The sequence below is a fragment of the Bidens hawaiensis genome, unplaced genomic scaffold (genome assembly GCF_021521415.1).
Source record: "Bidens hawaiensis isolate Kalapana, Puna unplaced genomic scaffold, B.hawaiensis_p1.1 tig00004618_1, whole genome shotgun sequence".
In the NCBI taxonomy this organism is placed as follows: Eukaryota; Viridiplantae; Streptophyta; class Magnoliopsida; order Asterales; family Asteraceae; genus Bidens; species Bidens hawaiensis.
This window is the reverse complement of record NW_027491282.1, coordinates 1,715,199-1,787,287: the sequence shown is the minus strand read 5'-3', so window position 1 is coordinate 1,787,287 and position 72,089 is coordinate 1,715,199. Positions and strand designations below refer to the sequence as shown.

Sequence of the window (72,089 nt, the reverse complement as noted above, 5' to 3'; positions counted from 1 at the left end):
GCTGTGGCGAAGAGTGATCGCCGGGAGTGCGCATGCGGAATCCGAAGTTGATCCGCGGTGGCGCGCATGATCTAGAGATTTTGAATGCGTGAGCATCTGTGATGTGTGAGCATGCGTGATGCGTGAGCATGCTTGAGCATGTGCTATGCGCCATGAGCATAGGTTTTGGCTGTCTTCATGACATCTTGATTTTAAGCCTCGGTCTGTATCTTGTGGGTTGACCTTTCGCGCGCTCGGTGCCTGCGCGCATGTTTGAGCATGCTTGATGTTTGAGCGTGCTTGATGCGTGAGCATGCTTGATGCTTGAGCATCGATGCGTGAGCATGCTTGATGCTTGAGCATCGATGCGTGAGCACACTTGATGTTTGAGCATGCTTGATGCGTGAGCATCGATGCGTGAGCATACTTGATGCTTGAGCATGCTTGATGCTTGAGCATGCTTGATGCTTGAGCATGCTTGAGCATGCTTGATGCTTGAGCATCGATGCGTGAGCATGCTTGATGCTTGAGCATCGATGCGTGAGCACACTTGATGTTTGAGCATGCTTGATGCTTGAGCATGCTTGATACTTGAGCATCGATGCGTGAGCATGCTTGATGCTTGAGCATCGATGCGTGAGCATGCTTGATGCTTGAGCATCGATGCGTGAGCACACCTGATGTTTGAGCATGCTTGATGTTTGAGCATGCTTGATGCGTGAGCATCGATGCGTGAGCATACTTGATGCTTGAGCATCATTGTTCAGATCATTGTTCCAGATCCGATAGTATTTCTTCCTGTGTATTTCTTCCAACAGATCTGATTGTATTTCCAGATCTGGAAATATTTTTTAGATCTACGGAAGAACATATCTGAGAGAAGAAATCGTAGATCTGAGATATCGATGAACAGATCTGGAATATTGATGAACAGATCTGAGATATTGATGAACAGATCTGGAATATTGATCCTTATATCTGAGATCTTGATGAACAGATCTGTAGATCTTGATGAACAGATCCGTAGATCTGATGAACAGATCCGTAGATCTGAGATGCTGATGGACAGATCGGAGGGCCGAAACGAGAAGCGAAGTGTGGTTCATTGCCCTCCCACGGATGGCGCCAAATGTAGAAACGTGAAATGAATCTGACCTGACCCATGACGATGTTTCCACGGACTTCGAGATGAACGAACCACGACTTGCTTGCTTCTGCTCCGACCGCTGCTGTGATCTGCGGTGACTTTTGGGGGTGCGGAAGTGACCGCTAAGAAATCCAGAGGATCTCTTGTTCACAGACACAAAAATATGGTGGTGGCTCTTATTGAGCTATTTTTACCAACCCTTGATAAGGAGGTGGAGACCTCCTTATATAGGGAGCCTCATGGCCACCATCATGGTACCCTAATGGGCCTAGCCCAGTTAGGGTTACCTCCACAAAACCCCCTCAGCCCAATAACAAATGTATTAGCCCATATAATAAAATAAGCCCAAAACATAATAAATTAGGGTTCTTAGTACCATACCCCGACAGCTTGTAAACACATACATGTTGATATCCTTGCCAAAATGTTAATATCTAGATATTATCATTGAGGAATTTGGCTTTTGCAGAAAACAAAATCATTGGTTGAATTATATTTGAAAACTTTTAGGTTTTACACAAAGTGTCTTTGCAGTTGTGCTCAATTTAAAAATATGTGAGGGCATATCAACATTATATACTTATATAGAATTGGGGCAGATATCATAGATGCACTAGTATAATTTCCATCAATCAGTGGTTGTCTGCTTTCCCCCCTAACTTAGGAATATCCCCGATCTGTTTACCGGTTGTATATTGATTTCCCCTGATTTATCAGAAGTTAGATCCTAAATCAAGAAAATGCGTATTTGTTGGATATTGTGATAAATCTAAAGGTTGTAGAGTATATAAACATGCCAATAAAAGCATCATCACAAATCATGATGTGGTATTTGACGAACAAGTAACATGAAGGAAAAGAGAGCATTGGTCTCTCATGGGCTAACCATCTTGAGCACCACTTGTAACAATAAAAAAAGTACTTAGTAAGTTTAATATAACATTGTAAGCAGAGTTGGAGCTAAGAAGGAGGATGAACAACTTATCTTTTAGTATTGACGTGTTAAGTTGTCTTCTTCACAACACTACATTATTTGTTCGTGATAACTTTTAGTCTTTTCGTAAAAATTTCTTTAAGTAGCAAGTGTATTTATACTTTTATAATACACATATGCAATTGATGACCAAAAACAAGAACCATATATAATTCATGACTTATTTTTGCGTGTTTTAATTTTAAGATATATTTACTTTCTTGTTAACTCAAATTTATACAATGACTTGTAAAATCCTAAGTATTTTCTATGATATAAAATTCTTTTTTCTTAAAAGGTGGTGCTTGAAGAAACACTAAGTGACCCCGGCAGATTACGGATAATCTGGGGGTTAAGTAGATGTTTCCCACGAGGGTTAGGTCCGGCAAAGATGGTTATTCTTCTGATGACCTGCAAAACAGACACCGTGAGCTCGTCACTGAGAAGGGGGGGGGTACCTCCTTGTGACCACCCTCCGGCGTGAGAATCAGACTAGATTGCTCTGAATATGTGTATATTAAGAGAAATAGCTAGAGCAGATATATGATGGTATAAGATATGATATAAGATATAAGATGATCATACCGTTCCAAGGTGTTGGAGTATTTATAGCCGAAGGTAGGTTTCCAAGTAGGTACAGCCAGCTGTATAATATTCCTTTTCTACCAACTGTGGGCTACGCACATGCCATGCTGGTGGTTGGTGGGTAGGCAGCGGCTGATAGTGACATGGCCGGCCGTGTACTATTCCTTTTCCACCAACTGCAGGCTATGTACGTGCCACGACAAGGGTTGGTGAGTAGGCAGCGGCTGATAGTGACATTAAGTACTAGAGCGTGCTCCTCGTCGCACTGTTGTCAGTGAGCTGTCGCTGCTTTGGTCAGATCTTGTCTATTTTGTCCATACCTTGGCAGGTATAGTACAAAAGATCCTCCAGAAGCGTACGGGCTGGCTCATTTGGGCGGGAGTATTCCCGGCTTGCTCATTCCTTCTTCAGGTGACATTACTGAATTATTGAGAGTTAGTGCCTTGTGCGTGTAGCCTTGCTATTAGTGCGGGTAGCCTCCGCTGATGGCTTGTATCCGCAGCTGCGGGAACAGGTGGGGTACTTCACCATTGGGAGGCTTTTCCTGCGGGAACAGCTGGCGTATGCGCGTAAGGTCTTCATCTCTCTGAGCATGGTGGGTCCTGCGGAACCAGTTGGTCTTTGCGCAGACGTCCCTCTTCAAGGTGAGTCTTGCGGGTCCAACTGGGCTCTGCTGGGACCTACCTCTTCAAGTCCCTCTAGTCCAATGTTCTTCTCATGAATTGTTAATAAGTGAGGTGAACTTTTGGACTTAAGCAAGGGGTTTTGAAAAGGGTTTTTAGTTTTAAGGTTGTCCGTGGGGATTCTTCCCGCGGTTTCCCTAATGTCACGTGCAGAAATTCCCGACTTTTCTGCTTGATCTTTGGGTATGATGCGGGTAGGTGTGTAACCTCCTCGCAAGTCAGGAGCGTTGAGTTTCACTTGTAGATTCTCCACGAGGTTTTGGTAGTTTTAGACATAGTGATCAATTATGTTAAACAACCAATTCCATCTTGGAGCTTCAAACAATCTAGTTCTCAACATTCCCGCTATGCGGGGATGTTATTTCCCTTTCCACAAGCATGGCCCAGAAGATCCTTCTTGGTTTTAATTCCCTGCGAGTGCTAAGTATGTGAAGGGTTTCGCCTTGACACTGTACCCGCATGCGTCTTATAGTTACTTGACTCCCAATGTATTCTTGGCTTCAATTCCCTGCAGGTGCTAAGTATGTGAAGGGTTTTGCCTTGACACTGTACCCGCACTTGTCTTACGGTTTCTTTGTTACCAAGGTATTCTTGGCTTCAATTCCCTGCAGGTGCTAAGTATGTGAAGGGTTTTGCCTTGACACTGTACCCGCACTTGTCTTACGGTTTCTTGGTTACCAAGGTATTCTTGGCTTCAATTCCCTGCAGGTGCTAAGTATGTGAAGGGTTTCGCCTTGACACTGTACCCGCACTTGTCTTACGGTTTCTTGGTTACCAAGGTAAGGGGGTATATTCCCTCTTATTTTTGAATCTTTGAATCTTTTTGAATCTTTTTGATTTGCTTTATAAACGTTATATGACTTGCTCATGCATATTATAGTTTAATTTAGCAATTTTCCAAGTGCTTTGAATAAGTTAACCTTTCGACGCGCGGTTGTCAATAGGTTAATGTTCAGTTTCCTCTATCATGATTGTGCGGGTAGGACCGTCACTTTCCTTTAGTGGGATGACCAAACTTCACCTATAACTGACCTGCGTGAAGGTTTTCCTCATGTTTTCCTTAGAAATTTTTGCCGTTTCTTGTGTTTATGCGGGTTTTGCCGCCGTCCACACGCAACGACTTCCCCACTTATTTATGCGGTGAATACCGGCATATCAGTGTTTTGAATAAGTATAAAGGTAAGACTATCAACACAATGTGATAAGGAGAATCATTTCTATTATAAGTGGCTCCAGGCCTTTTCGTTATAAGTTTGGAATTGATCTACATGTAACATTTGCGTAATTGAGCTCCATTCCATGTTCTTGGGATGGGGGTGCCATCGAGCCTTTCGAGCCGGTATGCGCCCTTTCCCAAAACTTCTTTGATAATGTATGGCCCTTCCCAGACCGGGGCCAGCTTTCCTGGGCGTTCTTGGTTCGAAGCCTCGTTGTTACGCAGTATGTAGTCTCCGACATTGAAGTTGCAGAGTTTTACCCGCGTGTTGTAGTACTTTTGCATTTGTCGCTTGTAGTTCTCTTCACGCGCTGCGGCTAAGTCTCTGCGTTCTTCGGTTAGCATAAGGTCTAACCGTCTTTCCGCATCAGTGTCTTCTGGCTGAATCAAGACCCTTGGTGAGGGTAAACCAATTTCGACCGGGACCATGGCTTCAGTGCTATAAGTGAGGCTGAACGGGGTTTCTCCCGTACTGGCCTTTTTCAGCGTTCTGTTTGCCCAAAGGACGTGTGGAACTTCGTCCACCCAGCCGGATCTGTGTTCCAAGAGTCTTTTCTTTATGCCGTCGACGATGCTCTTATTTGCTCTTTCCACCTCACCATTACCCTGCGGGTGCGCCACTGAGGTAAAGGTGTGGGTGATTTGAAGTTCTTCCATCCACTTTTGTAGCTTCTTGTCAGCAAAGTTGGTGCCGTTATCGCTCACCAAATTCTGGGGAAGTCCAAAACGACAAATAATAAATTCCCAAATAAATTTTTTGATATGTTTTGCGGTTGTTTGGGCTAAGGGTTTTGCTTCTATCCACTTGGTGAAGTAGTCGATGGCGACCACTAGAAACTGAACGTTATCTGCTGCTGTGGGAAATGGGCCTGTCACATCGATGACTCACTTTTGAAATGGCCATGAAGAGGTGACTGGAACAAGTTCATTCTTCGGGCGATGCGTGTTGGGTGCGTAGAGTTGGCAAGACCTACACTTTCTGATGTATGCCAGCGCATCCGTATGCATCCCCGGCCAAAAGTATCCCGCGTTGTTTAGCTACAACAGCGCGTGGACCTGCGTGTACTCCACAGACGCCCTCGTGCACTTCCCTTAGGAGGTATCCAGCATCTTGGTTGTCCACGCATCTTAGGAGTGGGCCAAGAAAATTACGTCTGTAAAGGATGTCATGGATGAGTTGATAGTTCAGTGCTTTACAGCGTATTTTTCTTGCCTGTGTTTTTGACTTTGGTAGTATACCCGCCGCAAGGTAATTTATTATTGGTGTCATCCACGTTTCTGTGCCGGTTTGGATGACACAGATTTCCTTGTGCGGGACTGATGGTGCTCCAAGGAGTTCAATGCGGATGTCCTTTCCCAAGTGGGTGAAGGCTAATGATGCAAGCTTGCTTAACGCATCCGCAGATTTGTTTTCGCTACGCTTGACGTGTATGACCTTACAATCGTTAAAGTCGCGCATAAGGGTTTTTGCTTGTGCGAGGTACAGGGCCATTGTGTCGTTCACGGCCGTGTACGTCCCGTTTATTTGGTTGGCTACTAACATGGAATCCACGTGGGCTTCCAAGTTTTTTACTCCCATCTTACGCGCAATTCTCAGCCCGGCCAAGAATGCTTCATACTCCGCTTCGTTATTTGTACTTGGAAAATCCAGTCGAATAGCGTAAGTGTATTCTTGGCCTGCTGGGTTGGTTAGTTTCAACCCTGCGCCTGAGCCTTCGTTGCTGGCTGCTCCATCAGTGTAGAGTCGCCAGACATCATCAATGTCCTGTGCTGGAGATGGTTGAGCCTCCTCCTGGCACTCTTTCTCCCGTGAAGCGGGGACTTCTGCAATAAAGTCGGCCAAAACCTGGCCTTTTATGGCTGGCCTCGGCTTGTACTTTATCGTGTATTCTCCCAATTCTATTGCCCATTTGGCTAGGCGTCCTGACAATTCGGGTTTGCCTAGAATGTTTGCGAGTTTGAAGTTGGTGAGAATGGTGATTGAGTGACCTTGGAAATATCGTCTTAGCCTGCGTGAAGCCTGTACAAGTGCTAAGACTAATTTTTCCAGGGTAGAGTACCGGGTTTATACGTCTGTTATGACACGGCTAAGATAGTAGGACACGGCATACAATGACTTGTAAAATCCTAAGTATTTTCTATGATATAAAATTCTTTTTTCTTAAAAGGTGGTGCTGTAAAATCATTTTTATGGCAAACATAATTTAAGGAAGGGCAAGCCTCATGCTTGATTGTTTTTTCACCATTGTCATTAGATTGCACAAACTATATTTTTTAATTAAAAAAAAACCATAAAGTTGAATTTAAGTGAGAAAGTTTGTATACGTTCGATTGAATATCGAAAATGCATGACCCGAGTTTCTCTTAACGTTCTTGGCCCTCGTTAAATCCTACGTATCACACAGATATTTCCATAAAATTATAAAGTTATTAAATGAAGTACATATCCATGTATCGTTCTTGGTACATAAAGTACGGAAATGAACAAACATCATTGCATCATGATATTTTCTAACATAGCATGCATTTATATAGAAGTTAAGTTAAACCATCAAACTATTTTGTCTTAATTTAGTTATGAAAAGTTTGAGATTTAACAAATGGATCAAGAGGGTGGGGTAGTACATTGAAAAGGCAACTGAATTGTTTGGAGTTAGTTTTTCAAAAACAAAAAACAAAAACAAAAACAAAAAAAAACAACTTTGTTTTGAATATCCTCATAAAATTATTTTTTACATGTGCCTAGATATTATTATTGACGTTGTTGTACAAAAAAATACAGACACAAACATACGACATTGCGTGGTGATAGCTATAAGATAAACATGAGTTTATACAAAAGTTAAATTAAACCGTCAATTATTTTACCTTAACTTAATTATGTAAATATTTGGATCTAACAAAATGATCAAGAGGTTGTTACATTCAAAAGGCAACTCCAGTTATATCGTTACAATGATATGGTAGGGCATTAGTAGCTGGTGTAAGGTCGAACAAAATTTTGCCTTTTGAAAGAAAAAAAACATTGAAAGGGCTACTACAGTGGTTTCATTTTAGCTTATTCAAGAAAAAAAAAAAACAAAAAAACAAAAGAAGCATTAAATCATAGTTAATACACAATGAATGATAAGTAACTTTATTGACTTATTAATTAAACTCTCATATCAAAATTCATATAGTTTCACTATTTTATTTATGTCGTTAAAAAAGTGTGAAAATATTGATAGATGATATCTTTGCATTTAATTATAATATCTTTGCATTAAATTATAACTATATCTCTCTTGCATTATAAATACCATTCCTTGTTTTTATGAGAATTTGCAAATCATTCTTTAACCCTAGCCTCTTCCTATACTTACGATTGAAGCTGGCCAATATCAAAATCATCTTTTTATAATTATCACCGATCCTTGTTTTCTTCTCTTGTTTCTTTCTTTTCTTTCCTAACCAATATCGAAATCATCGTCATTTTCATATTTCGATCCATTGTACCTGTTCTTATCATGGATACAACTATGTACTATATTGAAGAAAGGTTTTCAAATATATTTGTTTTCAGTTCACTTTTTATGTTTAATTTTATTAGTTTTCTTGGTTTACCTGCACCGGATCATAACATGTCGATTGTTCATAGAAATTTCTTTGTGATTTTTTCAAGACATGTCGATCCATTGTTATATGTCGATTCTCCGAACTCAAGCCTCCATCAAGATCCGATGGTTTCAGTACGAACAGTCATCTCTGTTGATACTAAACTGGAAATCAGGAAAGTTGATTTCCTACATCAAAGAGGCTGATGATGCTAATGATATGATTGATATGTCATCCGACGCATTCACATCTCTTGATGCTCTCTGGGTAGATTACACACCGTTGTACAAAGCGGTTTATTCTGTTATTAGTCACCAGTGTGACAAAGAAGCTCTAGCCAAAGAGAAACCGCATTCTGACTTTGAGATAAAAGCTGCCCGTGACCAAGTGGCCTTAGAATTCTCCAAGGAGGAAGGAGGAAGAATGATGCACTGTTTATGATCGGGCGCTTAAAGAGGCGCAAGATGATATAGATGAACTCACAGATGAAATTAAGCTTTTAAGTCGTAAATTAAAGAATGCGGAGTGGAAAAAGGCAGAAGCAGAGGCCAAGGCTGCTGCTTCACGAGCTGAAAAAATTTCTTGTGAGGAGGCATATGACAAGGCTAAACAAAAGTTTGAGGAACTAGTCCCGAAAATGGGTGAGGCTTAGACATTGACGAGTTTGAACTCCGCCAAAAACGTATCCTACCAAGCACACGCACACGCACACACTGAGGTTTATCAAGATGTCTTATGATCTCCGCAAAAACGTATCCTACCAAGTACCAAGTAGAGGGCGAGATACCTTATGGTTACATGTGTGTTTTAGCATGTGTCTTGTAATGTGTAATAGGAATAATATCCTCTATGTAAATAAAATATTCCACATTTCCACATATCTCGTATTTATTGTTGATATCTTAATACTATGTGAGAATGAGAAGAAGAAATAGATTTCTATGATTAACCTATCTATAATATATATAAACGAAGATCCAAAAAGTCTAGATGTCGCGATGTCGTCGCTCCCCCCTTTTTTGGAGCCACCATAATTGCTTCATTCGTGACTTCTCATTGATTTAACCCGGTTTTGACCCTTTAAATTTCGCGGGTCATGATTCTACCAAACCCAGATACGGATCAAAACACCTGCTGAATCCTTTCTTCTCTACACATACATACATTGGCCATTTTCAAACACCTTATATCCCAAATCATTGTCGCGGTCTTTTTTTATCTCAATCCCAAATCTTTGCTCGCCATCTTCTGCAATCAAAGACAGCCTTCATCGTTGCCTCTTTCAAGCATTATTGCTCGATTTCGAACCCTGCAATATAACCCCAAATTAACAAAACCATAGACCTCAATTCCGGGTTAATAACCCTAGAACCATGGAGGTAATCGTTTGACGGTGGCTATCGGAATTTCCCTACATCCAATTCCGGCCAAAACTCTGGAATCATGGAGGTAAGTGTTTGTTTGTTTGTTACTGTGCTTATCCCGTCCAGAATTAAACTCGAAATATATGAAACATACTTAATTAAAGAACACACTGTTTTAAGCATGCAAGGTGTTTGTTAAAATGCCACAAAGAATAAATTATGAGATTAATTTAATATAAGTATGCTGCTGTCCAGAGTGCACAGTTTCGGGTCAGGGGTTGTTAAGCGTCTTCCATTCCTTGTCCAGATAGAGTGTCTCTATGGAAAATGGCTTCATTACGTCGTCGTTTCTCTGCGTTTTACTGTTCGGAGTTCGTTGTTTGTGTGAATCGGTTCTAGGAATGTACGTATTCAGCGACTCATTAGTCGACGTTGGAAACAATAATTACTTGCCTCTGCCTGCTGCCAGAGCTGACTTTCCTCACAACGCTGTAGATTTTCCTACTGGAGAAGCCACTGGACGGTTCAGTAACGGAAAAAATGCAGTGGATTTTCTAGGTAGCTTTCGCTTTTCTGATGCAGTTAATTATTTAGGAAATTTGAGGTTAATTAATATAGGTTGAGTATTTGAGTTTCAATTTTTGTTTAATTTGTATTTGACAGCGGAAAAGGTGGGATTACCATCGGCACCAGCTTTTTACCTCCTGCGATTAATACGATTCCGGTGCATAAACAAAACGTTTTGCCTCCGTCTCCCGATTCCTTTGTTCTTACTAGAGTTATAAGGTATTCCAATCAAAAGCCCTAAAAACTAACTTTGAAATTCATATAAAAGTTTTGGTTGGAGTTAATGGAATGAAGGAGGAATAGAATGGGAGAATGAATGGAATAGACAAGGGAATGAAATGGATTTTTAGCGTTACTTTGCCTTGTTTGGTTAACCTATTGAAATTAAATGAATTATTACTTTAGGTTGTTTGGTATCCAAAAATTTGTATGAATGAAATAGAAATAATAAAAACACTTATATCTCAAAATAATTTTTTTTACCAAAATAAAAATAATCTACAATGGCGACGGTGGTGGTGGTCAGAGGTGTTCAAAACCGAATATCCGAATTCGGATATCCGGTCCCTTCGAATAGTGGATTTCACTATCCGAATCCGAACCCGAAATTTCAGTTATCCGAACTTCGGATATCCGAAATTTCGGATATTCGATCGGATAGTGAATCGGATATTCGAAAATGTGGGGAAAAACCTATTTTAAAACTACACTTTCAACATTTCAAGATCCAAGTTTTCCAATCCAACAAACTAAACACAAACTTTTCAAATTGCAAACTAACAAGCTAATAACACATTGTGACGATTGATGAGGGCTGTGGTAACGATTAACGAACTGATAAGGGTTGTGGTGATGATTCACGAATTTACAAGGTTGTGGTGATTGGTGACGATTGACAAGGGTTGAGGTGACGACGGTGTGACGAGGGCCGAAGGTGGTGAGCGGTGACGGATTGACGGTGAGACGACGGGAATGTCTCCCTATCGGCTGTGTGGTTGTGATGTAGTGAAAGTGAAAGCACAAAAGACTCAGAGAATAGAGATGAAGGCTATATTCTTGAATTAATAATTAGGGTTTGATAAGAGGCTTAATAGTTGATATATAAAATAGTATTAAAAAATAATAAATTTAATATACCAGATAGTTCGGATATCTGAAATATCTCAGATTTGCTCTCTGAATCGGGAATTCAAATTTTTGGATATTTCGAATCCGAATTTTTTTGAACACCCCTAGTGGTGATAGCTTCGGCGACGAAAATGGTGATGGCGGTCAGCCAGCTGGGGCAGTGGTTGGAGGCGTGGTGGGGGTGCTCAAGCAGTGGTAGAATTGGTAGTGATGGCGATGGTAGGGTGGTAACAACGGTGGTGGCGATCAGGTGTTAGTGATCAGGCACCAACAGTGGTGGTGGCGATGGTAGCGCTGGTTGTAAGGTGGTGGCGATGGTGGTGATGGTGGCGGTCAGGTGGTGGTAGTGGTGATGGTATGGTGGTGGTGGTGGTGGTGGTGGTGGTTAGGTGGTGGTGTTGTTGAGAAAGTAAGGTGAAAGAGGAATGAAATGAAAAACATAATTGTGGGAAAGAATAGTTTTGATGGAATAATATTCCATGTGTAATTGATAATTCCATTTCATTGAACAACCAAAAGATAGTCGTTAAGTTTTTTTTTTTTGCTAATTAGAAACCACTAAAAGCCAGTTTTTTTTTAAAATTTGAAACCATCAGTGATAATAATTTCAGTTGAGATTATTATTGATCAACGGTCTTTAACTGAGTATATTAAAATCGATACCCCAATAGGAATTTGTTACTTCTTACGATGTTACCTTACTCATATGGACTCTTCAATTATTGGGCTGAACTTTCCTGGGCTTGCTGTAGGCATGTCGTTTGTTTGGGCTGGTTTTGTATCACTAAGTCACTAACTATGTTCCTTCTTAAAAAAAACCTTAAGTCCTAACCATAAACGCTAAGACTGTGAGTACTTGGGCGTTAGCCGAAGGGCAACAACCATCCAAGGTAAGCAAGACCAAATTACTTGCAAAGTTAAATACCATCATAGACCAATTGAAAACATATAAAGCCTCTAAATAATTTCATACCTAATGAAGCATTAACTTGAAATAATTCCATTCTCAAAAGGGTAAAATCAAGTAACAATATATAACATATTCAAATCAACCATTAAATCTACAAATTTAAACCTTAAGAGTTTTGGATTCATCACTCTTATAATCCATTGACGGATCAGACGAAGCGAGTGAAATCAGTTCCGATCTCAACTCATCAATCGTCTTGTTTCTAGTATTCACATTCGGATCCACATCCGTTACACCACTTGCATTCTCATCCTTGGGTAAACAAGCACGAATCTCTTGAACAACACCATAAGAAATCGCAATGAGAGATTCCCTCACACTTTCCTCGGTCGAGGTATGTTTGTAATCCATGTAACCTTCTCTGAATTACACAATCAGAAAAAGAAACTAAATCAATCAATTAACCAATTAAGACTGAATAATTTGAAATGCATATATTATTATTTTTTTTCTTTTATGTCAAAGTAGAAGAGAAACGGGCAACAAGCTACGCAATTAATTTTTTTTTTTAGAAACAGAATCGAAATCAAATAAACAATGAAAACCGAGTGTACCTGAAGAATCCAAAGGGGGTTGAAGAAGTCGAGTGATTCCTAGGTGGGACTGTAGGGTACTTTAATAGAGGTTGATTTGAGATTCCGTACACACAAGTCTGACGTGGAATCTAGTTGGATCCTATCAATATTGGCTTGGAGTACAACTGTACAAGTCAAGTGTTATCATTTCAAAATCAACCCAACTCACGTTTCCTATTTTTATTATAAAAATAATAATAATAATAATAATAATTTAATAAATGGTATAAGTAATAAAAAGATATTAAATGTTTCTTAGCTGTAAATTTTCGGCCAAGTTAGTTTTGTTAGTTTTGTGGTGATTGTGCATTTTAGGCATGAAAAAATATGACACTCGTTTTTTTCTAATCCTGGCTTATATCTTTTAAATCATAAAGTGTGAACTCATGTGTTTCATAATGTAAAATCATGTATTATACCAATAACTTATCACTCATTATCATGTCACATGAACGTTGTATCAGTACCATTCTTCATCTTTCACCCTTAACAACCCAATCCGTATGAGCTTTTGCGCAACTATAATTGCCATACAACTATACAAGCTCATACGACCATATAATTAGTCACACAAGCCATCCATACGAGCCCTCATGGCTCACACAACCTTATGATTGTTATTTGAGTTGTTTTGTGTAAGCACTAGCTTTAGCCGCCGGTTTTACCAATCGAACCATATAAGTACCATATGGGTCATGTGACTAATCTGACGCTTCATAAACTTTTCAGCAATCTTCATGTTAACCTTCATTCCACCTTTTTAACCTACTTTACATCCACTGAACGATTCCCTTCGATTAAATGCATCAGAAACCTAAAGAACTTTATTCCATCATTCAATATGAAAATCAAGTGTTTGTGTATGAGAATTGAAGCTTCAAAGTGTGGGTTAAGACTTTTAGAGGTTTTTTATATGAATAGAGAGTTCTAAAAATTTGGAAGTATTCCTAGGCGGCGTGTGGGTTCGTATATAGGCAACTTCACTGCTCAACAAGCCAAGTCGAGGAAAAATTGAGATTGAAATGATACACAACAACAAACTCGTTCTTTTAGAAAAAGAAGAGTAAAAGGATTCACGGAGGTGATAAACTTATACAAAATGTAATGTTTTCATAATTGGATCGAGCTTAGATCACTTTACTGGTACACTTGTCGGACAAGATTCAAAAACCAGATAACGTTATAATAATTTTAATAATATATTTTCGGTTTGGTGTAGATTTGTAATTTTACTTATGCTTTGGAGTATTTTTGCAGTTTTACTTGGGTTTTATGTTTTGGTATAACTTTGTTATTTCAAACACTTAAATAAACTATTACACATAATAATTACCCTTCCGTAAATGAGATTTTTAAGGAAGAAAAGTAAAAATCATATAAAGCCTATATAAATAACTTAACACCTAATGAAGCATTAACTTGAAATAATTTCATTACAATACTAGCAAATCAAAAGTACGAAATCAAGTAACAATACTTTGATGTTCAAATCAACCATAACATCTAAACCTTATAATTCGTCGATGGTTCAAAAGTAGCAATTGAAATCAGTTCCGATCTCAATTCATCAATAGCCTTGCTCCTACTATTTGTAGTCAGATCGACATCTACTACACTCTTTGCATTCGCAGCCTTGGGTAAACAAGCAATCTCTTCGATAACACCACCGCTAGAAATGGCGATGAGCGACTCCCTTGCACCTTCCTTTGTAACAAGATGTGTGTAATCCATATAACCTTTTGTAGTAAATTACAAACAAAATCAATTAAAAGGAGATTGAAGAAGATGAGTGAATGAGGGGTGGGTACCTATAGAGATGGATTTGATTCCGTACACGGAATTCTGACGTGGAATCCACTAATCCAGTTGGATCCTATCGGTACTTTTTTTGGACTACTAGTCAAGTGGACTATTGTCATTATCAACCTCAGCATACACAACTCAATATTTTTGTTTTATTATAAAATTTTTTAATATTTATAGCTTAAATAAAAGTTATTAAATATTTTCAATCTAATTTTCAGCCAAATTAATTGTAAGACTGATGTGTAAGCTTCCCTTCGGGACGTGCCGGCCTAGTACCCCAAGTTTTCGTATTAGGGTAATGGAGATGATCGAGTGGACTAGTGGCCCGTCAATGATTCAAATTGTCATTCAAAAAAATTGTAGGAATTTAGAACTATAGGAACTTGCGCTGCGAAACTGAAAACAAAGACCAGGAATGTCATTTTCCAAAACGAGAATATGTTTAATCTCGTCTATACTCTATAGCGCCTGATTTTTTATTTTTTTTGAATGGTAAATGCAAGGTTCTAGAAACCAACAAACAATATTTACTATTTGTGTTGTAAATAAAAGTGAAGGTGAGTGGAGTGCAAAAAAATGCAACTTGAAGAAATATTAATCTTTAAAGGCAGCCAAAATCACTAATAACCTATATAGTTTCAAAGGTTTTCCTAGAGAGCATCTTAACATGCCCCACACGACTTGTATTAGTCAAGACTTTTGAGTGGCAAATAACTAGTTTTCCTCAGTTAGTCATATAATGGTATTCGCTGCATAAAAATTTGTATTTTGATTCCATTAAAAAATGTCACTAATGTCCAATGACCTAAAGTTAGAAAGGTTTCCCTTAAGAGAGTTTTGGTACATGCTCCACACGACTTGTATTTATCAAGAATTAAAGTTGCAAATAACTATTTTTTTCATGGTTTGTCATTTAGTTTCGCTGCATAAAAATTAGTTTTCGGTTTCCGTTAAAAATGTCACTAACGAGCTATTTTGAGTGGCAAATAACTTAATGCATGTTCCGAACACCTTGTATTTATCAAAGATTTTGAGTGGCAAATAACTATTTTCCTTCATATCTTAATGCATGTTCCGAACACCTTGTATTTATCAAAGATTTTGAGTGGCAAATAACTATTTTCCCACGGTTAGACGTTCGCTATTTATTGCATCTCACTAACGGCAGAGGCATTGAGTAAGAAGGGGGTAGACCGGTTGCATGAGTATCGAATCCTCAACAAATACATTATGCATTATACACATATGAGTGTGTATGAGAAATATGACTATAAAAACAAAAGATGGTTAAACTTCATTATATTTAACATATAGCATGAAAAAAAAATCAACATAGAAATCGGCAATTGGTTGATTTTCAACAAGTATAAATTAAAAAAAGAAAGAAAAAAAAAAGAAAAGAAAACCTATCTTGTCTTTTCTTTTGTTCTCTAATGAGGGATGACAACAAAACACTTTCTAATGAATAAATATACACCATCATCATCATCGTACTCAGTATATCCCACCAATAGCAAAGCTATGGTAGGGTCTGAGGAGGGTAAGATGTAGACAGCCTTACCTCTACCCTATAAGGATAGAGTAAGATGCCCTGCTGGCGGTGCACGCATATAATGTATATATGTGTGAACTCTCGGGTGGGCAAAAGTAAAATTGCACTAATTTTGACGTTATTTTACTAATCTCGTGAAAATAACGTTAAAAGTGGGGGAAGGTTAATCAGGCATCATGTGGTGGCGTTGATAGCCGAAAGACAAGGGCACATGCATCAATCAGCCGGTGTCCCGATGATTGAGTGCTATGTGCCTTATGTCCAAGGCTTGATGCAAAACTACTATCGAGCCGGGGGTCTCATCGGAAGCAGCCTCTCTATCCCTATGGGGTAGAGGTAAGGCTGTCTACATCTTACCCTCCTCAGACCCTACCATAGCATTGCTATTGGTGGGATATACTGAGTACGATGATGATGAATAAATATACACCAAAACCTAATATTCAGTAAGCACTTAATATTTATTGCAATTTACTCAGGCCTTAAGAAAAACTCATGTAGAGTGATATTTTGTGTACCTGAGTTTAACCTTGAACCATACGAACTTGTATGTGGTGAGTCGACTCTTGACGCCAAATTGGTTGGGCTCCACTTTGAACAAGAGTAATATACTGCCCTTCCTTCACCAAATTCTTGTCCTGATAAAGATATAAAATTATATAAATGTTATCAATTAAGAACATATTACACTGAATGTAACTTATTTTCACCAGTTTAGCCATTTTATTTAAAAAATAACGTTTATTTTTTCATTGTATGAACATACTTTCAGTTTTTTACCGTTGTAAAGTATTAACCTTCTCTATAGCAAACATATGTGAAATTAATTTGAAAGTATGAAACAAAATACATTTTCCTTGCATATAATGACCAAAAGATGTGAGTTGCATTTTGGTGTCTTTATAATTACTTATCCGGCCATTAGTAAACATTACAAGATTCATATTTAGATCTGTTTAAAAATCCCATAAGAGCTATCTCGGTTTGTAAACAAGTTGAGCTTGAGCCAAAGTTTGCTCGGTTGGCTCATTTGGCTCACTCAAGCCGAGCCAAAAATTAACACTTATAAAGTATAACCTGATTCATTTATAAATAAGCCTGCATAACATAATCTATGAGCCCACAAGAGTACTACAGACCACAATATATTAATTTATAATATTAAGTTTTACTTAGATATTTTTAATTCAAACGAGCTGGTCGATATTTTTACAAGCCAAGCTCGAGCTGGCTCATTAACCATCAAGCACTTCAGCTTGGGCTCAGCTTGCTCATTAAGCAGCCATAAGCCCATAATTCACATTTTGTTGTTATTGAGGCGGGTATTTTATTAAACTATTTGTCTAGTCAAATGCAATAATTTTCTTGAAACAAATGGTAAATCATACTAACCACTAAAATCTTAAGAGCTCTAGAAAAGGTCTCCTCAGCATCATCAGAGAACTCCATGTATATTGGCATAACACCATGATAAAGAATCAATCTTTGTTGAACTCGTTTTCTGCAGAAACCATCAGTTTATGATATTAAACCTACATTAATGACCAATCATCGTAAGAATATGTAATGTTAAATGTCTGTACAATACTCACACGTTTGTGAAGGCAAAGATAGTTGAGAACGGGCGGTAATGGCTTAAAATAACAGCCATGGACCCGGTTCTTGTAAAGACAAGAATAGGAGTCGCGAGAGTGTTGGCTATTGTTGCAGCATGGTAGCCAAAAATCTCTCCCATATGGCTCTGAAAAAGGTTGTCAGATTGGTCAACATGAAATACATTACTATATTAAATAATAATGTAATAATGTGATGTTTTCTAATGCAATTAATTTCCACACACCTTTTTAGATTTACGACCAAGAGGAACCATGTTGATTGAACTTGATTCGGTTCTCAATGCCACGGTGTGCATTACTTTCACAGCTTTCAGTGGAAACCTAGACATATTAACATGTAAACAATAGTTAATGAAAATACTGTGAATGCAAAAGTGGTTAATAAAATAATAATAATACTTACTTTCCATGGGCAGTTTCTCCTGAAAGCATGATAGCATCAGCACCTTGTCGTACGGCTATTGCAATATCAGAAACTTCAGCTCGTGTTGGGGTCGGGTGATCAATCATGCTTTCTAGCATGTTGGTTGCTACTATGACTGGTTTCTGCAAGTCTTGGCACCTTCTAATGATGTCTTCCTGATTAATCAAAGATTATTGTTAATTCATGTTTAAAAGATGTAAAAATATACAAACAAGATAATAATGTGTTGTGTGTGATGTGTTTAACTTAATTACCTGCAATAAAGGGACTTCTTCAATTGGAAGCTCTGCACCAAGGTCACCACGTGCAACCATAGCCTTAACAAAAGATAAAAAAAAACTTTAGAGATGATGTTTATTATTTCATAATTATTATTATTGTTATTATAGCTATAATTATTTTTAAGAATTAAAAGGAAAATATGATATAAGCTAACCCCATCAGATGCAGCAAGTATAGAAGGAAGATTAACTATTGAGTCTGCACTTTCAATTTTGACAATCACATGGATATCCGCATTGCAGCCTACAAAAGAGATTAAGCTCAATCAACTATAAAGAAATAAAAGAGAAATAACACAAAAGAAGAACAAAACACATGTAAAATACAAGAGCCTTACTTTTGAGATAATCTTTCAGCTCACGAACCACTTCAGCATTCTTCACGAATGAAACGGCATAAAAATCAACCTCATTATCCACTCCAAACTTTATATCTTCCCAATCTTTATCTGTAAATTAGAACCATTTTAGTAATTACATGCAACAAAAGGGAAAAAATGACATATTTGTAAAATAAGTTGAAACAAACCTGTTATTGAAGGCAAAGTGGCACTTTTCCCACGCACGTTTAGATGCCTCCTTGATTTAAGTTCTCCACCATCAACTACTTCACATTTTACTAAATCTTTGGTCTTAGATTTAACACCCAATGACATCATTCCACCTACAAAAAAGGCAATGTAAAATGTATGTGAGTTAATAATTGCAGATGACAAGTGTGCTGAATGAAGTCTTACCATCAACCAGTAGTATATCTCCAGGCTCGACGTCGTTTATAAAATCATCATAATTAACACTAACAGTGTCATCTGTGCTGACTCCTCTATTAATAGTGAAATTGAATTCTTGACCTTCTTTAAGAAAAATTGGTTTAGGTACATCTCCACTCCTGACCTCAGGTCCCTAAAGCAACAGGATAAACATAATTACTAAGATGCATAAAGATAATAATAATAATTTTATATTACACAAAGGCATACCTTTGTATCCAACATTATTGCTATAACTTTTTCACTGAATTGAGCATTGTATTCTTTGACAAGATTAATGGTTTTCTGATGTGATGCATGATCCCCATGTGACATATTTAGACGAGCCACATTCATCCCTGTTTCAGCCAACTTCCATATCATTTCACGTGAGCTTGTTGAAGGACCGATTGTGCACACTATCTTTGTTTTCCTTTGAGCATCTGGAGATATTTGAGGTGGCCTTAAGCTGCTATCACTAGACTGCAACTCAAAAAATATCCCATAATTAATTGTTAAATTAACCTTTAATCTCTTCTTTTAAGCTAAAGTAAAAAATTACATATTAAACATCTCACGTTACACTGACATGTGACGTCATATACAAATGTTTCAGGTCAAACTGAACAGAAAGTTCATCACCTCATCTACCAAAGCACAATGTGAAAATCAAGTACACAAATCATGGTAAATCAAAATCCTTCATTAATTATATATGATAAACCCTTATCTCAGCAGAAAATAATCTATGACGGTTAGGGCTGTAAACGAACCAAATGTTTGGCGAAATGTTCGTGAACTGTTTGGCAGGAAGTTCATTTATGTTCGCTCGTTTAATAAATGAACGAACATGAACAAGGAATTTCGTTTGATTAACTAAATGAACGAGCACGAACAGAAGCCATGCACGTTCACTGGTGTCCGTGAACGTTGGATAATGTTTTCGTTTACGTTCATTAATGTTTGTTTGTCTATGTCCGTTCATTTTGAAGTCTTTTATATTAATTAATGACTTTTCTTATCATATCATACATATTAAGCCAAATTATTAACTAATAAACAAAATTATATATGACTATTCTGTGACTAACTTATATCTAAATTAACATATGAATACGAATGCTAAAAAGGAAAAAAAAAGAAAAAAACACCAACACAAACTTGGTAGCCAGACCGAACCGTTAACAGTTAACAACAACCATTATCAGTTAACCATATTAAACAAAACATTGTTTGTGTTCACGAACAAGTTCATTTCCTTAATAAACGAACACAAACAGGATATCTCGCTCGGTTAAGTTTTCATGAACCATTTTGTTGTCCAATTAAAGCTTAAACAGACAACAATGAGCAAGGCCTTGTTCGGTTTTGTTCGTTTACAGCCCTAATGACAGTGCCTGTTACTACTAATCGAATCTCACAGACAGACTCTTAAATACAATAGGTTAAGATGTCAAATATCAGTTAACTATTGCAATTTAAGTAACAGCTAGTTTTATTTATCACAGGTCCGTATATATAATAGTATTCTAACCTTCACAATAAGTTAAAACCAGTAGAAACACATAATTAAATACAAAACCTAAATAAACGCTAATAATAATAATAATAATAATCAAACTATACCAGAGAGATAGGACCATCGGATGAAACTAGTGGCTCGTAGCTCTGTGCAACGATCTTCGTCGACTTAACCGCAGTCGAACTCACCGATTTCCGGACACGTAGCCGTTGATTCGAATTAACAACGGACTGCAGAGATCCGTTGAGGTCGGATTTGAATGCCGGAGTGCGTAAATTGATAGTCGCCATTACGGACGGACGGATCGAGGTTGATCGACGGCGAGATGGTGACGTGGAGACAGGGGGATTGGTGATTGGTGGTAGGCTCAACGGCTGTGTGACACAAAACTGGACTATGACTGGGCCCACCAGGATTTTGGGATGCATGTGGTGATTAGGTGTACTACTTGTATTGTATGCAGGCGACTTCTAGGGAATATAATATTAATAATAGTAATGGATGCGAATAATTCGAATATGGTCCAAATTAAAGTTCAAAATTTGTAGTATTGTTTGTTTCGCTAGAATGTTAAAAAAAACTCGTGGCTATTAACTTATTTGAATATAACAAGCTAAAAAAACTTGATTTGAAACGACCTAAGTTGAGTTGGCTCATTTTTGTAACTGAGCCAAAATTGTCCTAAGCTCAGCTCGGGTCATGGTTCGGCTCGTTTAGTTTTGAGATCGAACCCACCATGGCTCGACTCGTGAACAACCTCGACTCGACTTTCTTGTATGTTAGGTCATCGCACTTCCCAGATTTGAAGAGCTCTGTTGCCCCCACTACGGTCTATGGGCGGACTATGTTGTTTTAATCATGTTCACACTGACTTCGGAATTTGGCTTAGGTGTTCCCCCAGGAAACCGTATCGTCGGCTACCTCTTGATAGTCATTGGGCCCACCACAAGAGCAAGATTCTCTAGCGTAACACATGGTGGGCTCGGGATTCGAACTGACAACCTCTCAAGGCCTAGCTCAAATCCTTCATTGTCCTAATTCATCAAAAGACACACAAGCGATTGTAACAACTCGAGTTTCAAATTATGTTTTTTTATTAATCATTACCCGACCCGTTTTCATATTCAGGAATTTTTAATTAAAAAAGGGCATCGTGTTTATCGAGTAATCATTATCATATAATTGATTGTTTATTATAGTTTTTCTTTAATATTAAAATATACGTAAACAAACTTTCATTGATATTCATTTTGAACCCTAAACTTTGATTTTAACTTATTATGTTTCAACACCCAAAGTTTAAGAACTAAAATGCAAAATCTGGAAACTATTATACTCAAACCCATTTATCAAACCCGGAAACCCATATTAAACCCAACTCGCGACCCATTTCTTGTTCTTGTTGCTTAATCTCCGCGTTTTAAATGGAATTGATGTTATCAAATCGTTTACGCACATATTATAACTCACACCGACAATCTAATTAAGAAAACTCGATTAATTTGATAATTATTAACATATATAGCAAACCGTCATTAATCAATAAATCAAAACGCTATATAGACTAACTGACAATCCAATTAAACTTGTCGGCAAACCCTATTTAATCTCGCGACCCTAAAACCCCAGTGAATTTCATTATAACGATTTGCAGTATAAGCTTTTGTTCACTTTCTTGGAGTCGGATTTTGTTCAATGGTTCTCTTTCAATTCGTCTTCATTTAAGGAATCCTTGTCGGTGTATCCAGAAGGGTTCACCATTCTCACATCCGCACTCGTATTTCGTTCCTCTAGTCAATCACTCCCCTTTTTACCTCTTTTAAATCTTTTGGGGACATATGCGTATCGTATCATATTTACGTATTATCTAGTATTCAAAACCGCAACTGTTTAATCCTTATGTGTATTATCATTTTATACCTAACTTGCTATTTGCTTACTTGCTTACTTGAATCGCATTCGGAGAGGTCCAGCATATTCTCAGTCTAGTATGATCATACGACCGTCGTAGTGGCCGACGTCCGACACATTGACAATGGTTTCACCGACACTTCATTTTTGGTAACCAATGCCCATTCGCATGGCAACGGTTTAGCCATTTCTTTATGGTGGATTGTTTGTGTATGTGTTATGGTTTAACTGTTTATCTCACAGGAACAGTTTGCATCTTTCTTTATTTATTATATACTATTACTGTTGTGTCTTAAATTGGTGTTTTACTCACTCAACATGTGTTGTTGACAAAAATATATTTTATACGCATTTTCAGGTATTCAGCTTTGTTGTTTAGCAAGATGAAGATCACGTAGAGATGCTTTTTAGGATACAAACTTAATTAATCATTGTTATAATTTCGTTATACTTGATGTACTAGTCACACCCCGACTTACGGCCTAGGCGTGTGACCAACAGTTGGTACCGGTTTTGTAAATGTATCAGAGTTTAGCGGAAGTCTTTTAAAAGTATTTTGAAATATTAATTTACTTATAAAGCTTTATTTATAATTAAAATATTAATACTTCTTTTGAAACATTTTATTAATAAATCTTTACTTTTGTAACAATATTTAATTTACTTGAAAAGCTTTTCGGATAATAAATATCCGAGCGTTTTATTTATAAACCTCGTTTGATTTTACAAATCATATTTTATAATCTTTTAAATAATTAAAACAATGAGCCATCTCTACCTTGCGAACACCCACTTTATGAATGGCTCCAATTCTTGATACTTTAATTACCTGAAATGTTAGAAAATACGTCATCGATATGCTGGTGAATACGCTGACGCTAAAAAAATATTTTCTTTTACTTTATTACCCCTCGAGGCTACGCCTGCCTCGGCCCATCGTGGCTTAGGAATAACAAAGTTAAACAACACATTTATAAATTCGAGCCCCTACACCAGATCACCTCAGCAAACACCGCAGCATTCGACTTAGTTAAGTACCCGTAAATATACACAACGGTCGTACTCCCTGCAGGAGAGCGTCCTACGACCAAGGGTGGTGCGGCGTGCCCACCGCGTAGTACCACCTATGTAAGGATCCAGACACACGTATACCACAGCCTGAGGGCTAGGCTTATACTCTTATTTATAACTGTTTTAGGAACACATAGTTCCTTGTAAACAATTTTCATATAACATGTTTGACTCATTTTAAAATAAATTATAAAAGTTTGGGGGTGTATTCACCTTTTCGCTTTGGGATCGGCTTCAACACCGTCCGAGGGCCTTTCCCTTGCTATCTCGCACCTATAGTACGAGTATAGCCTTCTCGTTTGGATCAGCTTCAATACACTGTCCGAGGGTCTTTCCCTCTTCTTTGTTATCTCGCACCTATAGTACGAGTATAACTTTTTGTTAGTCGGATACACAATCCGGCTTAAGACCTCTAGTCTCTTTTGTAAAATCTTTACCTCGATTTTAAATTTATTTATGAACCTTTAGTTCAACACATCTTTTATTTATTTTAAACCTTTAGTTTAAAATATTATTTCTTTCTTTTATTTTCCAAGTTAAAATTCTTTTTTTTAACTTATTTACTTTTCTTTTCTTTCACAAGATAAACCTCTAGTTTAACTTGTTTTCTTTTTCTTAAACTCTACGTTTCTTCTTCATTAAGAAACATATATTTTTCTTTTATTTATTATTTAAGAATAATAAACTTAAATAATATTATCAACTATAAATATGTTTGAACCTATAGTCCAAATCATATATCTCTTATTCTTATATTCGGACATTTAGTCCGTCTACGTTTTCCAAAACGTATACTTATATATATATATATATTGTTTGTATTATTAATATAAACTAGTTGAGGTATATATATATTATTAATATAAACTAGTTGAGGTATATATATATATGATATATATATATATATATTCATTACTTATTTTTATTATTTAAATTATCTTTAAATAATACTTTTATCTTTATTCATTTTTTTTGAACGGCCAACAAAGACTATATAAATATATACAAAAAAGATACAAGATCCAAAAAAGGATCAAAAAACCCCGAGTATAACACCTAAAAAACACCAAGTAATGAATATTTAAATTTCAAACCGTCTCCATTTCTCCCATGTTAGGGCCCTTCTTTTGGACCGGTTTTTTATCCATAAAAACGCTAGCGACTTGATGTCTCCAATAACCTCCACCAATATGGCCGGCCTCCTGTTAAACACCACCTCATTTCTTGTTTTCCAAATTACCCACAATGTGGTGAGACAAACCCCTTGAAACATCTTCCTTTTGTCACTATTAAAGCCCGAATACTTGTGCATCTCTAAAATATCTCGGACACTAAACACATAGCAATTTGGAATATTACACCAAAGTGCAAGTATTTGCCACACATCTTGTGCAAACTGCATGAAGTAAAAATATGCTCCACCGTTTCATCTACCTCCCCGCACAACGGACATAACACCGACCCAAAGACGATATTCCCTTTTGCCAATTCAACTAACGAGGCCACACGTTCCAACCCCACCCGCCAGGCGAGAACACAAACCCTCTTTGGAATCCAATTGTTCCAACCGAAGACCCAAGTCGCACCCGGATAACACCATTCCCCAACGCATTTTTTGATGCTGTTAATTGAGAAGTCGCCTGATCCGTCTAAAGCCCAAATTAATCTGTCGATCCCATCCCCAACGGTCGCCCCACCACAAAGGATTAAAAGTTGCCTAAACTCGTTGATCTCATTAGTTGATACCAATTGCCTATACCAACTCCAAACCCCACACAATTCCCTTTCATAAATTACCAATCTTTCACCCACTTTGCATCCTTTCATGCGTTCAAGTTTAAACAATAAAGGGAACCGTTCTTTGAGCGGCGAGTCCCCGATCCAATTATCAATCCAAAACATTGAATCTGACCCACTTCCGATCACCCACTTCATGTTGGACCATAAGTTAATACCCAACAAATCAAAGGAAACCGAAACATTACCTATATTCCTCCATGGGCCCGCAATTGCCATTCTAACCGGAATAAAATTCCACGACCTCGCTGTGTGGTGAATCGCCCACACGGCTTTACGCCACAACCCATTTTTCTCTTGTTTAAATCTCCACCACCATTTTGCGAGCAAAGCCAAGTTCGCGACCGAAAGCGAACCCAAGCCAAGGCCGCCTTTCCCAACCGGGGGAGTGACTTTGTCCCAGGCTACCCAATTTATTTTTGCTTTGTCTTCCGTTCCACCCCAAAAAAACACTCTTCTTATTCGCTCTAGCTTCCTCAATACCCCTTCTGGAGCCGAAATAACGAAAAGTAATAAGTCGGAAGCGAATTTAACACCGATTTTATAACCGTTAGCCGACCCCCAAACGAAAGGTTTTTTGCCTTCCATCTGGATAATCGTTTTTTAAAGAGCTCAAGTATCGGGTCCCAATATTTAATCAAGTTCATGTTCCCTCCAACACTTAAACCAAGATGACAGAATGGGAAAATGCACACCCTACAATGTAGGATCCGAGCTATCCCCAACACTTCCCCGTCGTCAACCTTCGTACCAAAAACCCGACATTTGTTTAGGTTTACTTTTAGGCCCGACACCGCATGAAAAACCCGCAAAATTCTTTTCAAGTTTACCGCGTTGGTCGTGTTCCACTCGCCCAAGAACACCGCATCATCCGCATACAAAAAATGGGACAAAGTTGGACCATTATGCCCCACCCTTATCCCATGAAAAAACCCCTTCGACACTGCCTCTTTTAGTATACCCGATAACCCCACCATAGCTATTAGGAACAATAACGGTGATAACGGATCCCCTTGGCGGATCCCTCTAGTGCATTGGAATTCGCGAGTTCGCGACCCGTTTACAAGAACAGAAGCACGAGCCGAAACTATAATGGCATTTACCCACCTCCTCCACCGAGTTAGGAACCCCATCTGGATCATAATCGAGTCCAAGTAACCCCAATTAACCGAGTCATATGCTTTATCAATATCCACTTTGAACAACATACCCTTCATCCCCGACTTGTTTAACCAAGCTACAACTTCATTTAGAACTAGTGGACCATCTAGAATACTCCGATTTGCCAAAAATGCAGATTGTTCCACCAATATAAGCCCTCCGATTACTGATTTTAGCCTTCCGACCAAGACTTTTGACACCACTTTGTTAATACACCCAATTAAACTTATCGGTCTAAAGTCCACTAGGCCCACTGGATCTTTTTTCTTTGGGATTAGAGCAATAAATGATGACATGCAGCCCCAATTGAACGAGGAGCCCCAGAAAATTCCTCAAAAACTCTTATTAAATCATATTGTAGATATACCCAACACCTTTTTATAAATTTAAAATTATACCCGCCTGGGCCTGGGGCCCTATCCCCCTCACAATCCCAAACCGCATTATTTATTTCCTCTAACGAAAACGGACGAGTCAACCCCTTCATGTCTCCCTCTCGAATTCTGGCCAAGTTTGGACAAATTAGTTTGGGTCTATGCATTACCGGGTCAGCAAATTTTCCAGCAAAGAACTCAAAAACGGCCTCTTTCAATAACAACGGGTCTGTGACCCATTCTCCATTTAATAATAACCCATGCATGCGGTTTCCACTTATATTAGAGTTCAAGACACCATGGAGACCCGACGACCCGCCTCGAAGTACGTGCCGACCCGAGACGACCCCGACGACCCGCCTCAAAGTGAGTGCCGACGAGACTTGAAGACCGGCGTGCCTCGATTTGCGTGCCAAGGATGTGTTGATCAAAATTCTCGAGATACGTGCCAACGTCGAAGTGTTGCCCGTGAGTATGGAAAATAATAAGCCAAACAACGTAGGCATTATGCCCGAATAAATTATTAATAAAATAATAAATGCTTAGATCCTAGTCAAGTGTATAATCAATACCTCGAAAATAAAGAAAAGAAAATATAAAGATAAAGATAAAAGTATAAATCTTTAACCCTATCTTTATTCATTAATAAAGATTATTTTCATTTATTTCTTTATTCTTTTTCTCTTTATTATTATTTAAAATCTATATAAATAATAATCATACTTTATTTATTATAATAAAGATTTATACTTTTATCTTTATCTTTATATTTTCTTTTCTTTATTTTCGAGGTATTAATTATACACTTCACAAGGATCTAAGCCTTTATTATTTTATTAATATTTTATTCGGGCATAATGCCTACCTTGTTTGGCTTATTATTTTCTATACTCACGGGCAACACTACGACGTTGGCACGTATCTCGAGAATTCTTTAACCCTATCTTTATTCATTAATAAAGATTATTTTCATTTATTTCTTTATTCTTTTTCTCTTTATTATTATTTAAAATCTATATAAATAATAATCATACTTTATTTATTATAATAAAGATTTATACTTTTATCTTTATCTTTATATTTTCTTTTCTTTATTTTCGAGGTATTGATTATACACTTGACTAGGATCTAAGCATTTATTATTTTATTAATAATTTATTCGGGCATAATGCCTACCTTGTTTGGCTTATTATTTTCTATACTCACGGGCAACACTTCGACGTTGGCACGTATCTCGAGAATTTTGATCAACACATCCTTGGCACGCAAATCGAGGCACGCCGGTCTTCAAGTCTCGTCGGCACGCACTTCGAGGCGGGTCGTCTCGGGGTCGGCACGCACTTCGAGGAGGGTCGTCGGGTCGTCTCGGGTCATCACGTACTTCACCGGAACGTCGGCTCGTCTTGGGTGGAACGTCGGCTCGTCTCAGGTCGGCACGTACTTCGAGGTGGAATGTCGGGTCGTACCGGGTCGGCACGTACTTCGAGATATTGTGGTCGGTACTTTGGGGTATCTTCGGTTTATGACATGGATTACGAGGTATAATGTCGGAGTTTTGTGGTCATAGAAAATGAGGTGGTCGGTACGTTTATCGAGGTGATTTTTAGTTAGATGTTAGAGAGAAAGAGTGTGAAAAATGGTGTGTAAAATGAGATGGTGAGGTTGCTATTTATAGAGTTTTTCCTGGGACCCGTCGCGATACGCGATGGTCCTTGATCATGCCATCGCGTATCGCGATGCATGCATGATGAGTCACAGGTAGGTTTGCCATGTGGTGACACGTGGTGAGCTTTATGCCACGTTGTGACACGTGGCAGGACACGTGTCACATCGTCATGGCTTTATGCCAAGTAGCGACACGTGGCAGGACACGTGTCACCGTGTCAGACCTCGTCATCGCGATATGCGATGACGTTTGGTCTAAGGCCGTCGCGTATCACGATAAGGCCCGGAGACAGGTTTTTCATTTTTAAATATTTAAGTTCAAAACTTTGACATTTTTGGTCCTTTATCTTTTTGAATTTGGTATTTTTGACCCGTTATTTTCGTGATGTTACAGTACTTAACTGTAATTGTTTTATTTGAAATTATTAAATAGATATTGAAACTTATAATGTTGCAAGATAGTAACCTTGTGAGCTGTGACAATCAGTTCACGCCTCGGCATTTCCGCTGTAGGTTGGGGTATGACAGCGATGATTGAACTTGAGTCTCTACTAAATAACCCAATCCTCCTACCACCATGCCACAACTTAAAAATATTGTGCCATTGTGGCGTTGTTTATTTATATCGTGTTATATGAAGTAAACTAGAACATCTAACTTTAAGTTAATAAACTATGCCCCTTCTGTTCATTCATATTGTTCTTTGCTGTTTTAACCTATAGTTTTAGTTTCTTTTAACGTTGTGTTGATAAAAACATTGTAAATGACCCAGAGAATCTATTACGTAAGAGAAAAAAGTTCCAACATGTAATTGACTTATTCTGTATTGGCATTCATAGTCCATTGCATGTTATGTTTGTCACATTTCAGTAATATATACATTTTATCTAAAGTTAGATTAATGTTGGTTCTAAGAAGAAGATTGGAGGTAGGTTGTTCAAAAGTTATTAATACATATTTTCGGGTTTGCTATTCAAAATGGGTTGTGGCGCAGCTTGTTGCTCGCTTGCCTTTAGCTTCGATGTAATTACTACTTTTCAATCGAAATCCATACTATATTAAAAAAAATCCATGTTATACATATTGACTTATCTTCGAATAATATAATTGGACTTTTGTTCATCTTTTGTCAACACAAAAGTCAAAAGAGTTGTCTCATCTAACTAACTGTGCGTCCTTCTACTAGCTTCATGTGGTGTAGTTACTTTAATGTGTGTTTTGGAGATGTTGCAAGAATTGTGTTATGAATGTATACATTCGTGAAATCTTATCTAGTTTGAGATATTATATTACGATGTTGAAACAGACCAACAGTAGTTCATTGTTAATAACCCATCAACCGGGAAGTCATATGACACTCCATGGATGAACGTGACATCTTGAATAAACTTCACATCATATGCTCACATATGATATATTATGATATAGTATCAAATTCTATCAGCTTGTTTCGATCATATTGTTTTATAACGAGAGAACTTTATAGTTAAGTGTTTTTATGGGAGATTTTCATAACAGGTTAGCTAATGAAAAGCCTCCAATCATTTAACTAAAAGCAAATTCATGAGCTTTCATTAAACAAACAAACAATACTGATTGATATGATACACGTATGTTATAAGTTGTATCAACCACATTGTTATCATATTCTCACCAAATATAAGCTGATCTGTAGCTTATTATACTTCACAATAGTACAAGAGATCAAAAGATGTTATGTAGACTAGCTTCAATTATATAGCTAACTAAAAGAAAATAAAGAAAAGAGTAAAGTGTTATTTTCGTCTTTGTGGTTTGGCAAATAATCCGAATTTAGTCCAAAATGTTTATTTTTTTGCATATGGACCCTTCACGTTTCCCAGTTCTTACCAATTACATCCAAATCACTAACCCTGTTAAATTTAATCGTTAAGTTAGGGGTAGACATGTCTTTTCACTCTTTATTTATTATAATACTTATTTAAGTGAATTGCGGTTTTCGTTCCTCTGGTTTGTCCAAATCTACAGTTTTAGTCAAGTAGTTTCAAATTTGCAACTTTCTTTCCTATTGTTTCATTTCACTTGCAATTAAACCCGAATTCTCTAATTTCGTTAAATCTGGTCGATAAACCCATCAGTGTGCCATTCACATGAGGGACAGTTTTGTTCATTCTTTTCTCATTTTTCCCCAAATACACATCATCCCCTCACGTGAGAGAGCTTGCGAATTAGGACTGGGGTTTATTTGAGGAGAAAAACAACAAAACCGGTCGTCACGTGAGACGCACATAAATGAGTTAACGACCAGACTTAACGAGGTTAATAAATTCAGTTTTAATTGCAAGTGAAATGAAACTAAAAGGACGAAAATTGCAAACTTGAAACTATTGGACTAAAACCCCATATTTGGACAAACCAAAAAAACGAAAACCACAGTTCACTGAAATAAATATTATAATAAATAAATAGTGAATTGACATGTCTACTAGGGCTGTTCAAAAAGCTCGCGGCTCGCTCGAAAATAGCTCGAAAAAAGCATGGCTCGAAAAAGCTCGATTCTAAATGAGCTCGAGCCAAGGTCAGCTCGGCTCGTGGCTCGGTCTTGGCTCCACTCGTTAGCTCGGCTCGTTGGCCCGTTTAGATTAAACCCTAAATTTTAATATCTAATAATATCATACCAAGAAATAAATAAATAAAAAATTATACATATATTATGTCACTCGATACCTAAAACCTTATAAAAGAATAACGAAAATAAAGCAAATAAATTTATAAATTCTCTAGTTTATAAATTTTATATAATATGTATGTTAAAATTATATTTTTTGTATTTTATATATCAAAATTTGTAAAATATAAAATAAAAAATAAAAAAAATTAAAAAATTTAAAGGAGTCCGGCTTGATGAGCTTGAGCTCGGCTCGAGCTTTATACGAGCCGAGCTCGAGCTCGATTTTCAGCTCGATATAGAAAACGAGCAGAGCTCGAGCCAGCTCGATTAAGTTCGAGCTCGAGCTCGAACACACTCTGGCTCGACTCGACTCGGCTCGTTTACAACCCTAATGTCTACCCTTGACTTAACGATTAAATTTAACGGGGTTAGTGATTTGGATGTAACTGGCAAGAACTGGTAAACGTGAAGGGTCCATATGCAAAAAATAAACTTTTTGAACTAAATTCGTATTATTTGTCAAACCAGAAGGATGAAAATGACATTTCACTCTAAAGAAAAAGGTCTTTAAAGAATATTAATAAATGAGAAATGTTTAGATGAAAAGAAGAGTTTAATGGGCCGTGGAGCCAAACTCAGCCCAAGCAACATGTTTTGTATTCAACTGAAAATCCTTGCTAGGGTTTTTGCGCCGTAACCGCCCATCATATCACCTCTATTTATGCCTCATCGTCTGCAAATACATGTTCGTGTTCCAGTTCCACTATTGTTTTTCAGTTAAGTTTTCAGTTTACATCATTCATATGTTTTTTTAATCTTTATATCGCTATGAGGAAAACATAACCGCTCCATATACAGATTTTTCTGTCGGTGATGGCAGCAATACCTCTAAGAAGTTCTGAGCGATAAATTCATTATTATTATTATTATTATTATTATTATTATTATTTTGTTTTAAGCGATTTAAAACTTTCTGAATGAAAGCGAGGTGACGATAAAATTCAATGGTCTGTCAATCCACTGACAAATTTTGATTGATGTTAACATTGAATCCCGACAGGTTCCGATCGCTTATTTATTTTTTTTTAAATTTAATTTTTTGGTTTTAATTAATTCGGCATATGATGAATCTTTATTTAACAAATGGGTAATTTGCGACTGAAAGCTTTTTTGTGATGCTACAACACCTTGGAGAACTGATGCTGAATATATTTTTAATTAAGTTTTTTATTTGTTTTTGTCTTTTTTATTTACGTTTTTTGGGGAAATTAAGTTGGCATATGATGAATAGGAATGGCAACGGGGCGGGTTTGGGGCGGGTTTTGCTTAACCCGAACCCGAACCCGAAACCAAAAACCATCCCCGTACCCGCCCCATTACCCGTCGGGTTTAATTCGGGGATTCCCCGTTTGGTTTTTTGTACCCCCCCGACCCGCCCCGTCCCCGAACCCGAAAACCCGAAACCGATCCGACCCGACCCGAAATTGGGAAATCAGGTCCGGTGGTGCAGTGCAGACGGCGATTGACTGATTGAGTGGATGGTGATGGTGGTGCAGACGGCGATTGAGTGAATCGGGGGCGGACTGGCGGTGGCGGAGTCTGGATGTAGGTAACCTAATCAGTCACTTTCCTTCCTTCAGTTCCTTGTTAGGCTTTCCTCGGTGGCGGAGTCTGGATGTGGCGGAGTCTGCAGACGGCGAATCGGCGATTGAGTATTTGAGTGGATGGTGTGGCTGCGGTGGTAGTCTGGATGAAAGATTGAGATTGAGTAGGTTTAGGTTTTTAATATATATATATATATATATTATTTATATTTATATTTATATATTATATCGGGGCGGGTCGGGGCGGGGGTACCTGAACCCGAACCCGAACCCGAACCCGAAACAATCCCCGAAACAATCTCCGAAACCCGACCCGAAACCGAAAAAACAAAACCCGACCCGACCCGAAATAAGCCGGTTTTCGGGTTTCCCCGTCGGATTCGGGGATTTTTGCCATCCCTAATGATGAACTCTTATAACAAATGGGTAATTTGCGTCTGAATTTTTCTTGATGCTACAACACCTTGGAGAACTGACGCCAATTATTTTGATACTAAGGCCATGTGTAGTGGAGGGGCTACAATTAAGGGCGAATTGTGACACGTGACGCTTAGTCAGCATGGAGTGTAAATTTGTTTTTGGGGTGTAATGATAAAGGGACTACAAGTTGGCCCACACTTTCTTTTTTTATTATTTTCTTTTTATAATAAACTAAACAAATAAAAACTAATTTATTTAAATAATTAATTAAAAATGCGTTAAAATTAAAAAGAAATACCAAAAAATTAAAAAACATAACTAATAATGCATTAAAATTAAAAAAAAATATAATAAAAAAAAATACATAACTAAAAATATTAAAAACATAACTAAATAAAATACTAATATCCATAATATTCACGCATTTTTTCATTCGTTGTCATTGCAATAATGCGGCATCTTCGTGTAACCCGGCCACTTTCAGGGATTTGTATTCTTCACTCATTTTCGCGCAATTCCAACATTTGGGCAATCTTTTCGTGTTGTTTGTCGGTTTCTCTCATGGCCTCGTTGAGTTCCTTGACACATTTTTTTTGTTTTTTGACGATTTCTCTCATGGTAGCGGCGAGTTCCACGAGTGTCGGTTGGTTCGGGTTGTTTGTAAAATTCATTTTGCTAAATTTTTTGAAGAATTTGGGTATGAATTGTGTATGAAATGGAAAAGAAGGTGTATGTTTATATATATATATATATATATATATATATATATATATATATATAGGATCATGATCATGAGAGAATCTTTTTGAAATTGTGAATTATGAGAATCATTTTGGATCACAAAAAACTCAAAAATAAAAAAAAATCATAAAATAAAATAAAACACAAAAAACAAAAAAGTAAAAAAACCAAAATTCTTATTTTATCATATCGGTTTTATTAAAAAAAACTCGGTTTAGCTTAATTATATACACATATGTATGATATATACATATATGTAAATTTACATGTTTTTTTTGTACACATATGTATAATTTAAGATAAATGATGTTGTACATATGTGTATATTACGTAACTAAAGTTTAAATAAAATGATACATATGTGTATAATACAACGTTTTTTTTATTTATTTTTATTTTTTTAATGAAACCGGAATGAAATATAAGAATTTTGGTTTTTTTATTTTTTTAAAATTTTTATTATTTTTTTTATGATTTTTTAAGTATTTTTTTTAAATGTGTTTTTAGTGGTCCAAAATGGTTCTCAAAGTTCTTAATTTGCAAAGGGTTCTTTTAGGATTCTTACCTTATATATATATATATATATATATATATATATATATATATATATATATATATATATATATATTGCTTTAATTTTTTTTTTATTTTTGACCGTTACAACGGTCAAATTAATATAATAATATTATTATTTAAACCCCATCGGCGATAAAAGAACCCCACCCCCGCCCCTTTTCGCCCATATATCGGCCGGGGGGGGGGCGGTGTTCTCGCCCTTTTCGCCCAATCTCACGCCCCATTACACACAGCCTAAGGGTTATTGATAATTAATCTTTATAATATAGATAATTATATTAGCTTTTGGGGAAATTTTGAAAACAAAAAATGTATTGTTACTCTCAAAAATTAGGTGAAACAATTTCAAAGACCTGAGTAATATGACGAAAATCGATGTTTGATGAAGAACATAGTAAAAAGCAATATGACTTTCATTATAACCAGAAAATATAGCTAAATTAGTCAAATAACTTCAGCAGTTTATTATAATACAACCGTAAAGTGTTTTTCGTAAACAAAGTGAATTAATTAAAGCAATAACAAAGTCATAACAAAGTGGATTAATCAAATCAATTGCAAAGTCATACACTAGTGACAAGTTGATTGATAACTAATCTCTTTCTTGATTACAAAGTAAATAAATAAAACACATAACCAGAGAACGTCTTTCATTCAAGTCACCTACATAATCCGTGCCACATAGACCCGTTAACTTTGGACTTGACTCTTTGAACATTACTCTTTTATTCACTATTCCTTTCACATACCACAGTGCAGACTGAATAACTAAGTAATGTGGCTTTCGAGGGTCTTGCATATAGCGGCTTAGAACCCAGTGGCGTAGGCAGCTTTAGGGGAACGGGTTTGGTCGAACCCGTACAAAATTTTGTTTTAGTGTTATATATTAGTGTATTTTGACATCAAATCCGTAGACATTTCAACATTGAACCCGTAGAAAACCCAAATCTAAGTAATAAACAATCAGTCGTCCGTCCCTCAAAATTTTCCAAACCCGTTGGAAAAAATTTCTGGCTACGCCACTATTAGAACCCCAACAGCAAACGATATATCCGGTCTTGTGAGAGTAAGATAAATTAGACTGCCAACCAATTTTCTATAAACTGTCGGATCATTAAGCTTTCATTCAGCAGTTCAGGTCAATTCACTCTGGCCTCAATTGGTGTTGGTGCGGTTTTACACGGGCTCATACCGAATTTGTATAACATGTCACTCACATACTTTGTGTGATGCAGAATTTCTCCATCTTCTATATAAGCTAGTTCCAGCCCAAGAAACCTTACCAGCTTGCCCAAATCTTTCATTCGAAACCGCACACACATAATTGACTTGAGTTGAACGAATTTGTCATCTAAGTCTCTAGTAACTGTTAAATCATCAACATAAACCATAACTATCACAACCTTGTCACCTAGTTTCTTGACAAACTAACTGCATGGGTTAGTATAAAACCATTTGACTCAAAATTTAGCAATCTTACCGAACCATGCTCTTGTTGATTGCTTCAACCCGTAATTTTTTTTCTTCAATCTGCACACATATTTGGGATGTTCTTTGCTTTCAAAACCACTCGGCTGGTCCATGAAAATTACATGATCGGGCTCACAATAAAGGAATGTGTTGTTGACATCCATTTGTGCCAACGTCCACTGTTTACTGATAGCGACAGATAACAATGCTCGAACAATTGTTAGCTTGGCCACAGGGCTGAATGTCTCTTCAAAGTTATTACCATATTCTTGCGAAAAACCACGAGCTTTAAGTCTTGCTTTGAATCGCTCCACAGAACCATCTGTTTTCTGTTTTAAGTTATAAACTCATTTACAACTCACCGGTTTTGTTGAGGTGTGTTCGGGCATGTGAGCTGTCTTCTAATGTGCTTGTGCTTCAGGTCCGATCAATTTAAATTCTATAATTGTAACTACATACTGCATACCTGAAAATTGACGTTTGTTTAATGGTGAGGACATCAGAATGAACGAGTTCAAGTGCTTCTACTGTTCGATGACCGGAAGTTTGATAAGGTTGTTGGCTTGCCTTTCCAAATTGACACCCAGAGCATACTAACTCACTGTCAACTTCAGTTTTAGGCAATCCATAACTAGATCTGAAAGAAATAAAGGTTGTGTATTTCATTTACATGCATACATAATATATATACAAATACATCCATAAATCAAGGAGAGAATCTTTCCTTGACCAAATTAAGCGATAACAACATTTGACCAAAATAATTTGAATTTTGAATACTGTTATGATCGGCTATTACCCCCTTCAAGCGCATAGGTAGGGGTCCAACGCGAAGCATTTTCCGAAAACGTTCAAAGAGTGGACGTGGAAGACTTTTGGTAAAAATATCGGCTACCTGGAGCTTGGTTGGTACAAACTTGGTATAGAGACAACCAGCAGAAACTAATTCCGGAAACAAAATGATAATCGATATCAATATGTTTAGCTCGTTTATGTGATACCGGATTTTGACTTAAAAATAAGGCACTTTTGTTGTCACACAATAATGTTGGTCGATCAGATGGCAATGCATGTAGTTCACGAAGAAGATGAGTTAACCAAACAATTTCGGCGGCGGTGTTAGCCATCGCTCTATATTCGGACTCACAACTCGAACGCGACACTGTTGGTTGCTTTTTTGCACTCCAAGACACTAAGTTTCCCCCCAAATAAATTGAGTAACCGTAAGTGGAACGTCTAGTCTCGATGCACCGCGCCCAATCCGCATCGGAATAACCCACCAATATCGTTTTGATGCGTCTATCGAATGTTAAACCATAGGCTAGAGTTCCTTTGACATACCTTAAAAAATTCTTTTTACAAGTTGAATGTGTACCATGGTTGGATTTTGAAGATATTGGCTAGCTTGATTAACGGCATATGAGAGATCCGGTCTCGTTATAGTGAGGTATTGAAGAGCATCAACTAAAGAACGGTAAAATGTGGGGTCGTGAAACGGTGTACCGGTAGAGGTGAAAGTATCGTTTGTGGTAAGAGGGGTGGCAACTGGTTTAGCATCAACAAGGCCTGCTCAAGAGAGAATGTCATAAGCGTATTTATCTTGACTGAGAAATAAACCGGATGAATTTTGAGTCACTTCAAGGCCGAGGAAGTAGCTTAACGAGCCGAGATCCTTGATTTTAAATTCTTTGTGAAAATGACATGTGAATTCTTTGATGATCATTTCATTGTTGACGGTAAGAATAATATCGTCTACGTAAACAAGAAGATAAATGATGGCATTATCTGTTTTGTAAACGAATAATGAGGGGTCGGCCCGACTACATTGAAAACCGAGGGTGACAAGAAACGCGATGAGACGTTGAAACCATGCACGGGGTGCTTGTTTGAGGTCATACAAAGCCCGTTTGAGCCGACACACGTGGTTTGGAAATTTGGAGTTAACAAACCCAGGGGGTTGTTCCATGTAGACCATTTCGGTTAGATGCCCGTTTAAAAATGCATTGTTTACGTCAAGTTGACGGAGTTGCCAATTGTAAATTGTAGCAAGAGTGAGCACAACACGTATAGTGGAAGCTTTTACAATGGGACTGAAAGTGAAGAGGTAGGTCCCAGCAGAGATCAGTTGGTCCCGCAAGACTCACCTTGAACAGGGACGTCTGCGCAAAGGCCATCTGCTCCCGCAGGACCCACCATGCTCATAGGATCTTACGCGCAGTACACAAGCTGAACACGCAGGGAAAGCCTCCCAATGGTGAAGTACCCCGCCTGTTCCCGCAGTTGCGGATACAAGCCATCAGGGAAGGCTACCCGCAGACAGCAGGGCTACACGCACAAGACACTAGCTACTTCAGTAGTCACATGAAGGAATGAGCAAGGCGGGAACAATCCCGCCTAAATGAGCCAGTCTGATTCTGAAAGATCTTTTGTACCATACCTACCAAGGTATGGAAAGGACAGACGATCTGACCAGAACAGCCCATGAGCCAATCACAGGGTGACAGCTCATCGACAACAGGGCGAGGAGGAGCACCCTCTAGTACTGTTTGTCACTATTAGCCGCTGCCTACTCACCAACCCTTACTGAGGAGCATGCGCGGCCTACAGTTGGTGGAATAGTGTTACTGTTGGCCGTAACCTATTCACCAACCAGCATGGCCTGCGTACAATCCACAGTAAGTAGGACGTGCATAATCTACAGTTGGTGGAATAGTGCAGCCGACTTTGTTACTGTTGGCCGTAACCTACCCACCAACCAGTATGGCCTGTGCATAGTCCACTGTTGGTTGAACAGGAATACTATTCAGCCGGCTGTACCTTCTAGGAAACCTACCTTCGGCTATAAATACTCCAATATCTTGGAACGGTAAGATCATCTGCTATCCAGTTATCTAGCAATCTCTTAATATACACTTATATTCAGAGCAACCTAGTCTGATTCTCACGCCGGAGGGTGGTCACAAGGAGGAACCCCCCCCCCTTCTCAGTGACGAGCTTACGGTGTTTGTTTTGCAGGTCTCCTGAAGAACAGCCTTCTCAGCTAGACCTCATCCGTGGGAAACATTACTTAACCCCCAGATTATCTATAATCTGTACCGGGTCACTTAGTGTTTCTTCATTGGCGCCATCCGTGTATAAAAGCTAGAACTACTTTAGTTTTTTCACAATTTCCGAAGAAATGGTTAACGTTACTCCGGTTCAAAGGCCAGTAACCGACCAAGAAACCCCGGTAACAACCCCAGCAACTGGGGGGAACACCGGCGGTTATACAATCCTTACGAACACTACCCCGACTACCCAAGCCGGGGCAAGTGGAGTAAATATTCCATTGGGGTTCTCCGATACCCAACTGGAAAAACGAACGAAGGTTCCTCGCCAAACACTAGATCAAGTGAAGGCGTGGGCCGAAGCACGGCAAAGAGAATTCCAAGCCGAATTGGACGAACGCTTGCGTTCAGTTCAACAGGCTGACGAATTCGCCAGTACTCGCCAACACCTCAATATGAGCAGTGACTGCGAGTACTCAGACGACGAGTTGGAGTCCGACACCGACGCGAACCCTCGCCATAAGGCGAAAGGGAAGCGTAAGGAAACGGACGTCCAACCAAAAAGGAATTTTGGGGAAGCCTTTAAACCAATCGTGGAGAGAAACCCGCGTGACTTTTCCAAAACCTTTAGACCAACTGCTACAAATGCAGGGAAGTCAAAGTTCGCAAGGGACATTGCGGAAGCAATCGCCCCGAGAAGTGCCAAACAAATGTCCAACATTGGCACTTACGATGGTCTATCCGACCCAGACGACCATTTGAACAGGTTCATTGCGGGGGCTACCGTCAGCAACTGGACGGAACCCACGTGGTGCTACATGTTCCAGATGACTCTGGTCGGAGCGGCCAGGGCATGGTTCGATCGTTTACCGATCCACCACATATATGACTGGGCGGACTTTCAGAACAAGTTCAGCCAGCATTTCAGCCAACAGAGGAAGTACACTGAAGAGCAGTGGATGATCCTTAACTGCGTAAGAGAGGAGGATGAATCTCTACTAGACTTCATCACTCGCTTCAACTCCAAAAAGCTTAGTCTCGGCAACATAAGTGAAGATCTGGTTCGCGCCGCCTTCATCCAAGGCGCCGAATACCCAGAACTTATCCGCACATTGACGGGTAAGGATGGTATGCCATCAACTTGGGATGCCATCATGACGGCGGCAAAGCGCTTTGCCGAGACGGAAAAGCAACTGGGAAGAGATCTTCCCCAGAGTACACACCTCTACACGCAGAGGACCAGAGAGAACAATGTCCGGATCGCCCGGCAGAACAAAAAGAGGAGGCTAGGTATTTGGCAGTCAAGGGTAAACTTTGACACCTCATCCAGCTCTCGCCCTCTTGTTGGCGGAAGGGACAACACACACCCTTCAAACCGAAAACACCGGTGGACGCCACTCACGAAGAGCGTCACGGAGATATTTGCCACGGAAAAATTGCCATGGCCTAAAGCCCCAATGATCCGGCAGAAACCTAATGCGGATCAAAGCAAATCCTGTGATTTCCACGGGACAAAGGGTCATGATACTGAAGAGTGCACATCCTTGAAGGATATTATTGAGACATTTGTCAAGGACGGAAGGCTTGCACATCTTGTGGCATCGATCAGAAAGGGAGGAAGGAATGACAACCGGTACAGAGGTAACGGACGAAAGCCCGTCGATATCAGCATCAACATGGTTCATGGCAAGGTCAGAGGAAGAAAAAGACGGGTGGCAGAACCATGCGCGTGGAAAGAAGCTGAGGTGCGCTTCCCGCGAGTGCCAGGAGGCCCCAGCAAAGAAGGCCCCATCGTCATCAGAAGCCAGCTGGGGCACTACATCACTTCACGCACTCTTGCTGACAACGGCGCTTCGTCGACAGTGATGTACAGACAGTTCTTTGATAAGCTGGATGATGAAGACAAAGAACGCTTGGAAACGGTCTACGCTTCAATGGAAGGGTTTGACGGAAGTACAGAAACACCCCTGGGTATCCTATCTTTCCCCGTTACTCTTACTGATGGGAATCATTCACGCACAGAAGACGTGGATTTTGTCGTAATGAAAAAGCCACATCATACGTACGACATCCTATTCGGAAGAGACGGGATGGCAAGATTCAACGCCGTGGTATCTTCAGTCCATGGCATGATGGGATGGCCAACAGCTGAGGGTGTAGCAATGATCTCTAGCATTCCCCAGGTATGCATTGCATCTGTTTCATCTAAACCCAAACCGAAAAAGGCTAAACCAACCATCACTGAACCAGAAAAATGGGCCTTCAATGGCAAATACCCCGACCAGGCCGTTACCATTGGACCAACAATCGTTGATCCCACCCGCACCTTACTCAAACGCTTACTGCAGAAAAACGCTGACATCTTTGCGTGGGCACCAGCTGACATGACTGGTGTACCCCGAAGTAAGGCGGAGCATAAGCTCAAATGCGATCCGGCTGTTACGCCAATCGTACAAAAGCGCAGAGTAATGGGGCCTGAACAAACTAACGCGTGTAGAACCCAAGTCAAGGAACTCCTTTACGCAGGCATCGTACGCGTTAGTAGATATCAAACATGGGTTGCAAATCCCGTAATGGTACCGAAGAATGACAAACAATGGCGCATGTGCATAGATTTCAAAGATTTGAACAAAGCATGCCCCAAAGATTGTTATCCGTTACCAGAAATTGATCTCAAAGTGGATTCGTTGGCACCATTCCGCCTTAAATGCTTCTTGGATGCGTATAAGGGGTACCACCAAATCCACATGGCCATTGATGACCAGGACAAAACCGCATTTCGGACGCCCGATGGTACATTTTGTTATAAAATGATGCCATTCGGACTTAAGAATGCAGGGTCCACGTACCAACGACTAATGGACAAAGAGTTTCATGCCCAAATCGGGAGAAACTTGGAAGTCTATATGGATGATTTGGTCATCAAAAGCCTCGAGCCTGAGGCGATGTTGAAAGACATTGAAGAAACTTTCAACACGCTCCGAAAGATAAACATGAAGCTCAACCCGAGCAAGTGTTCATTTGGGATGGAAGAAGGGAAGTTCTTGGGAGTCATTGTTACTAAAGATGGCTTTAGAGCGAACCCTGAAAAGGTCGAAGCCATTGTTAAAATGGAATCACCTACCACCATCAAACAGGCTCAGACACTGAATGGACGACTAGTCGCACTTAATCGCTTCTTGGCAAACCATGCAGATAAGTCGTCTCCTTTCGTGTCAACATTGAGAAACTGCTTGAAGAAAACGCACTTCCGCTGGACACCAGAAGCGGAAGCAGCTTTTCAGGAGATTCGGTCTTGCCTGATCGAACTCCCAACACTTACAGCACCACAAGCGGGAGAGGAGTTAATCCTATACCTTTCCGCAACAGATAGAGCAACCGGGGCAGTCCTGCTAGTAGAACGAAAGGGCATCCAGATGCCAATCTATTATGTTAGCCGTGTACTAACAGACGTAGAAACCCGGTACTCTACCCTCGAAAAATTAGTCTTAGCACTTATACATGCTTCACGCAGGTTAAGACGATATTTCCAGGGCCACCCAATCACCATTCTCACCAACTTCAAACTCTCAAACGTTCTAGGCAAACCCGAATTATCGGGACGTCTAGCCAAATGGGCAATTGAATTGGGAGAATATGCAATTAAGTACAAGCCAAGACCAGCCATAAAAGGCCAGGTCCTGGCCGATTTTATTGCAGAAGTCCCCGCTTCGCGGGAGAAAGAGTGCCAGGAGGAGGCTCAACCCTCCCCAGCACAGGACGTCAATGATGTCTGGCGACTCTATACTGATGGAGCAGCCAGTAACGAGGGTTCAGGCGCAGGGTTAAAATTAACCAACCCAGCGGGCCAAGAATATACTTACGCTATTCGGCTGGACTTTCCAAGTACGAATAACGAAGCCGAATATGAAGCATTCTTGGCCGGCTTGAGAATTGCGCGTAAGATGGGAGTGAAAAACTTGGAAGCCCATGTGGATTCCATGCTGGTGGCCAACCAAATAAATGGAACATACACGGCTGTGAACGACACCATAGCCCTGTACCTCGCCCAGGCAAAAACCCTTATGCGTGATTTTAGTGATTGTAAAGTCATACATGTCAAGCGCAGCGAAAACAAATCTGCGGATGCGTTGAGCAAGCTTGCATCACTAGCCTTCACCCACCTGGGAAAGGACATCCGCATTGAACTCCTCGAAGCGCCATCAGTCCCGCACAAGGAAATTTGTGTCATCCAAACCAGTACAGAAACGTGGATGACACCAATAATAAATTACCTTGCAGCAGGAATACTACCAGAGTCAAAAACACAGGCAAGAAAACTACGCTGTAAAGCACTGAATTATCAACTCGTCAATGACATCCTTTACAGACGTAACTTTCTTGGCCCACTCTTGAGATGCGTGGACAACCAAGATGCCAACTACCTCCTAAGGGAAGTACACGAAGGCATCTGTGGGGTACACGCAGGTCCCCGCGCTGTTGTAGCCAAGCTAAACAACGCGGGATACTTTTGGCCGAGGATGCATACGGATGCACTGGCATACATCAGAAAATGCAGGTCTTGCCAGCTTTACGCACCTAACACGCATCGCCCGAAAAACGAACTGGTTCCAGTCACTTCTTCATGGCCATTTCAGAAGTGGGCCATCGATGTGACAGGCCCATTTCCTACAGCAGCAGGAAATGTTCAGTTCATAGTGGTAGCCATCGACTACTTCACCAAGTGGATAGAAGCAAAACCTTTAGCCCAAACAACCGCAAAGCATATCAAAAAATTTATTTGGGAATTTATAATTTGTCGTTTTGGACTTCCACAGAATTTGGTGAGCGATAACGGCACCAACTTTGCTGACAAAAAGCTACAACAATGGCTAAAAGAACTTCAAATCACCCACACCTTTACCTCAGTGGCACACCCGCAAGGAAATGGTGAGGTGGAAAGAGCAAATAAAAGCATCGTTGAAGGCATAAAGAAAAGACTCTTGAAACACAGATCCGGCTGGGTGGACGAGCTTCCGCACGTCCTTTGGGCAAACAGAACGTTGAAGAAGGCCAGTACGGGAGAAACCCCGTTCAGCCTCACTTATGGCACTGAAGCCATGGTCCCGGTCGAAATTGGTCTACCCTCACCAAGGGTCTTGAGTCAGCCAGAAGACAATGATGCGGAAAGACGGTTGGATCTTATGCTAACCGAGGAACGCAGAGACTTAGCCGCAGTGCGTGAAGAGAACTACAAACGACAAATGCAAAAGTACTACAACACGCGGGTAAAACTCTGCAACTTCAAGGAAGGAGACTACATACTGCGTAACAACGAGGCTTCGAACCAAGAACGCCCAGGAAAGTTGGCCCCGATCTGGGAAGGGCCATACGTTATCAAACAGGTTCTGGGAAAGGGCGCATACCGGCTCGAAAGGCTCGATGGCACTCCCATCCCAAGAACATGGAATGGAGCTCAATTACGCAAATGTTATATGTAGATCAATTCCAAAACTTGTAAAGAAAAGGCCAAGAGCCACTTCTAATGGAAATGATTCTCCTTTCATAATGTGTTTACCTTTATCCTTATGAACTCCCCACTGGTGCCGGTATTTACCGCATAAATGAGGAGAAGTAAGTTATTGCGTGTGGAAGGCGGCAAAACCCGCATAAACAACGTTAAAAATAAGGGAAACCTACACGCAGGTATGATGTAAGTAAAGTTTAGCCATCTTTGTAAGTGCAAGTGACGGTCTTATCCGCACAATCACAAATAAGGAAGCAAAACTTCAAACTATCATCTACCACGTTCAAAGGTTATCCTAAAAAAAAAAAAAAAAAAAATATTAATAATACTTATTAAGGATAAGGAAAACCTACACGCAGGTCAGGTATGGGTAAAGTTTAGCCATCCTACCAAGTGCAAGTGACGGTTCAACCCGCACAATCACGAAAGAGGAAGCAAAACTTTAACCCACTATCAACCACGTTCAAAGGTTAACTTATCCTAAATACTTAGAAATTTCGAGGAAAAATGAGGAAAACCTACACGCAGGTCAGATGACGGTTAAAATTTAGCCATCCTACCAAGTGCAAGTGACGGTTCTACCCGCACAATCACGAAGAAGGAAGCGAAACTTTAACCCATCATCAACCACGTTCAACAGGTTAACTTATTCTAAAAAACTTGGAAAATTGCTAACTTAAACTAAGTCATGAGCTTATAAAGCAAGGAATCCAAAGAAGGAAATAACAATCTTATCCGCAAAAAGATTTATATTTCAATGATATATTACAAGAATGGCCGGGTTACTACCCGCCTGAAAGAGTAAATCTATACAAGTCTATCTTAGCAATGGAAAGGGATCTTCAGGATCAAGCTTCAGGGCCGCTTCCACTTGGACCCGCTCCGTCAGAAGAACGGGGTGGTTCGAGGAACGCTTTGAGAACAGCTAACCCATCATCAGCAGTAGCTACTTCGTCCACCTTTTCCACCACTGGATGCGGGAAGGCGGCGTATTGGTTCAATGCTTGGTCGTAAATGGCTTCGGTATCCACATCGAACAAAGGGAAGTTGGAAGGCGGGACGCCTTTCTCAACAAACCCTAGACCAAGCAGGAAGCCGGCCTTTTCCCCATCCTCATGAGAAGCGTTGAGGGCTGCGGTCATAGCATCATCGTAAGAGGTCTCTGAAAAGACCCGACGCACAACCTGCAAAGAAAAAATACAAGTATTAAAACCTTTTCTTACAAAAGAAAAGCGAGAAGATAAAGCTAAACATACCTGAGGCAACGCTTCTCGAAGAAGCCATTGGAGGGCAGCTTGAGCTTCGTTATGGGCGCGTTCGGCTTCGCTCTTGTTAAGGTTGGCAAGTAAAACTTCCTTTGCGGCAGCCTCTTCGACGCCCTTAAGCTTCCGCTCGGTGTGGTCAAGCACCCCTCTTTGGTCCAAGATTTCCTGGAGTTTCTTGGCATCTTCCATTGCCAAGGCATCATGAGCGCGTTGGAGAGCCTCTAATTTGGCCTTGAGCTCCTCATTCTCCACACGCAAAGGCTCAGCAATGGCTTCAGCCTTGGCAGCCCTCTCGGTTGCTTTTCGCGCAGTCTCCCTGGCCAGCCGAAGCTGTTCATTCACAGCTTGGGCAGCCTTGGAGCGGGCCTCGAGTCGCGCCTGAAATTCAACCTCGAGGGCCTTGAAGGCCTTCTCCTTGTCGGCGGCAGCTGCCGCCAGCTGTTGGTTCTCCTCCCGGAGAGCACGCGCCTCAGATACGTCCTTGGCGCGAGCTGCTTTCAACTTGTCGTTTTCACGACAAAGCAGCTCGACGCGCGGCTGCATCCGGGCTTGGAGAACCCGAAGCTCATTGGTTAGCCTACCCTCCTGGTAGCTAGCCATGGCTTCCCCCAACGCACCATGAGGAGCAGCGTGGCGAGCCCAGTCCACGCACTCCACAGGGGTACGAAGGGTTGTTCCTCGGCGTATGTTCCATCGCGGAACATACACTTCATTGGAATCCGACACTGCAAAAGAAACAAAGGCAGTAAGGAAAAGATGATAAAAAACATAAGGGAAAAAGAAAGGAACCCTACGCACCTGTAGGGTCAATGACAGGCCGATAGCCGCCAAACCCATCACCTGAACCTAAAGGAAATCCATCCAACAGGTCAGGCAGACGGGAAGGGGGCAAAGATCGGCGGGAAGCCCTGCGCGTACCTGGTGGTCCGGCCGTAGGTGCCGGTGGCGCGGGCATGGTGGCAGCCGCCGTGGTCGCCGTTGTGGTCGCCGCCGCGGTCGCCGCCTCCTCAGCAGCAGCAGTAACCGCCGGCTCCGTGAAGGATGCTGTAAAAATCGCACTCACGGCCGGCGGTGACGTCATCTCGGCCGGAACAGTTGGCTCAAAGGAACGAGCAACTGGACCAGCGGATGCAGGCGCAGGCGCCTGGGTCGACGCCTCAGGAAGGCTGACCGAGCCTACCGTCATTGGCGGGGAGGTACTCCCCTGCGCTTCACCCCGGAATGCGTCAACATCCACGCCTGCACAAAGAAGAAATTGTTAGATAAATTTAAGAAGTAATAAATCTGCAAAGACATTATGATTGTACTTACGGGTTTTCTTGACCCTGAACGTACGGACGGGCGGGGAGGAACCCGATGGAGCCGGCCTCTTGGTACCGGTCACCGTCGTCTTCGTTGGTTCTCCGGAGGTAACGGTCGTAACCTCCGGAACAGTGTTCTCACCACCGGGCTTCCCCGCCACCTCTTCACTATCTGACTCCGAGTCAGATAGAACCACCGGACCAGCCGTGGAGGCCTTCTCCTTCCCTTTCCCGCCGGCAGCAGCTTTCTTCTTCCGCACCAGTGGAGGAGCATCTGAGGATTCCTCAGAAGAAGACAGGTCAAGAATTCCAACAGCGGGTACAGCATTAAGGGGTTGAGGAAAGAATATCGCCTTACCTGGCCGCCGGTGGCTCAGGATCTCGTGGCCCAGCGGATAGACCTCCACAAACCGATCCGCTGTTTGCTCCAGGATGGGCAACTCGCCCTCGTCCAAAGCGCGAGTACCCATCCGCGCGGGACCGTCGGCTTCCCGCGGAAACAGAAGCGACTCCAAATCATTTCCCTCTGAAAGAAAAGAAACAGTTAGAAGACAAACTTGTATCAAAAAAGAAAAACAAGACATACCATAGGGAATAGAGTTCAAACCGTATTCGAGGAGGATGGGAACCAGAGACGCATCTTTCCACACCCGGCTCATCCCCAACATGACCATCCCGGACTCCGCAAACCGGTAAACCGGAGATTGGATCCGGGATATCTTCGAAAACCATTCCGCCTCCTTGTAGTTGGGGGCGTGAAGGCTCGGTATCGCTTGGCCATTTTTAAACTTCATGGCAAGGGGGATGGCGCGGGCAGAAATGTAGAAGAATTCCTGCTTCCACGCGCGAAGACTGCGCTCGGTGTCGCAAATCTTCAGACCCTTAATACGGGTCGTCAGGGTGTACCACCCTTGGATGCACCTCCAGGTATAGAAGGTCATCAGGCGGTCCACATGGGGCTCGATGCCCAAAATCCGGCACACCCACTCAAAATGGCGAATCTTGGCGATCGCCATGGGGTGCAGCTCGGTCAAATGGACACCGTGCCTCTCAAGGACACGGTAAACAAATTTTGTCAATGGGAATCTAAGATTCCCATAGACAAAAAATGCAGCATAAACCCCGATCTTGCCACTGGGGGCATCGTACACGGTCTGGTGGGATTCAGGAAACTCAGGCTCGAGATGATCGAGCATGAACTTCCTGACAACATACCGGTACTGATCGCCGGGCAGAGCACACTGGCACTCACCAGCAGTACCCCTGTCGTCAGCTATAGCTTCAGCATCACGAGAGGACATTTTTGCAGAAAGAAGAGTGATTTCGGGAAAATGCTTGCCTGAAAAAGGGGAGTATTTGCCGGAAATCACTAAGAAGAAGAAGAAGAGTGAAAAGTGTGAATTGCAAATAACCCTCTCCCCCTTTATATAGTAATCGCAATTAATGCGGTGAATTTAATGCGGAGGAGAGAGAAATCAAAGGTGCAATGAAACTATGACACGTGGCAAAAAGCAAGCTGGCAACAACTGTTGAAAGGACGTGTGCCAGTAATTTCGCGGCCACGCGCCCGAAAAATCATGCCCACGCGCCTGAAAAAGCGACTGGAATGACCATGTTCTGTCACGTCACCATAACTTCCTGCACGTCCTGACACAGTCAGAAGAAACCGTCACACGACGTTTCAGATGTTTGGACTGTTCTTATCCTCACCAACCTTTCGAATTTCAAAATTCAAAATTCAAAAAGATTCAAAGGTAAGCGGGAAAATACCCCTTACCTTGGCAACCAAGTAACCATAAGACGGATGCGGGTACAGTGTTAAGGCAAAACCTTCCACATACCTAGCACCCGCAGGGAATTGAAGCCAAGAATACCCCGGCAACAAAGTAACTATAAGACGGGTGCGGATACAGTGTTAAGGCAAAACCCTTCACGTACCTAGCACCCGCATGGAATTGACGCCAGGAGTACCTTGAAAGTAAAGTAACCGTAAGACGAGCGCGGGTACAGTGTTAAGGCAAAACCCTTCACATACCTAGCGCCCGGCAGGGAATTGAAACCAGGAAGGATCTTCTGGGCAATGCTTGTGGAAACGGAAATAACATCCCCGCATAGCGGGAACGTCGAGAAATACATTGTTTGAGGCTCCAGGATGGAATTGGTGGTTTAAACATAATTGATCACTATGTTCAAAACCACTAAAACCTCAAGGAGAATCCACACAAGTGAGACTCAACGCTCCTGACTTGCGAGAAGGTTACATACCTACCCGCATCATACCCAAAGATCAAGCAAAAAAAATCGGGAATTTTTGCAAGTGACATTAGGAAACCCGCGGGAAGAATCCCCACGGAGAACCTTAAAACTAGAAACCCTTTTCAAAACCCCTTGCTCAAAGTCCAAAAGTTCACCTCACTTTATTAAACATTCATGAGAAGAACATTGGACTGGGGGGACTTGAAGAGGTAGGTCCCAGCAGAGATCAGTTGGTCCCGCAAGACTCACCTTGAACATGGACGTCTGCGCAAAGGCCATCTGCTCCCGCAGGACCCACCATGCTCATAGGATCTTACGCGCAGTACACAAGCTGAACACGCAGGGAAAGCCTCCCAATGGTGAAGTACCCCGCCTGTTCCCGCAGTTGCGGATACAAGCCATCAGGGAAGGCTACCCGCAGACAGCAGGGCTACACGCACAAGACACTAGCTACTTCAGTAGTCACATGAAGGAATGAGCAAGGCGGGAACAATCCCGCCTAAATGAGCCAGTCTGATTCTGAAAGATCTTTTGTACCATACCTACCAAGGTATGGAAAGGACAGACGATCTGACCAGAACAGCCCATGAGCCAATCACAGGGTGACAGCTCATCGACAACAGGGCGAGGAGGAGCACCCTCTAGTACTGTTTGTCACTATTAGCCGCTGCCTACTCACCAACCCTTACTGAGGAGCATGCGCGGCCTACAGTTGGTGGAATAGTGTTACTGTTGGCCGTAACCTATTCACCAACCAGCATGGCCTGCGTACAATCCACAGTAAGTAGGACGTGCATAATCTACAGTTGGTGGAATAGTGCAGCCGACTTTGTTACTGTTGGCCGTAACCTACCCACCAACCAGTATGGCCTGTGCATAGTCCACTGTTGGTTGAACAGGAATACTATTCAGCCGGCTGTACCTTCTAGGAAACCTACCTTCAGCTATAAATACTCCAATATCTTGGAATGGTAAGATCATCTGCTATCCAGTTATCTAGCAATCTCTTAATATACACTTATATTCAGAGCAACCTAGTCTGATTCTCACGCCGGAGGGTGGTCACAAGGAGGAACCCCCCCCTTCTCAGTGACGAGCTTACGGTGTTTGTTTTGCAGGTCTCCTGAAGAACAGCCTTCTCAGCTAGACCTCATCCGTGGGAAACATTACTTAACCCCCAGATTATCTATAATCTGTACCGGGTCACTTAGTGTTTCTTCAGAAAGTGTGTGAAAAATCTAGACCGGGAACTTGAGTGAAACCTTGTGCAACTAAGCGTGCTTTGTATCGATCAAGTGAACCATCCGCTTTGTACTTGACTCTATAAATCCATTTCGAACCCACCACATTTGCATTAGTTGGTCGTTTAACAAGTTCCCATGTATCATTATGTTGAAGGGCTGTGAGCTCATCATTCATAGCCATGACCCAGTTATGGTTTTTTGAGGCTGTTTTGAAGCCTTTTGGAACATGAGCAACAAAGAGAGAATGATGAAGTTGATGTGATGAGTAGTCGGTAAGGTCAGAAAAATGCTTAGGTTTGTATATACCGGATTTTGACCTCGTTGTCATTTGGTGAGGGAAGGTGGGTTGAGATTGGGTGGTATGTGTAGGTGGTGGATCGGTAGAGGATGGTGAGTTAGTTGGTGAAGTTGGTATGTTATTTTGCATGGAAAAAGTGGGTGGTGAATTATTTTGTGAGCTAGAAGTGTCAAGTTGAGTGGGAGTATTAGTTTGGCTAGGTATTGGGTCAGATTGTGAAATTGAGTTTGAGGGAATTTGGGCTTGAGTTGGAGGATGAGGGCATAGTGAACAGATGTGTTTGGTTTCAGGTTCGGTACGCGGGGAAGGAGTTTGAGGCTGCATTTCAACAGCAGGTGTTGGCAGAGTGTCTTAAAAATTTGAAAATATAAGTTTGGCTTCATCAACCGGGTTAACGACACCTGTGAATGGAAAGGTATCCTCATCAAATTTGGCATGTCGAGTTATATAAACCCTTGAAGTAGTGGGGTCTAGACAACGATAACCTTTGTATCTTGGACTATAACCAATAAATATACATGGAGCACTTTGTGGTAGGAGTTTATGTTTGGTATACTCCCTAAGATACGGGAAGACACGACAACCGAACACGCGAAAATTAGCATAAGACGGTGGTTGATTAAAGAGTGTTTCGAATGGGGATTTATTATCAAGAAGTGGTATGGGGAGACGGTTGATGATATAGGTGGCATAGGTGAAGGCATCAATCCACAACTTTTCCGGTGCATGTGCATTAAACATTATGGCTAGCCCGGTTTTAGATATGTGGCGGTGTTTACGTTCGGCCCGTCCGTTTTGTTGGGGTGTATGTGGGCATGATAAACGGTGATGAATACCGTGTTGTTGAAAAAGATTTTGAACACGGTTGTTGGTAAATTCTGTTCCACCATCGCTTTGGAAAGTTTTAACACTGCATGAAAATTGGTCCTGAACAAAGGTTAAGAAAATGGCGAGTACATTGAAGAAATCAGACTTGGCTTTTAAGGGGTAAAACCAAGTAAATTGTGAATAGTCATCCACAAATATAACATAGTATAAATATCCATCCGAAGATAGGATTGGTGCAGGACCCCAAAGGTCACAACGAATCAAATCTAACACATGTGAGGAACGTTTAATATTATCAATAAAAGGTAAACGATGTGCTTTCGACAATTGACAAGATAAACATAATTCTGGTTTAGGTAATAAAGACGTAACAAAAACATGTCCAAGCTTATTCAAAACAGAAATAATATCAAAAGAGACATGTCCTAATCGACCATGCCATTTATTAAAGGATGCACGAAGTTGAGGTGCAGAAAGAGCAGCAACAAGAGATTTATGGCTTTCAGAAAGGACATAAAAACCATTTTCACAGGTACCCCTAGCGATGACCGCCGCTGTTTTTTGGTCCTGAATATGAAAAAAATGGTTAGAGAACAAAACATCAACAGGTGAGTCATTTGTAAGTCTACTAACAGATAGTATATTTTTTGTAAGATTAGGAACAACGAGTACATTATGTAACGATATGATGTTATTAATTTTGGACTTCCCAATTTGAGTAACGGGTAAGGATTGACCATTACCGAAAGTGACGTGTGTATTACCCGTATTTGCATATGGAGCATCAAGACCATCAGTGGAGCGAAGCATGTGGGTTGTAGCTCCTGAATCAACAGTCCAATCCGGTGTGTGCTCGTTGACATTGCATTGAGCGCAAAACAAGTGTGCAAGGTTCGCATCAAGAGGGACAGCCCGTTGGGCATAGCTAGCTAGGTTAGGGCATGCACTAGCATAGTGTCCGTCTTTTCGGCAGAGTTGGCAGTGAGGTGCGTGCCGGTTGTTGGTGGAGCGGCCACGACCAGAGGAGGATGAACCTCGAAATAGACCACGTTGAGAGGAGTCACGGGAAGATTTAGAGTGGGTGAAAAACAGTGAGATTGAGCCGAGAAAGAGGCTTGAGGTGTTTGATTTCCATGAATTGTTTGGAGAAAAATCTCATGATTTTCGGCATGAGCAAGGAGATCACGAAAGGGTGGAGGAGGGTGAACCGTGCGTTGAGAAACAGAGAAGTTTTCAAATGAGGAGCCAAGACCACAAAGGAACCAATGGCGTTTGTCATCATCAGAAACAGGTTGGCCGATGGCGGCAAGTTGGTCACACAAGGATCGGAATTTTTGACCGTAGTCCGTAACAGGTGAGGAGCCTTTTTGCAACTGATGAAAAGAGTCTCTAAGCGTATGCATACGCTTGATTGAGTGATGGCTAAAAGCAGTTTCAAGTGCTTTCCATATTTGTTGGGCAGTGGAGTGGCCAATGGTTTCAGCCATGGCCTCCTCAGTGAGGGTGGAATGCAATATGAGAATCACTCGTTGGTCAGCTTCTTTCCAAACGAGAAATTCAGTGTTGCGAGTGGTTTGCCTTCACTGGTGATGGTTTCTGATGGGGTGGTAGAAGAACCATCAACGTGATTTTGGAGATTGAGATACGTTGAGATTGAGATACGTTAGAACAGGGTAACTTGATTTTTCCATATGAGATAGTTTGAAAAGGATAGTTTAATGGTGATGAGATGAAGCAAGGTGTGAAGGGGAGTGGTGTTTAAATCAGGAGTAGTAGAGGAAGATGATCCAGCCATGGTGTTTGAAAGTGAACAGAGGCGATGTATGTTAGGGTTTGAGAACCTAGACTTATGATACCATGAAAGAAATAAAGGCTGTGTATTTCATTTACATGCATACATAATATATATACAAAATACATCCATAAATCAAGGAGAGAATCTTTCCTTGACCAAATTAGGCGATAACAACATTTGACCAAAATCAATTCATTTGAATTTTGAATATTGTTATGATCGGCTATTAAGATCCTTTTCTATCATTAACTTCAGTTTGTCACACCCCACATGTCCCAACCGTTTATTCCACAAATCTACATTCTTGCTACCTTTTGTCTTTCCAATATAAGCAGATTCTGCGTTAAGGACATAAACTGTCTCCATCTTACGCCTTTGAATAATAGGTACTGATGCCGTCTAAAAATACCTTCACATCCTTAGGACAAATAAGACATCTGTCACACCCCCATCTTAGGCCTAGGAGTGCGACTCGACAATTGTTACCACACTTGTAAATAAATCAGAGTTGCGGGTTAATGCGGAAAACTTTAATAAACATATGGATTTAAAGTTAAAATATTTACATTACAAAAGACGAGACGAAAGTCTCGTTTAGTTTTACTTGTTTATATGTTTTACAAAACCACTATATTTTAATATTTACACAAAGTTATCCGAGCCATCGGATTCTTGAGCTCTTCATCTTTCAAGTTCTAATCTTGGTTACCTGCAAATTGTTATAAAATACGTCAGCAACGAATGCTGGTGAATATGCTGACGCGAAAATATTTTCTTTACTTAATTACCCCTCGAGACCACGTAAGCCTCGGCCCATCTTGGCTTAGGAATAATCAAGTTAAACAATCATTATAAACTTGAGTCTCTACACTAGGCCACCTCAGCAAAACACCACAGCATTTCGACATTACTTAGCTACCATAACTATACACATGGTTAGTCTCACTCGGACGTAACTTAGGTCCGGCCCATCGTGGCTGGAGGTCGTGACCAGGCGTGGTGCGATGTGCCCACCGCATACCACATATGTAAGGATCCAGACAAACGTATACTACAGCCTGAGGGCTAGGCTTGTACTCTTATTTACAATGTTTTTAGAGACACGTAGCCTCATGTAAAGTTTTACACATAACACGTTTGATTGTTTGAAAACAAGTTTTTAAAAGTGGGGCATACTCACCTCTTGATAGGGATCGGTTTCCAACACCGTACATGAGTTCTTCTCGTGCTATCTCGCACCTATAGTACGAGTTTAACTTTAGTTAGTCGGATACACGATCCGGCTTAAGACATTTAGTCTTATTTATCTCGATTAACCTTTAGTTCATAATCTCTTTTTACTTTAAAAAACCTTTAGTTTTAATAGTAATTTATAAACCTTTAGTTTATTCTTAAAACCCGACGTTTCTTCTTCTTTAAGAAACGTATTCTTTTCTTTATTATTTAAGAATACTCATTATTCTTTAATAATATATTTTATAACAAAGATTAATCATATTCATATATATACTCACATATATGTTTTCACTTTTCTTTTCTTTATTTTCTTTGTTATATGTTTCTTCGTTTATCGAGAATAACTTTGACTTGGGTATTAAGCCTTTATAATATTTTAATATATTTTGGTCGGGCATAATGCCTACCTTGGTTGGCTTAGAAATACCCTAGTCACTTGGGCAAAACTTCGACACCAATTGCTCTTTTCTACTCTTGGCACGCTTCTCGAGACACCAACATTTCTTGGCACGTACTTCGAGACGATTGTCGGGACGTTGGAACAGCACTTCTTTCTTGTTTGGAATATCGTCGAGGAATGGCACGTTTATCGAGGTTACGGGGCACGTAAAACGAGGTAGATCAATGGCACGTATTTCGAGGTAGTGAGAGCAGTTAGAGAGAGAGTAATTAGGTGAGATTTTGATGTGTTTAGGAATGAATCCCGTGGCCGCTATTAATAGGGCTGATTTTGGATCCCATCGCGGTACGCGACAGGTCCCTTGCCAAGCCCGTCGCGTACCGCGACTTAGGCTTGATGAATCAGTGAGTAGACCTGCCACGTGGTGACACGTGGTAGGCGCCGCTCCACGTGGCGACACGTGGCGAACGTGTTGCCACGTGGCAGCAGACGATGCCACCGTGTGCTACGTGGCACACGTGTCACAACGTGTTAGACACCCCATCACGGTACGCGATGGAGCTCTCTTCTGATCCATCGCGAAGCGCGATGGGTCAGGAAATCAGAATTTACGATTTAACCCCTTGGGTTTAGAATTTTGACGGATTTGGTCCTTTGACTTTTGAAAAAACATTTTTGGCCAGAAATTTTCGTGATGTTACATCCTCCCCACCTTGAAATAAATCTCGTCCTCGAGATTGCCTACGAGAATGAAATGGGGGTATTTCTTTCACATTTCGGACTCGAGTTCCCATGTATACTCAGGTCCTCTTCGGGAATCCCATTTTACTTTCACGATTTTCAAGGTTCGTCTTTTAAGTTTCTTTAGTTTTGAATATTAAATTTGGATTGGACGTTCTACGAATTTTAAGTACTCGTTAATTTCAACATCTTTTAACGGCATCGAAAGAGATTCATCGGCTAGACACTTTCGCAGGTTAGAGATATGGAATACGTCGTGTATTCCTTGCATTTCCTCGGGTAGTCGCAAACGATATGCGACAGTACCAATTCGTTCGAGTACCTCGAAGGGTCCGACGAATCGAGGACTTAACTTCCCTTTTTTTCCGAATCGAACTACGCCTTTCCATAGCGAGACTTTCAAAAGAACTTTGTCACCAACATTGAACTCTAACGGCTTTCGACGGATATCGGCGTAACTCTTTTGGCGATCACGTGTCGTCTTAAGTCGTTCTCGGATTTGAAGAATTTTTTCGGTGGTTTCTTGGACTATTTCGGGTCCAGATAATTGATTGTCTCCGGTTTCAGACTAGCACACGAGCGTCCTACACTTTCGACCATATAACGCCTCAAATGGTGCGGTTTGAATGCTCGTGTGATAACTATTGTTATACGAGAATTCCATTAGGGGTAAGTGGTCATCCCAACTTCCACCTAAGTCTATCACACATGCGCGGAGCATATCTTCCAACGTTTGAATTGTCCTTTCGCTTTACCCATCGGTTTGTGGGTGATAGGCGGTGCTAAGGTTTAACTTTGTACCGAGTGCTTGTTGGAAGCTTTTCCAGAAGTGAGACGTGAAACGACTATCTCGATCAGAGATTATAGATAGCGGTACCCCATGCAAAGCAACGATGTTGTTTACATAAATACGCGCTAATCTATCCATTGAGTACGACTCATTAATAGGTATGAAATGTGCGGACTTTGTTAATCGATCCACAATCACCCATATAGCATTGTGTTGTTGAGTCGTTTTCGGGAGTTTGGTAATGAAATCCATAGTGATTAACTCCCACTTCCATACGGGAAGTTCGGGTTACTGAAGCAGTCCCGAAGGCTTTTGGTGTTCAGCCTTGACTTTCAAACAAGTAAGACATTTTGCAACATGCTAAGCGACATCCTTCTTCATTCCATTCCACCAATAGTTTGACTTGAGGCTTTGATACATTTTGTCGCTCCCGGGATGCATCATATATTTGGACTTATGAGCTTCGTTTAGGATTTTCTTACGCAATCCTCCAATGATTGGTACCCAAATTCTTTTGTCAAGTCTAAGGATACCATCGTCACCCTTGACTAGCAAGTCAATAGTGCCGTTACGTTTTTCGTCGAAGATTTGGTTTTCATTGATTGCTTGAATTTGATTCGATTTGATTTGGTCAATGAGATCGTTTTGATGTTCTAGTCTTAACGCTCAGACTCTTTTTGGCTTTTCGTGCTCTTTACGACATAAGGCATCGGCTACCACGTTGGCGCATATTAAGCTCTTTTTGATCGAATATGTGTTTTAAGCTTTTGTGATCGGTGTACACGATAAATCTTACTCCATAGAGATAGTGCCTCCATATCTTAAGTGCAAAGATTATGGCGCCTAACTCTAGATCGTGAGTCGTATAGTTCTTTTCGTGCACTTTGAGTTGACGAGAGGCGTAAGCGATTACTTTCTTTCATTTCATCAATACACATCCCAAGCCGGAATGAGATGCATCGCAAAAGACAACGAAATCTTCAATACCTTCTGGCAAGGCCAGTATAGGAGCTTGGGTAAGCTTTTGTTTAAGTATATCGAACGCCTCTTGTTGCTTTATCCCCCATTCATATTTGATGTTCTTGCGAGTTAAAGAGGTTAAGGAAACAACGATTCAGGAAAAGTTTTCGATGAACTTTCAGTAGTAGCCGGAAAATCCCAAGAAACTTCGAATCTCGGTTGGCGACTTTGGGATCTCCCATTTAGAGATAGCTTCAATCTTAGAGGGATCCACTTGAATACCGTTTACGTTAATAATGTGACCAAGAAATTGCACTTCGTGCAACCAGAACTCGCATTTCGAGAACTTGGCGTACAATTTCTCGGTTCTAAGAATTTCAAGTAAGGTTCGGAGATGGACTTCATGATCAGCCTTGGAATTAGAATAAATAAGTATGTCGTCAATGAAAACGATTACAAATTTATCTAAGTAAGGCTTACAGATTGGTTCATCATGTCCATGAATGTGGCTGGCGCATTAGTAAGTCCGAATGGCATAACGGTGAACTCATAATGGCCATACCTTGTCTGAAACGCGGTCTTTGGAATGTCTTCGGTTTGAACCTTAAGTTGGTGATAGCCGGAACGAAGATCGATTTTTGAAAAGAAGCCAGCACCTTCAAGTTGATCGAACAGGTCATCGATACGCGGGAGTGGATAACGATTCTTGATTGTAACCTTGTTGAGGGCTCGTTAATCAATGCACATCCGCATGGATCCATCTTTCTTCTTAACAAATAGTATCGGCGCTCCCCATGGTGATGAACTTGGTCGTATAAATCCTTTCTCGAGAAGTTCGTCTAATTGCTTCTTCAGTTCTTTCATCTCGGTTGGCGCGAGGCGATACGGAGCCTTGGCGATCGGAGTAGTACCGGGAATAAGATCGATCCTAAACTCTACTTCACGATCGGGAGGAATACCAGGAAGTTCGTCGGGAAAGACATCGGCATAGTCGGAAACAACGGGAACGTCTTTGAGTTCTTTGGGTTTAAATTTTTTGGTGACGTAGGCCATGAATGCTTAGAATCCTTGATTCAAACACTTGTTAGCCCATATCATAGAGATTAGGCTAACTTGGCCAGCGTCTTTATCCCCTTCGATTCATATGGTACGTTTGTCAGGGGCTCGAAGTTCAACGGTCTTGCTATTGCAAAGGATTCGAGCATGGTTGTCGGATAACCAATCCATTCCCAATACAATATCAAAACCAACAAGAGTCATAGGTAATAATTGAATAGGCAAAACGTAACCGGCTAACAAGATTTTTCCGTTTTCTAGAGCTTCGGAGATTTTAACGATTTCGCCATTAGCGGTCTCAACGTTTAGAGTTTTATTAAGTTTGATTAAATGTTCATTTAATAGACTACAAAAGTTATAATCTATAAAACTTAAATTGGCTCCTGAATCAAACAAAACTCTAGCATACGCGTTGTTAACTAAGAACGTACCGGTGATGGTTTCCGGCATGTCGGCCGCTTTCTTAGTGTCCAAGACGAGGACTCTTGCATTTCCCTTCTTGGGCTCATTCTTTTGACCGCTACCATCCGCACCACCAGTGGCGGGCTTATTCTTAGGGCATTCGAAGCTAAGATGCCCCATCTCCTTGCAGTTGTAGCAAGTCATCTTCTTCTTCCTACAGTCGGCCGTAGCATGGCCGGGTCGATTACACGATTCACAGACTCGGGGAGTGAAGTTGCATTTACCCCTATGATGTTTCTTAAAAACTTTGCATTGAGGAACGCTGGGGTTGAAGCTGGACCTTCGTTGATCAACTTCTTTACCCTTGAAGCGTGTATCTCCTCCCCTCCTTGAGTCATGTGTTGTTACGACTTTCTTATCTTCTTCTTTATTACGGATCATTCGCCCATCAAGTAACCTGCCAACTCCATCGCGGAGTCAGCGGTTTGTGGCACGTGTGACCTCACCATGTCACGAATCTCTCGTGGCAGTCCCCAAATGTAACGTGTCACTTTTCTGGATTCAGGGGTAACCAGCTGGGGAACTAAACGACAGTATTCGTGAAATTTCGTGTTGTACTCACGAAGGTTCGTTCCAACAACCTTGTGAGCCAAAAATTTGGTTTGAATTTGGTCTGTTTCATGCATCGGACAGAATTTCGACATCAGCAACTCTTTAAACTCGTTCCAGGTCAACCCATACATTACTTCCCTTCCCCTACTCATGATTAGTGTGTTCCACCATTCTAGCACTTCACCTTTGAACATCAAGGCGGAGTATTGGATCTTTTCTTCGTTCGAACATTTGCTTGTAATTACAATTGTATCCATCTCTTCGAGCCACCTCACAGTTGCAATGGCTCCCTAGTCACCATAGAACTCCTTCGATCCATAGCATTTAATGTCTTTGAACGAACATCCACCGATTTTAAGTTTCTTGAACTCTTGACTGACCCCACCATCAGCCTTTGATGTACGCTTTCATCCATACGGGAGGGTCTAGATCGGGGTTTAGAGATAGATTTTCGGGAAGGATTTTCAGATTGCGAATGCTTTGTTTGTCTAGATTGGGATTTAAACTCAGATTCGGCCCTTACGGCGTCTTTTACTAATTTTTGAATTTGTTTCATGTATTTGTCGGGAATCGGTTCTTCTTCATTATTTTCGGGACCTTTCCCTTTTTCTTGTCGTCTTTCGGTTTCCTTTCGGGAGACCTCTCGGTTGTCACTTTGTCTAGACATTCTTTTTCTTTTATTATTTTATCTGAAATTTAACATATTTTTTTCTTAATATACAAGTTTATTTATTTCACATACTTATACATATCATAAAATGATATGTATATTATGTTACAACATTCTTATATATCATTTATGCGATATATAAGTTCTTATCCTTATTACATCATATTTTACATATAACACATAAACTATTTTACACACATAAACTTCATATGACATTGTCATAATCTCCTTAGTCTTTCATGAATTTCTTAACTACCCTCGTCAGTTTTTTGCATTTGCGAAGAATTGTCTCTCCCATTTTCTTCTTTCTCTTTCCATTAGTATCAATCTTCTTCCTCAACTCATCAATTTCCTATAGGGCTTGATCCAAATGCTCCTCCTGGGACTGAGGTATGTCGGTAGGATACCGGTATCTTGGCGGTGGGTCACGGTAACCCATCATCACAATATCGTAATGGTTCTTCGGGTTTGGATACGGAGACATTGTCATATCCGAGGGATAGTTGAAGAATGCATCGGCTGCTTCATTTTGCTCACGTATTTCATTTGCTTGTTCTTAAACTGATAGGATCTCACCTGGGTACAATGGGAAGCTTGATGATGCCTTACCCTTGAGCTCTTGAAGAAATTGCATATATGGGTCAACAGAGCCATAACTTGGGGTTTGTTGAGAGTATGGCTCTGCCACCGGTGTCATCTCTTCATTTGGGTTGTCGGGAAATTCCTCTTCCTCAGGATCTGTTTCCTCCTCCGGATCCTCTTCTGATTCTATTTCCAGTTCTTCTTCAGTTATTGCAGGCACATGAATCTTCTCATATGGCATTGTCACCCTCATTTTGGGCTTGTGAGACGATCCCCTTTTGTTGATGTGAGAATTAGCGGTATCCATAGTTGATGTGCTGGTATGCCACCTCCGTTGATCTGAGTGGCATTGCATCCAATCGGATGAAGGAGAATTGGGTTCCTCCTTTACTTGCTTGTTGGCGAGAAAATAATATGACGGATGTGGATTTGGTGGCACATATGTTGGATCTGAGTAATGTAGTGGAGTCTCCATTGGTTGATATGTTGGCACTTCTGATGAGTGATACATTGATAGGTTGAATGGATGATAACTTAAGTGCCTTGGTGCTTGGTACACTTGATGTGGAGTATTGTCCAAATGGTAAATGGGACTTGATTCGATGTTGGGATGTTGATTAGATCCTTCGTTGGAACTGAAAAATGACTCGAAGTAATCTTTACTCATGATGTCCTTTGGGAACTTGTAGTATTTCCTTGCTCTTCTTGCTTCACGATCATAATACTCCATTAATTTTTCCGTAAGACATCTTTGATGGGTGGTTTAGAATGTAGAGAGGGAAAGAAAGGGTTACCAGCCAATCTTATCCCTATTCAAATAAACAAGTAAATATTTCCTATGCTTGGATCGAAGCTCGGGTAATGTTTTATGATACCCAATTCGCTAAGATCGATGGCTTTGATACCAACCTGTCACACCCCCATCTTAGGCCTAGGAGTGCGACTCGACAATTGTTCCACATTTGTAAATAAATCAGAGTTGCGGGTTAATGCGGAAGAGTTTAATAAACATATGGATTTAAAGTTAAAATATTTACATTGTAACAACTCGGGTTTTTCTTTTCTTGATTAGCCTAATACCCGACCCATTTTCGTTTCGGGTAATGTATAATCGATAAAAGATCGCGTTTATCGAGTAAAATATTTTATTATTATTGGTTATTATATCTATTTAATATATATAAATGTATTTGGATTATTTTCAAAATACCCCCTAAACTATAGTTTAACCCCTTATTGTATTCATCTATATTGTTGAGGGACCATCTTGCATATATGAATAAATTATATTATAATTCAAGACCCATTTTGGATCCGGATTCGTTGACCCGTAACCCGTAAACACCGACCCATATGGATTTCTTGAGCCCTAACTTACGTCTATTGTTGGAAATGATTTTGGCAGATCACCTTTACTCGTATTACGAACTATACTGACAATTAAATTAGGTAATAAGAATCATAGTTGATCGTATTTATGTTTTTAACGAACTATCCTTAATCACATCTGGTTAGACCCTAAATACATAATCAAAATACAATTAATCATCAACACACCTTCTCCGTGATCTTGCGACTGTAATCCATTGAGTAATTGAACGATAACGACCTGCAAGTCATCGACGCTGTTCATTTTTGGCCGCGGCTGTTCATAGAACCGTTCACCATCGATTCACCCTCTTAACTGGTAATTCTCGCAAGTAACATATTAGTTTTAATCAATATTATGTTAGCCCTAACCTAACTATAACAAACTGTGAACGAATTGCTCAATTGTTAATCTAGGGATCTTGGTTAAATCTGGTGAACCAGTCTGTCTGTATATGTTTGATAGTTTTCAGCTTTTAACCAATTGTTGGTTTGGAGCAGATGGTTGTGTGAGTGGGTTAGCACTTGGTGGTCGCGGGTTCGAACCCGGCCACCCGGTACTTTAGGTTTTTCTTTTTATCATTTTTTATTAATTATTATAATAATTAAATGATAAATTAATAGTGGCTGTTAAATAAATGTTACTAAAACCGACATTTTAGAGTTTATTGTTTTCTTAAAGTTCGTTAAAAGTTTTCGTTTACGTATATATATATATATATATATAATAAACCATCGTTACCTTATTAAAATCCGACACTTTTAACTCACGTTTCCTTGTCGTTGAACGTCTTTACAAACTCGTCATACATATATGTATATATATGTAAATGTATATTATATAAATTTTTAAACGATAATATAATAAACATCTTAAACACGTTAAATAAAACCTTATCTTTAAAGTTTCGTTGACGATTCAAAGTATATTTTTATTTACACATTATTATTATAATTTATTTACTTACTTATCTTTATTTTATCTTAAATCATGTTTATATATTTAAATAATTTAGTTGTTTAAAAGGTTTAATTAGCTATTTTTTTATCAAGTATAAAATCGATGGTATTTTGTATTATTTCCTCCAATCTAAGGATAGCAATAGCATTGGTTTGCAATGATAATAATAATAATAATAATAACCGTAGAGATTAATCGTTCCATCAATAACATTACAATCCCTAACTTAACTCAAATCTCACCGAAATCTGAATTCATTAAAATCGTGTTATACTTTTATAATTAGTTCATGTTATATTATTTAATTAGGAATCATTGACGGTAAATCCCGAAGGGTTCATCATTCTCTCATCACCACTTATATTTCGTCATCTGATCAGGTGAGTAATCACTCCCCTATTTTACTTGTTTTCAAATATTTTGGGGACACTTGCGTACCATTAATCAAATTATTTATCTTATTATTTCTCAAACACAAACTGTGATCTTTGTGTTGTGTATCAATTGAATGACTGTTTGTTACTTGCTATTTGCTTACTTGCTTACTTGAATCGCATTCGGAAAGGTCTAACATAATCTCATTATAGTATGATCATACGACCGTCACCGCATTGGCAATGGTTTCACCGACACTCATTACTTGCTTAACACTTTCATTGTTTATACTCACAGATAACAGTTTTGCTTATTTTTACCCTATTATTTATATCATTATATATTATCATTTGTTTGTGTCAAAACTGGTGAATCCACTCACTCAACATGTGTTGTTGACAAATATATATATTTTGTACGCATTTGCAGGTTATAGATTGGATTGCTTATCGAACTGAAGCTCACATAGAGATGACCTTAGGATGTTAAACATAAACAAGAATAATTGGTTTTGTATTTGTAATTTTCTTTATTTTTGTTCTATTTGAATGTAGTTTGATATAAATAAATTAATTAGATATTGTCGCTTAATTTCATGATAGTACCTTGAGAGCTGTGGCAATCAGCTCACGCCCCGAGATTTCCGCCTTAGGTTGGGGTGTGACATACATTACAAAAGACAAGACGAAAGTCTCGTTTAGTTTTACTTGTTTATATGTTTTACAAAACCACCATATTTTAATATTTACACAAAGTTATCCAAGCCATCGGATTCTTGAGCTCTTCATATTTCAAGTTCTAATCTTGGTTACCTGCAAATTGTTATAAAATACGTCAGCAACGAATGCTGGTGAATATGCTGACGCGAAAATATTTCCTTTACTTAATTACCCCTCGAGACCACGTAAGCCTCGGCCAATCTTGGCTTAGGAATAATCAAGTTAAACAATCATTATAAACTTGAGTCTCTACACTAGGTCACCTCAGCAAAACACCACAGCATTTCGACATTACTTAGTTACCATAAATATACACATGGTTAGTCTCACTCGGACATAACTTAGGTCCGGCCCATCGTGGCTGGAGGTCGTGACCAGGCGTGGTGCGATGTGCCCACCACATATCACATATGTAAGGATCCAGACAAACGTATACTACAGCCTGAGGGCTAGGCTTGTACTCTTATTTACAATGTTTTTAGAGACACGTAGCCTCATGTAAAGTTTTACACATAACACGTTTGATTGTTTGAAAACAAGTTTATAAAAGTGGGGCGTACTCACCTCTTGATAGGGATCGGTTTCCAACACCGTCCGTGAGTTATTCTCTTGCTATCTTGCACCTACAGTACGAGTATAACTTTTGTTTGTCGGATACACGATCCGGCTTAAGACCTTTAGTCTTACTTATCTCGATGAACCTTTAGTTCATAATCTCTTTTTAATTTAAAACCTTTAGTTTTAATAGTAATTTATAAACCTTTAGTTTATTCTTAAAACCCGACGTTTCTTCTTCTTTAAGAAACGTATTCTTTTCTTTATTATTTAAGAATACTCATTATTCTTAAATAATATATTTTATAACAAAGATTAATCATATTCATATATATACTCACATATATGTTTTCACTTTTCTTTTCTTTATTTTCTTTGTTATATGTTTCTTCGTTTATCGAGAATAACTTTGACTTGGGTATTAAGCCTTTATAATATTTTAATATATTTTGGTCGGGCATCATGCCTACCTTGGTTGGCTTAGAAATACCCTAGTCACTGGGCAACACTTCGACACCAATTGCTCTTTTCTACTCTTAGCACGCTTTGTAACAACTTGGATTTTCAAACTTAAAATTTATATATGTTATCCGACCCGCTATATATTCGGGAAATTTTATCAATAAAATTATCGCGTTTATCGAGTAATCTAATTATTATAATATTATTGTTTATTTAATTATTTAAAACATATATGTAACTCTTTTGTTTTGACAAAATTGGCCCAAGCTAAAACTTAACCCAACTTTGTTTCCACACCATAACTTCAGGGACTGAATTTGCAAGTTTTGATATTTTAACCCAATTACCAAACCCATACCCACCGCAACCCGATTACCCGTTCCTTAGCTTGCACCTTAATCTTCGCGTCTAATATGGAAATTGAATCGCATTACTTGTTAATCCTTCCATAATCAGCACACCGACTCATCTAATTAAGTTATATCAATATGGAACGGATCATAATTGTTTATATTAACAGCCGACAAACACTCGTCTAAGAATATACTATAACGCTTCACCATAATTCAATTAATCGCTACTGCACCCTCCTTGGATCATCGCCTACCGTTCCCCCATAATCAATTTAATTATCGAAGAACGCAGACACCCTTTCTTGTTCGCGTTTGGTCCGTCGGGTGTTGTTCATGATTCACTATCAATACGAGTCTGTATAAGGTAACCAGTTATATGTTTGCATTTGTTTTTGTTTCAGTAACAAAACCCCTTACGTTAATTGGACTATCTATGACGAATTGATCGAGTTTACGAATTAGGGTTTATAGTTTGGAGGATTCTATACGTTCTCGTTTATATAACTTGGTTTCCGTCTATTATTCAATTTCCAGGTTAGAGCAGATGGCTGTGTATGTGTTTTGGGACCTGGTGGTCACGGGTTTGAACCCGGCCACCTGGTATTTTAGGTATATTTTATTAGTCTTTTTGTTGATTGGTATTTTAGGTATATTTTATTAGTCTTTTTGTTAATCATCGCAATTAAGTTTAATAAAGGATGATTTAATGATTAGCTATAAATAAACAATATTATATGAAAACCGACGTCATTACGTTATGTATTTTGCCAAAACTTAGTTAAAAGCTTTTGTTACGTGTGTGTATATATATATATGTATATATATATATATTTATAATTATAAGTATTATAAGTATATTTTAATAATAGTGGGCCTTATTCTTTTTATATAAAACCCAACACTTTAATTCACGTTTCTCATCTTTGAACATTTTTATAAACTTGCTCATATTTATACTATATATATATATATATATATATATATATATTTAATAAACTTATTAATTATATTCTTATTAAAAGATTCAAACAAATTTTATTCACATCTTACTACATATTATATCTAAATAATTACCCATCATTATTATGATTGTTTATGTATTTATTTACTTATATGTTAATACATGTTATATTTATTTATTTAGATATTATTATTTTAAGCATATCTTATATCTTAATTCTTTAAAAATTGTTTTAGTATTTATTAAATATTGCTTTTAGTTTAAAGGTGATTTTGTAAATAATAAAAAGTGATGTTTCTTATAAATGATAATTGATAATATTAATCTTTGCAATAATAATAACCGTAGGAATCAATCGTCTAATCAATAACCATTCTAATCACAACATAACATAAATAACATCGAAATCTCAAATCTATTATATGTCTTATCTCGTTTGTTAACAACTCATAATATTAAATTATGCTATATCTCTTATATTAATTTAATATTATATTATTTAATTAGGAATCCTTGACGGTATATCCCGAAGGATTCATCTCTCCCCCATCGTCACTTACTTCGTTCATCCAATCAGGTGAGTAATCACATCCCCTTTTTCCTATTTTTGTTTTGGGGACACTTGCGTACCATTTATCAAACTATTTATCTTATTATTTCTCAAACGCAAACTGTGATCTTTGTGTGGTGTATCAATTGAATGACTGTTTGCTATTTACTTGAATCGCATTCGGAGAGGTCCAACATAATCTCATTATAGTATGATCATACGGCCGTCGTAGTGGCCGGAGCCCGATCGCATTGGCAATGGTTTCACCGACACTCATTACTTGCTTAACACTTTCATTGTTTATACTCACAGATAACAGTTTTGCTTATTTTTACCCTATTATTTATATCATTATATATTATCATTTTGTTTGTGTCAAAACTAGTGAATCTACACACTCAACATGTGTTGTTGACAAATATATATATTTTGTACGTATTTGCAGGTTATCGATTGGATTGCTTATCGAACTGAAGCTCACATAGAGATGACCTTAGGATGTTAAACATAAACAAGAATAATTGGTTTTGTATTGTAATTTTCTCTATTTTTGTGTACTTAAATATTCGTTGACAATTAATAAATTAATTAGATATTGTCGCTTTACAATTGCATGAAAGTACCTTGTGAGCTGTGGCAATCAGCTCACGCCCCGACATTTCCGCCGTAGGTTGGGGTGTGACACGCTTCTCGAGACACCAACATTTCTTGGCACGTACTTCGAGGCGATTGTCGGGACGTTGGAACAACACTTCTTTCTTGTTTGGAATATCGTCGAGGAATGGCACGTTTATCGAGGTTTTGGGGCACGTAAAACGAGGTAGATCAAGGGAACGTATTTCGAGGTAGTGAGAGACGTTAGAGAGAGAGTAATTATGGGATATTTTGATGTGTTAGGAATGAATCCTGTGGCCGCTATTTATAGAGCTGATTTTGGATCCCATCGCGGTACGCGACAGGTCCCTTGCCAAGCCCGTCGCGTACCGCGACGTAGGCTTGATGAATCAGTGAGTAGACCTGCCACGTGGTGACACGTGGCAGGCGCCGCTCCACGTAGCGAACGTGTTGCCACGTGGTGACACGTGGCGGCAGACGATGCCACCGTGTGCCACGTGGCACACGTGTCACAACGTGTCAGACACCCTATCGCAGTAGGTGATGGAGCTCTCTTCTGATCCATCGCGTAGCGCGATGACCACGCGATGGGTCAGGAAATCAGAATTTACAATTTAACCCCTTGGGTTTAGAATTTTGACGGATTTGGTCCTTTGACTTTTGAAACTTTGACATTTTTGGCCCGAAATTTACGTGATGTTACACAGTACCCATCGTCATTTCCCCTAGCACAAGATAAACTTCTCTTAGGGCCAACTATCTCTTGTTGCTTCCTGTTGGAAACACGATATCACAAGTATGGGTAATGGGGTGTTAAGAATTGTCAGCAATCACCACTACCCTGCTGCAGCTGTTCCTTGTCTCTGGTAATATGATTTGCAGCACTCGAGTCGTCGATCCATTCATCCAATCGGTTGTCGGCAGTTGTTGTGAAGGCTACAACATCTTCAGCTTGAGCTACATATGCTTCCATATCCCAGCCATCTTTGTTTTCAACAGTGGCCAAATTCCCTTCGTCATTTTTTTATTCCCGACATTATTTTATTTGGCATGATTTTTAAGTCATAATAATGTTTGTGAATAGTCGACAATATCAGATGTAAGTTGTGCAGCTTGAACCTTTTTTGTAACTATTTTTATTGAAGTGTGTCAAACGAGTTAAGAGGTTTGCATTTTGTAATCATGCTATGAACGTGTTATTCGTGTTGATAGGTTTTAAAAGTCGATTTACAAGTCAAAAATTTTGTATATCCAACAACTCACAGCAGGGGCGGACATACCTTAAGCCGAGCCGTAACCTCCGCTATGGCTCAAATTTTTACGGGTAGTGTAAAAAAAATTTGGTCGATTTTCGTATTTCGTTACGGCTGGAAAAAAATAACGTTCCGGCTAAGATTTTAAGCCCAACTAATATATGTTTTAAACCCAATCAAAAGATAAAGCCCAAACAAAAAAACCCATTAACCCAACCCCAACCAACCCATTAACCCACCTTTCACAACAAAAAAAAATCATACGCACCTTCCAGTCTTCCATTGATATTGGTTATTTTTTTAATTGACTATTGATATTGGTTATTGATTATTGATATTAGGTTTTTGTTTCAAATTTTGTTTAGGAACTTTGAATCTTTGAAGATGAGTAAACAAGCTCTTATTAGCAACCTTTTTAAACGTCAAAGAAAAGAAAACGATGACATTGGTTCATCTTCACCAAGTTTAAATATTCCAACTTCATGTTCAAATATGGTTGATGATTTGCAAGAAAATGAAGATATCGGTCCAAGTTCAATTGCTTCAATACGTTCAAAAATCAATTTGGATGATCTTCCTTCGGATCCCGCCGATAGACCACCTATTACTAGTTATCACCCTAATCAAATAGATGACGTAAGAAGAAGAGCATATCCTGTTAAAAAAGCTTTTCAACCACGAGGTCATAACTTCAAATGGTCAAATTATTCTAGTGGCCGGAGACGTTTTTATGTCAAATGGTTTGATAAATATGATTGGTTGGAGTATAGCACTAAACAAGAAAAAGCGTATTGCTTATGTTGTTACTTGTTTAATGGAAGTGTTGGTAATTAAGGTGGAAGAGAGGTTTTTGTTAGTAGAGGCTTTTGTAATTGGAGTAAACCGGGTGCCTTAAAGGAACATGCTGGGGAAGTTAATAGTATTCATAATAATTCGGTGCAAAAATGTGACAATCTTTTGAACCAAAAGCGATCATATGAGGCGAATGTCACTAAGCATAGTAATGAAGAAATATTGCAATATGGTATCGATTATTGGGTTCTGTTCGTAGTTCGAGATTCTTGTTAGAAAATAGTTTATCATTTCGTGGTCATAATGAATCTGAAGACTCTTTTTCTAAAGGGCTCTTTCTTGCGGTTTTAAAGTTGATTTGTGAGAACACCCCGGATATTGGTAAGTATTGTTAAAATTATTCCCGGAAGTTGTTAAGGTGCTTCAATTTATTAAATTAGATGGAGATAGTGTGCAAAAAATATACAATGCGAAAGGTATTCTATCATATTTTAAGACTCTTGAATTTGTGTTTTATATACACTTGTTAGACGAAATTTTAGGCCTCATAAATGCTTTATCAAAACATCTTCAAAAATAGAGTCAAGATTTGTTGGAAGCGTCTAAGTTGATAAGCGGGACAAATCGAGCATTGAATAATCTAAGACAAGCCGGATTTGACAAGATGTTGGCAAAAGTTACATTTTTTTGTGAAAAAAACAAGATTAAGATGTTAGATATGGAGGAAAGTTATGGTAATCAAAGAAACCGGAAGTATGTCATTACTAATCGACATCATTTTGAGGTTGAAGTTTTTAACACGGTCTTGGATATGCAAATCCAAGAACTTGGAAATAGATTTAGTGAGGTCTCAACTACTTTGTTAGAAAATATGTCGGGTTTAAATCCTTGTGATTCGTTTTCCAAGTTTGACATATCTAAGATAGCGGCTTTTTCAGAGATGTATCCGAATGATTTTACTAACGAAGAAAGAGGGTGTATTTTGGGTGATCTTACGACCTTTTATTACACTTTAAAGGAAGATGATAAATTTGCAAAACTTGGTGGAATGGGTGATTTTGCTCGTGTAATGGTGGAAACCGGAAAACACACAACTTTTCCTTTGGTTTATCGGATATTGAAGCTAGCATTAATTTTACCGGTTGCAACTGCAACCGTTGAAAGATGTTTCTCTAAAATGAAGCTTATCAAGACGGATTTGCGCAGTCGAATGTGTAATGAGTATTTGAACAATGCTTTAGTTTGTGCGGTCGAAAGAGAAACGTTTGATAAAGTAAATGAAGAAGATGTAATGGCTCGGCTTCAAGCTATCAAAAACCGAAGAGGAGATATTTACAGTCCAACCTCGATCCGCCACTGTTGGTTCGTTAACCCGGTTAGTTTAAATTTATTTGTTGTCGTGTTGTTTATATTTGTTTCGTTAACATTGTATTAAATATGAGGGAAAAAAAAATTTTGAGCGCTCCGGCTCGGTTTCGAGTCTAGATCCGCCACTGACTCACAGATTTATAAAGTCACAGATTGATACACCTTGCAATGGTAACATGTTTCAATAACTTATCTGCAACAGATACAAAACAAATGCTACGAAATCATAAAACTTCTGGCCAAATCGAAGTTTCTATTGGATCTTCATATGATCAATCAGACATTTGCCATCAAGTTTGCTACTAATGACTAACTTCAAATACTCGGGTGCATCAATTGTCTTATAGTTTGGCGCCTTTTCCTTAACGAGCTCGGGCAAAGGCCCGATCATGGTTTCAAGGCCCGGAGTATGAAAAGCCGCAATTGAGAGCCGTTCTTTTTCAAAGTCAACTACAGCCCTATGCTCAATACTCTTATACTCTCCATTGCTCATTATCTGTTTTAATACAATTGCTAATATAGTTTCATCAAAAATCCAAAATATATATGAATCCCAACCACAAAATCACCACTACTAAAATCAACCATGTGACAATT

The 72,089-nt window shown here is 39.6% G+C and overlaps 3 protein-coding genes and 3 non-coding genes across 6 annotated transcripts in view; 3 read left to right on the top strand and 3 right to left on the bottom strand.

The window, feature by feature from the left end:
- Positions 1–16,559: 16,559 nt before the first annotated feature.
- Positions 16,560–21,042, bottom strand: LOC143627335 (pyruvate kinase isozyme G, chloroplastic-like). Its single transcript, XM_077097187.1, has 12 exons — positions 20,836–21,042; positions 19,441–19,692; positions 19,198–19,363; positions 18,990–19,124; positions 18,799–18,909; positions 18,616–18,704; positions 18,434–18,496; positions 18,159–18,334; positions 17,980–18,076; positions 17,732–17,880; positions 17,532–17,640; positions 16,560–16,777 (listed from the first exon to the last, which is right to left on the bottom strand). Exons 1-12 carry the CDS (start codon positions 21,019–21,021, stop codon positions 16,664–16,666), a joined length of 1,647 nt encoding a protein of 548 aa, XP_076953302.1. The 5' UTR covers positions 21,022–21,042; the 3' UTR covers positions 16,560–16,663.
- A 3,985-nt stretch (positions 21,043–25,027) lies between these two features.
- On the bottom strand, positions 25,028–26,967 carry LOC143627270 (uncharacterized). Its single transcript, XM_077097129.1, has 2 exons — positions 26,206–26,967; positions 25,028–26,098 (listed from the first exon to the last, which is right to left on the bottom strand). The coding sequence occupies exons 1-2, from the start codon at positions 26,965–26,967 to the stop codon at positions 25,028–25,030; spliced, it is 1,833 nt and encodes a 610-aa protein (XP_076953244.1).
- A 5,376-nt stretch (positions 26,968–32,343) lies between these two features.
- On the top strand, positions 32,344–32,431 carry LOC143627340 (small nucleolar RNA snoR14). The gene has a single exon (XR_013152581.1). It is a non-coding gene; the product is annotated as a small nucleolar RNA snoR14 (small nucleolar RNA).
- Positions 32,432–32,472: 41 nt separating this feature from the next.
- LOC143627338 (small nucleolar RNA Z101) lies at positions 32,473–32,568 on the top strand. Its single transcript, XR_013152579.1, has one exon. It is a non-coding gene; the product is annotated as a small nucleolar RNA Z101 (small nucleolar RNA).
- A 784-nt stretch (positions 32,569–33,352) lies between these two features.
- On the top strand, positions 33,353–33,448 carry LOC143627339 (small nucleolar RNA Z101). Its single transcript, XR_013152580.1, has one exon. It is a non-coding gene; the product is annotated as a small nucleolar RNA Z101 (small nucleolar RNA).
- A 38,235-nt stretch (positions 33,449–71,683) lies between these two features.
- LOC143627268 (S-norcoclaurine synthase 1-like) overlaps positions 71,684–72,089 on the bottom strand; it is a 3,378-nt gene continuing 2,972 nt past the window's right edge. Inside the window, exon 4 of the mRNA XM_077097128.1 lies at positions 71,684–71,988. Coding sequence (XP_076953243.1) covers positions 71,746–71,988 — 243 coding nt within the window. The 3' untranslated portion in view covers positions 71,684–71,745. The remainder of the gene's footprint in view (positions 71,989–72,089) is intronic.

Coding starts and splice junctions, on each gene's coding strand:
- LOC143627335 (XM_077097187.1), bottom strand. CDS start 21,021: ATGGCGACTATCAATTTACGCACTCCGGCATTCAAATCCGACCTCAAC. Junction 19,364..19,440: donor CAATAATGTTGGATACAAAG/GTATGCCTTTGT, acceptor CTGTTGCTTTAG/GGACCTGAGGTCAGGAGTGG. Junction 16,778..17,531: donor GAGCTCTTAAGATTTTAGTG/GTTAGTATGATT, acceptor TATCTTTATCAG/GACAAGAATTTGGTGAAGGA.
- LOC143627270 (XM_077097129.1), bottom strand. CDS start 26,967: ATGTCATCATTTATTGCTCTAATCCCAAAGAAAAAAGATCCAGTGGGC. Junction 26,099..26,205: donor CTCGGATCCTACATTGTAGG/GTGTGCATTTTC, acceptor ACGATTATCCAG/ATGGAAGGCAAAAAACCTTT.